Consider the following 72,089-nt stretch of genomic DNA (forward strand, 5'->3'; position numbering starts at 1 on the left):
ACCTTAACAACCACTAGGAAAATGTTAGCAACTGCCTAGCAACCACTTTAGAAATGATAGCAACAGCCTAGCAACCACTTAGCAACACCTTAGCAACCACTAGGAAAACGTTAGCAACTGCCTAGCAACCACTTAGCAACCACTTTAGAAATTAAAGCAACTGCCTAGCAACCAGTTAGCAACCACTTAGCAACCACTAGGAAAACGTTAGCAACTGCCTAGCAACCACTTAGCAACCACCTTCGAAACGATAGCAACTGCCTAGCAACCATTTAGCAACACCTTAACAACCACTAGGAAAATGTTAGCAACTGCCTAGCAACCACTTAGCAACCACTTTAGAAATGATAGCAACAGCCTAGCAACCACTTAGCAACACCTTAGCAACCACTAGGAAAACGTTAGCAACTGCCTAGCAACCACTTAGCAACCAATTTAGAAATGATAGCAACTGCCTAGCAACCACTAAGCAACACCTTAGCAACCACTAGGAAAACGTTAGCAACTGCCTAGCAACCACTTAGCAACCACTTTAGAAACACCTTAGCAACCGCATAGCAACACCTAAGCAACCACATAGCAACCACCTAGCAACACCTTAGCAACCACCCCAGATACCATAGCAACACCTTAGCAACCACATAGCAACACCTTAGCAACCACCTAGCAACACCTTAGCAACCGCCCTGTATATCATAGCAACACCCTAGCAACCACCTAGCAACACCTTAGCAACCACCCCAGGTACCATAGCAACACCTTAGCGACCGCATAGCAACACCTTAGCAACCACCTAGCAACACCTTAGCAACCACACCGGATATCATAGCAACACCTTAGCAACCGCATAGCAACACCTTAGCAACCACCTGGCAACACCCTAGCAACCACCTAGCAACACCTTAGCAACCACCCCAGATACCATAGCAACACCTTAGCAACCACCTAGCAACACCCTGGCAACCACCTAGCAACCACCTAGCAACACCTTAGCAACCACCCCGGATACCATAGCAACACCTTAGCAACCACCTAGCAACACGTTAGCAACCACCTATCAACATCTTAGCAACCACCCCGGATACCATAGCAACACCTTAGCAACAACCTAGCAACACCTTAGCAACCACCTAGCAACCACCTGGTATATGTTAGCAATTGCCTAGCAACAGCTTAGCAACCACTTCAGAAATGATAGCAACCGCCTAGCAACACATTAGCAATCAAAAGTACAACCAAAAGTTTTTCGATTTCAGCATTTAAACAAGCATTTTTAGATTTCAGCGTTTAACCAAACGTTTTTAGATTTCAGCGTTTAATCAAACGTTTTTAGATTTCAGCGTTTAACCAAATGTTTTTTGATTTCAGCGTTTAACCAAACGTTTTTAGATTTCAGCGTTTAATCAAACGTTTTTAGATTTCAGCGTTTAATCAAACGTTTTTAGATTTCAGCGTTTAATCAAATGTTTTTAGATTTCAGCGTTTAACCAAATGTTTTTAGATTTCAGCGTTTAACCACCTGGAAAACGTTAGCAACTGCCTAGCAACCACTTAGCAACACCATAGCAACCACCTGGAAAATGTTAGCATCTGCCTAGCAACCACTTAGCAACCACTTTAGAAATTATAGCAACTGCTTAGCTACCAGTTAGCAACACCTTAGCAACCACCTGGAAAATGTTAGAAACTGCCTAGCTACAGCTTAGCAACCACTTTAGAAATGAAAGCAACTGCCTGGCAACCACTTAGCAACCACTTTAGAAATGAAAGCAACTGCCTAGCAACCACTTAGCAACCACTTGGAAAACGTTAGCAACTGCCTAGCAACCACCTGGAAAACATTAGCAACTGCCTAGCAACCACTTTAGAAACGATAGCAACTGCCTAGCAACCACTTAGCAACACCTTAGCAACCACTAGGAAAACGTTAGCAACTGCCTAGCAACCACTTTAGAAATGATAGCAACTGCCTAGCAACCACTTAGTAACCATTTTAGAAATTATAGCAACTGCCTAGCAACCACTTAGCAACACCTTAGCAACCACTAGGAAAACGTTAGCAACTGCCTTGCAACCACTTAGCAACCACTTTAGTAATGATAGCAACTGCCTAGCAACCACTTAGCAACACCTTAGCAACCACTAGGAAAACGTTAGCAACTGCCTATCAACCATTTAGCAACACCTTAGCAACCACTAGGAAAACGTTAGCAACTGCCTTGCAACCACTTAGCAACCACTTTAGTAATGATAGCAACTGCCTAGCAACCACTTTAGAAATGATAGCAACTGCCTAGCAACTACCTGGAAAACGTTAGCAACTGCCTAGCAAACGCTTAGCAACCACTTTAGAAATGATCACAACTGCCTAGCAACCACTTAGCAACCACTTGGAAAACGTTAGCAACTGCCTAGCTACCACCTGGAAAACATTAGCAACTGCCTAGCAACCACTTAGCAACCACTTTAGAAATGATAGCAACTGCCTAGCAACCACTTAGCAACACCTTAGCAACCACTAGGAAAATGTTAGCAACTGCCTAGCAACCACTTTAGAAATTATAGCAACTGCCTAGCAACCACTTGGAAAATGTTAGCAACTGCCTAGCAACCGCTTAGGAACCACTTTAGAAATGTAAGCAACCACCTATTAACTGCTTAGCAACCACCTGGAAAACGTTAGCAACTGCCTAGCAACCACTTAGCAACACCTTAGCAACCACCTGGAAAACGTTAGCAACTTCCTAGCAACCACTTAGCAAACACTTTAGAAATTATAGCAACTGCCTAGTAACCAGTTAGCAACACTTTAGCAACCACCAGGAAAACGTTAGAAACTGCCTAGCAACAGCTTAGCAACCACTTTAGAAATGAAAGCAACTGCCTAGCAACCACTTAGCAACCACTTTAGAAATGAAAGCAACTGCCTAGCAACCACTTAGCAACCACTTGGAAAACGTTAGCAACTGCCTAGCAACCACCTGGAAAACATTAGCAACTGCCTAGCAACCACTTAGCAACCACTTTATTAACGATAGCAACTGCCTAGCAACCACTTAGCAACACCTTAGCAACCACTAGGAAAACGTTAGCAACTGCCTAGCAACCACTTCAGAAATTATAGCAACTGCCTAGCAACCACTTAGCAACACCTTAGCAACCACTAGGAAAACGTTAGCAACTGCCTAGCAAACACTTTAGAAATGATAGCAACTGCCTAGCAACTACCTGGAAAACGTTAGCAACTGCCTAGCAAACGCTTAGCAACCACTTTAGAAATGATCACAACTGCCTAGCAACCACTTAGCAACCATTTTAACTTTTCAACGTTATTATCGTACTTTTCCAAGCCAACTTAAAGTTCGTTCACGAACTTTGCCTTTTCTAGTTATTATTATTATTAAGTTGGCTTGGAAAAGCCAACTTATTGTTCTTCGTAATCTTCTTATTAAGTTGGCTTGGAAAAGCCAACTTATTGTTCTTCGTAATCTTATTCTTATTATTCTATTCACAAAATTTAATCACTATCTCCTCCTAGGGCTTTTAACGTAGAAACCTGAAACTTTGCAGGATCGTCGGACCTATACCGGTTCAGGTTGCTTGTGCTTTTTGAAGCGATATATCGTACGGTTTTCGTAAAAACTTCGTAAACGTACACATTTTTTTCCCATAGGAATGAATGGGGCGAAATTTTAAACGTCCGTAACCGCCACAATTTTTGAGATACGAACACCAAATTCGGCGAGCTTATAGATCTTATCGAGATCTTTAAATTAATAGTAGGTTGCGAAGTAATACGACGTACGGTTTTCGTACAATTGTCGTACGAAGTTTTCCCATAGGAATGAATGGGGGGCCCAGAGTTCAATCTCACACACGAGCAGCTCTGCGCACGGAACCCCTTCTCTCCCCTGCTCCTCCAGTACTGTGAGTGTATGGAGGAGCTGCTGTATGGAGCAGCTATCAGTCAAAAGTTTGGACACCCTGGCACCCCAGCCAAGGCTTAGCGACCACTTATTAACTGCTTAGCAACCACCTTAGCAACCACCTGGAAAACATTAGCAACTGCCTAGCAACCACTTAGCAACACCTTAGCAACCACCTGGAAAACGTTAGCAACTGCCTAGCAACCACTTAGCAACTGCCTAGCAACCACCTGGAATACGTTAGCAACTGCCTAGCAACCACTTAGCAACCACCTGGAAAACGTTAGCAACTGCCTAGCAACCACTGAGCAACCACCTGGAAAACGTTAGCAACTGCCTAGCAACCACTTAGCAACTGCCTAGCAACCACCTCGAATACGTTAGCAACTGCCTAGCAACCACTTGGAAAACGTTAGCAACTGCCTAGCAACAACTTAGCAACTGCCTAGCAACCACGTGGAAAATGTTAGCAACTGCCTAGCAACCACTTAGCAACTGCCTAGCAACCACTTGGAAAACGTTAGCAACTGCCTAGCAACCACTTAGCAACTGCCTAGCAACCACCTGGAAAACGTTAGCAACTGCCTAGCAACCACTTAGCAACTGCCTAGCAACCACTTGGAAAACGTTAGCAACTGCCTAGCAACCACTTAGCAACCACCTGGAAAACGTTAGCAACTGCCTAGCAACCACTTAGCAACTGCCTAGCAACCACCTGGAATACGTTAGCAACTGCCTAGCAACCACTTAGCAACCACCTGGAAAATGTTAGCAACTGCCTAGCAACAACTTAGCAACTGCCTAGCAACCACCTGGAAAACGTTAGCAACTGCCTAGCAACCACTTAGCAACCACCTGGAAAACGTTAGCAACTGCCTAGCAACCACTTAGCAACTGCCTAGCAACCACTTGGAAAACGTTAGCAACTGCCTAGCAACCACTTAGCAACTGCCTAGCAACCACCTGGAAAACGTTAGCAACTGCCTAGCAAACACTTAGCAACCACCTGGAAAACGTTAGCAACTGCCTAGCAACCACTTAGCAGCTGCCTAGCAACCACCTGGAATATGTTAGCAACTACCTAGCAACCACTTAGCAACCACCTGGAAAACGTTAGCAACTGCCTAGCAACCACTTAGCAACCACCTGGAAAACGTTAGCAACTGCCTAGCAACCACTTAGCAACTGCCTAGCAACCACTTGGAAAACGTTAGCAACTGCCTAGCAACCACTTAGCAACTGCCTAGCAACCACCTGGAAAACGTTAGCAACTGCCTAGCAACCACTTAGCAACCACCTGGAAAACGTTAGCAACTGCCTAGCAACCACTTAGCAACTGCCTAGCAACCACTTGGAAAACGTTAGCAACTGCCTAGCAACCACTTAGCAACTGCCTAGCAACCACATGGAAAACGTTAGCAACTGCCTAGCAACCACTTAGCAACCACCTGGAAAACGTTAGCAACTGCCTAGCAACCACTTAGCCACCACTTTAGAAACAATAGCAACTGCCTAGCAACCACTTAGCAACACCTTAACAACTACTAGGAAAACGTTAGCAACTGCCTAGCAACCACTTAGCAACCACTTTAGAAATGATAGCAACTGCCTAGCAACCACCTAGCAACACCTTAGCAACCACCCCGGATACCATAGCAACACCTTAGCAACCACCTAGCAACATCTTAGCAACCACCCCGGATACCATAACAACACCTTAGCAACCACCTAGAAACACCTTAGCAACCACCCCAGATACCATAGCAACACCTTAGCAACCACCTAGCAACCACCTAGCAACACCTTAGCAACCACCTAGCAACCACCTAGCAACACCGTAGCAACCACCCCAGATACCATAGCAACACCTTAGCAACTGCATAGCAACACCTTAGCAACATCTTAGCAACCACCCCAGATACCATAGCAACACCTTAGCAACCACCTAGCAACATCTTAGCAACCACCCCGGATACCATAGCAACACCTTAGCAACCACCTAGCAACCACCTAGAAACACCTTAGCAACCACCCCAGATACCATAGCAACGCCTTAGCAACCACCTAGCAACATCTTAGCAACCACCCCGGATACCATAGCAACACCTTAGCAACCACCTAGAAACACCTTAGCAACCACCCCAGATACCATAGAAACACCTTAGCAACCACCTAGCAACATCTTAGCAACCACTCCGGATACCATAGCAACACCTTAGCAACCACCTAGCAACCACTTAGAAACACCTTAGCAACCACCCCAGATACCATAGCAACACCTTAGCAACCACCTAGCAACACCCTAGCAACCACCTAGCGACACCTTAGCAACCACCCCGGATACCATAGCAACACCCTAGCAACTACGTAGCAACATCTTAGCAACCACCCCAGATACCATAGCAACACCTTAGCAACAACCTAGCAACACCCTAGCAACCACCTAGCAACACCTTAGCAACTACCTGGTATATGTTAGCAATTGCCTAGCAACCAGTTAGCAATAGCTTAGCAACCACCTGGAAAACATTAGCAACTGCCTAGCAACAGCTTAGCAACCTTTTCAGAAATGATAGCAACTGCCTAGCAACACATTAGCAATCAAAAGTTTAACCAAAAGTTTTACGATTTCAGCATTTAAACAAGCGTTTTTAGATTTCAGTGTTTAATCAAACGTTTTTAGATTTCAGCGTTTAACCAAACGTTTTTAGATTTCAGCGTTTATTCAAACGTTTTTAGATTTCAGCGTTTAACCAAATGTTTTTAGATTTTAGCGTTTAACCAAACGTTTTTAGAATTCACCGTTTAATCAAACGTTTTTAGATTTCAGCGTTTAACCAAATGTTTTTAGATTTCAGCGTTTAACCAAATGTTTTTAGATTTCAGCGTTTTTAGCATTTAGCATTTAGCCAAAAGTTAACAGCATATCAATGACTCTTCACACTCTTCAGACGGAAAAAGCTTAGCAACCATTTTAACTTTTTAACGTTATTAGCGTTCTTTTCCAAGCCAACTTAAAGTTCGTTCACGAACTTTGCCTTTTCTAGTTATTAAGTTGGCTTGGAAAAGCCAACTTATTGTTCTTCGTTTTCTTCTTATTAAGTTGGCTTGGAAAAGCCAACTTATTGTTCTTCGTAATCTTCTTATTCTTATTATTAAGTTGGCTTGGAAAAGCCAACTTACTGTTCTTCGTAATCTTCTTATTCTACTTATTATTATTATTATTATTATTATTATTATTCTCGCAACAAAATTTAAAACACTACTCCTCCCACAGCTTTTGACGTAGAATCACGAAATTTTGCAGTATCGTAGAACCTATACCCGATTAGGTTGCTTGTGCTTTTTGAAGCGATACATCGTACGGTTTTCGTAAAAACTTCGTAAACGTACGCATTTTTTTCCCATAGGAATGAATGGGGCGAAATTTTAAACGTCCGTAACCGCCACAATTTTTGACATACAAATACAAAAATCGGACGGTCTATAGACCATACCGCGTTCTTTCCGAAAATGTAAACGTTTCGACGATACGTCGTACGGTTTTCGTACAAATGTCGTACGAAGTTTCCCCATAGAAATGAATGGGGGGCCCAGAGTTCCATCTCACACCCGAGCAGCTCTGCGCACGGAACCCCTTCTCTCCCCTGCTCCTCCAGTACTGTGAGTGTATGGTGAAGCTGCTGTATGTAGCAGCTATCAGTCAAAAGTTTGGACACCCCGGCACCCCAGCCAGTGTTTAGCAACCACCTATTAACTGCTTAGCAACCACCTGGAAAACGTTAGCAACTGCCTAGCAACCACTTAGCAACACCTTAGCAACCACCTGGAAAACGTTAGCAACTGCCTAGCAACCACTTTAGAAATTATAGCAACTGCCTAGCAACCAGTTAGCAACACCTTAGCAACCACCAGGAAAACGTTAGAAACAGCCTAGCAACAGCTTAGCAACCACTTTAGAAACGATAGCAACTGCCTAGCAACCACTTAGCAACACCTTAGCAACCACTAGGAAAACGTTAGCAACTGCCTAGCAACCACTTAGCAACCACTTTAGAAATTATAGCAACTGCCTAGCAACCAGTTAGCAACACCTTAGCAACCACCTGGAAAACGTTAGCAACTGCCTAGCAACCACTTAGCAACACCTTAGCAACCACCTGGAAAACGTTAGCAACTGCCTAGCAACCACTTAGCAACAACTTAGCAACCACCTGGAAAACGTTAGCAACTGCCTAGCAACCAGTTAGCAACACCTTAGCAACCACTAGGAAAACGTTAGAAACTGCCTAGCAACAGCTTAGCAACCACTTTAGAAATGAAAGCAACTGCCTAGCAACCACTTAGCAACACCTTAACAACCACTAGGAAAACATTAGCAACTGCTTAGCAACCGCTTTAGAAATTATAGCAACTGCCTAGCGACCACTTAGCAACCACCTGGAATACGTTAGCAACTGCCTAGCAACCAGTTTGCTACACCTTAGCAACCACCTGGAAAACGTTATCAACTGCATAGCAACCACTTAGCAACCACTCTAGAAATGATAGCAACTGCCTAGCAACCAAATAGCAACAGCTTAGCAACCACCTGAAAAACGTTAGCAACTGCCTAGCAACCACTTAGCAATCATGTGGAATATGTTAGCAACTGCCTAGCAACCACTTAGCAACCAATTTAGAAATGATAGTAAGTGCGTAGCAACCACTTAGCAACACCTTAGCAACCAACTGGAAAACGTTAGCAACTGCCTAGCAACAGCTTAGCAACCACTTTAGAAATGACAGCAACTGCCTAGCAACCACTTAGTAACCACGTGGAATATGTTAGCAACTGCCTAGCAACTACTTTAGAAATTATAGAAACTGCCTAGCAACCACTAAGCAACCACTTAGCAACCACATGGAAAACGTTAGCAACTGCCTAGCAACCACTTAGCAACCACTTTAGAAACACCTTAGCAACCGCATAGCAACACCTTAGCAACCACATAGCAACCACCTAGCAACACCTTAGCAACCACCCCAGATACCATAGCAACACCTTAGCAACCACCTAGCAACACCTTAGCAACCACCTAGCAACCACCTAGCAACACCTTAGCAACCACCCTGGATTCCATAGCAACACCCTAGCAACCACCTAGCAACACCTTAGCAACCACCCTGGATACCATTGCAACACCTTAGCAACCGCATAGCAACACCTTAGCAACCACCTAGCAACCACCTAGCAACACCTTAGCAACCACCCCGGATACCATAGCAACACCTTAGCAACCGCATAGCAACACCTTAGCAACCACCTAGCAACCAACTAGCAACACCCTAGCAACCACCTAGCAACACCTTAGCAACCACCCCAGATACCATAGCAACACCTTAGCAACCACCTAGCAAGACCCTAGCAACCACCCTGGATACCATAGCAACACCTTAGCAACCACCTAGCAACACGTTAGCAACCACCTAGCAACATCTTAGCAACCACCCTGTATACCATAGCAACACCTTAGCAACAACCTAGCAACACCCTAGCAACCACCTAGCAACCACCTGGTATATGTTAGCAATTGCCTAGCAACCAGTTAGCAACAGCTTAGCAACCACCTGGAAAACATTAGCAACTGCCTAGCAACAGCTTAGCAACCACTTCAGAAATGATAGCAACCGCCTAGCAACACATTAGCAATCAAAAGTTTAACCAAAAGTTTTACGATTTCAGCATTTAAACAAGCGTTTTTAGATTTCAGCGTTTAACCAAACATTTTTAGATTTCAGCGTTTAATCAAACGTTTATAGATTTCAGCGTTTAACCAAATGTTTTTAGATTTCAGCATTTAACCAAACGTTTTTAGATTTCAGCGTTTAATCAAACGTTTTTAGATTTCAGCGTTTAATCAAACGTTTTTAGATTTCAGCGTTTAACCAAATGTTTTTAGATTTCAGCGTTTTTAGCATTTAGCGTTTAGCCAAAAGTTAACAGCATATCAATGACTCTTCACACTCTTCAGACGGAAAAAGCTTAGCAACCATTTTAACTATTTAACGTTATTAGTGTTCTTTTCCAAGCCAACTTAAAGTTCGTTCACGAACTTTACCTTTTCTAGTTATTATTATTATTAAGTTGGCTTGGAAAAGCCAACTTACTGTTCTTCGTAATCTTCTTCTTCTTATTATTATTATTATTATTATTATTATTATTATTCCGCGCTCAAATTTCTATACGCATCTCCTCCTACGGCTTTTGACGTAGAATCACGAAATTTTGCAGTATCGTAGGACCTATACCCGAATAGGTTGCTTGTGCTTTTTTAAGTGATACATCGTACGGTTTTCGTAAAAACTTCGTAAACGTACGCTTTTTTTTCCCATAGGAAATGAATGGGGGACAACTTTGAACGTTTGTGTAGGTAACAATTTTTGACATACAAAGACAAAAATCGGACGGTCTATAGAACTTACCGCGTTCTTTCCGAAAATTTTAACGTTTCGACGATACGTCGTACGGTTTTCGTACAAATGTCGTACGAAGTTTTCCCATTGAAATGAATGGGGGGCCCAGAGTTCCATCTCACACACGAGCAGCTCTGCGCACGGAACCCCTTCTCTCCCCTGCTCCTCCAGTACTGTGAGTGTATGGAGGAGCTGCTGTATGGAGCAGCTATCAGTCAAAAGTTTGGACACCCCGGCACCCCAGCCAGGGCTTAGCAACCACCTATTAACTGCTTAGCAACCACCTTAGCAACCACCTGGAAAACGTTAGCAACTGCCTAGCAACCACTTAGCAACACCTTAGCAACCACCTGGAAAACGTTAGCAACTGCCTAGCAACCACTTAGCAACTGCCTAGCAACCACTTAGCAACTGCCTAGCAACCACTTGGAAAACGTTAGCAACTGCCTAGCAACCACTTAGCAACTGCCTAGCAACCACCTGGAAAACGTTAGCAACTGCCTAGCAACCACTTAGCAACCACCGGGAAAACGTTAGCAACTGCCTAGCAACCACTTAGCAACTGCCTAGCAACCACTTGGAAAACGTTAGCAACTGCCTAGCAACCACTTAGCAACTGCCTAGCAACCACCTGGAAAACGTTAGCAACTGCCTAGCAACCACTTAGCAACCACCTGGAAAACGTTAGCAACTGCCTAGCAACCACTGAGCAACCACCTGGAAAACGTTAGCAACTGCCTAGCAACCACTTAGCAACTGCCTAGCAACCACCTGGAAAACGTTAGCAACTGCCTAGCAACCACTTAGCAACCACCTGGAAAACGTTAGCAACTGCCTAGCAACCACTTAGCAACTGCCTAGCAACCACTTGGAAAACGTTAGCAACTGCCTAGCAACCACTTAGCAACTGCCTAGCAACCACCTGGAAAACATTAGCAACTGCCTAGCAACCACTTAGCAACCACCTGGAAAACGTTAGCAACTGCCTAGCAACCACTTAGCAGCTGCCTAGCAACCACCTGGAATATGTTAGCAACTACCTAGCAACCACTTAGCAACCACCTGGAAAATGTTAGCAACTGCCTAGCAACCACTTAGCAACTGCCTAGCAACCACTTGGAAAACGTTAGCAACTGCCTAGCAACCACTTAGCAACCACTTTAGAAATGATAGCAACTGCCTAGCAACCACTTAGCAACCACATGGAAAACGTTAACAACTGCCTAGCAACCACTTTAGAAATGATAGCAACTGCCTAGCAACCACTTAGCAACACCTTAACAACCACTAGGAAAACGTTAGCAACTGCCTTGCAACCACTTAGCAACCACTTTAGAAATGATAGCAACTGCCTAGCAACCACTTAGCAACCACATGGAAAACGTTAGCAACTGCCTAGCAACCACTTTAGAAACGATAGCAACTGCCTAGCAACCACTTAGCAACACCTTAGCAACCACCTGGGAAACGTTAGCAACTGCCTAGCAACCACTTAGCAACACCTTAGCAACCACCTGGAAAACGTTAGCAACTGCCTAGCAACCACTTAGCAACCACTTTAGAAATGATAGCAACTGCCTAGCAACCACTTACCAACACCTTAGCAACCATTAGGAAAACGTTAGCAACTGCCTAGCAACCACTTAGCAACCACTTTAGAAATGATAGCAACTGCCTAGCAACCAGTTAGCAATAGCTTAACAACCACCTGGAAAACATTAGCAACTGCCTAGCAACAGCTTAGCAACCTTTTCAGAAATGATAGCAACTGCCTAGCAACACATTAGCAATCAAAAGTTTAACCAAAAGTTTTACGATTTCAGCATTTAAACAAGCGTTTTTAGATTTCAGTGTTTAATCAAACGTTTTTAGATTTCAGCATTTAATCAAACGTTTTTAGATTTCAGCGTTTAACTAAATGTTTTTAGATTTCAGCGTTTAATCAAACGTTTTTAGATTTCAGCGTTTAACCAAATGTTTTTAGATTTCAGCGTTTAACCAAATGTTTTTAGATTTCAGCGTTTAACCAAACGTTTTTAGATTTCAGCGTTTAATCAAACGTTTTTAGATTTCAGCGTTTAATCAAACGTTTTTAGATTTCAGCGTTTAATCAAACGTTTTTAGATTTCAGCGTTTAATCAAACGTTTTTAGATTTCAGCGTTTAACCAAACGTTTTTAGATTTCAGCGTTTTTGGCATTTAGCGTTAGCCAAAAGTTAACAGCATATCAATGACTCTTCACACTCTTCAGACGGAAAAAGCTTAGCAACCATTTTAACTTTTTAACGTTATTAGTGTTCTTTTCCAAGCCAACTTAAAGTTCGTTCACGAACTTTACCTTTTCTAGTTAAGTTGGCTTGGAAAAGCCAACTTCTTGTTCTTCGTAATCTTCTTATTATTATTATTATTATTATTCTTACGCCTTTTTTTCTGTACGCTACTCCTCCTAGAGCTTTCAACGTAGAATCACGAAACTTTCACGGATCGTAGGACCTATGCCAACTTAGCGTGCTTGTGCTTTTTGGAGCGATTTATCGTACGGTTTTCGTAAAAACTTCGTAAACGTACGCATTTTTTCCCCATAGGAATGAATGGGGCGAAATTTTAAACGTCCGTAACCGCCACAATTTTTGAGATACGAAGACCAAATTTGGCGAGCTTATAGATCTTACCGAGATCTTTAAATTAATAGCAGGTTGCGAAGCGATACGACGTACGGTTTTCGTACAATTTTCGTACGAAGTTTTCCCATAGAAATGAATGGGGGGCCCAGAGTTCCATCTCGCACACGAGCAGCTCTGCGCACGGAACCCCTTCTCTCCCCTGCTCCTCCAGTACTGTGAGTGTATGGAGGAGCTGCTGTATGGAGCAGCTATCAGTCAAAAGTTTGGACACCCCGGCACCCCAGCCAGGGTTTAGCAACCACCTATTAACTGCTTAGCAACCACTCTCTCTTTCTCACTCTCTCTTTCGCTCTCTACTTCTCTAACTCTCACTCTCTTTCCCACTCTCTCTCTATTTCTATATTTCTCACTCTTTCTTTTGCTCTCTACTTCTCTACTTCTCACTCTCTCTTTTGCTCTCTACTTCTCTATTTCTCACTCTCTTTTGCTCTCTACTCCTCTATTTCTCACTCTCTTTCTCACTCTCTCTCTACGTCTCTATTTCTCACTCTATTTCTCACTCTCTCTCTACTTCTCTATCTCACTCTCTCTTTCTCACTCTCTCTACGTCTCTATTTCTCACTCTCTCTCTACTTCTCTATCTCACTCTCTCTTTCTCACTCTCTCTCTACTTCTCTAATTCTCACTCTATCTTTCCCACTCTCTCTCTACTTCTCTATTTCTCACTCTTTCTTTTGCTCTCTACTTCTCTACTTCTCACTCTCTCGTTTGCTCTCTACTTCTCTGTCTCACTCTCTCTTTTGCTCTCTACTTCTCTATTTCTCACTCTCTCTCTACGTCTCTATTTCTCACTCTCTCTCTACGTCTCTATTTCTCACTCTCTCTTTCTCACTCTTTTCTACGTCTCTATTTCTCACTCTCTCTACTTCTCTATTTCTCACTCTTTCTCACTCTCTCTCTACGTCTCTATTTCTCACTCTCTCTCTACGTCTCTATTTCTCACTCTCTCTCTCTATTTCTATATTTCTCACTCTCTCTACTTCTATATTTCTCACTCTCTTTTTCACTCTCTCTCTACGTCTCTATTTCTCTTTATTTCTCACTCTCTCTACTTCTATATTTCTCACTCTCTTTTTCACTCTCTCTCTACGTCTCTATTTCTCACTCTCTCTCTACTTCTCTATTTCTCACTCTCTTTCTCACTCTCTCTCTACGTCTCTATTTCTCACTCTCTCTACTTCTCTATTTCTCACTCTCTCTTTCTCACTCTCTCTCTACTTCTCTATTTCTCACTCTCTCTTTCTCACTCTCTCTACTTTTCTATGTCTCTTTCTTTCTACTTTTCTATTTCTCTATTTCTCTCTTACTCTCTCTTTATTTCTCGCTCTTCTCTCTACTTCTCTTTCACTCTACTTTTCTGTCTTGCTTTCTCTTTCTATCTATCTCTCTACTACATCCTTTTTCTTTCTCTACTTCTTTATTTCTCGATCTCTCTTTTTCCCTAATTCTCTTTCTCTCGCTCAATATTTCTCTCTACTTGTCACTCTTTTTCTCACATTCTCGGGTGTTCTTTCTCTACTTCTCACGCTGATTTTCTCTCTACTTCTCTATTTCAGGCTCTCCCTTTTTCTGTACTTCTACATTTAACACTCTTTCTTTTTATCTACTACTGCCTAGCAACCAGTTAGATACACCTTAGCAACCACCTGGAAAACATTAGCAACTGCCTAGCAACCACTTAGCAACCATGTGTAATACGTTAGCAACTGCCTAGCAACCAGATAGCAACACCTTAGCAACCACCTGGAAAACGTTAGCAACTGCCTAGCAACTGCTTAGCAACCACTTTAGAAATGGTAGCAACTGCCTAGCGACCAGTTAGATACACCTAGCAACACCTTAGCAACCACCTCAGATACCATAGCAACATCTTAGCAACCACCTAGCAACACCTTAGCAACCACCCTAGACACCATAGCAACACCTTAGCAACCGCCTAGCAACACCTTAGCAACCACCTTGCAACCACCTAGCAACACCTTAGCAACCACCCCGGATACCATAGCAACACCTTAGCAACCACCTAGCAACACCTTAGCAACCACCTAGCAACACCTTAGCAACCACCCTGGATACCATAGCAACACCTTAGCAACCACCTAGCAACACCTTAGCAACCACCTAGCAACCACCTAGCAACCACCTAGCAACACCTTAGCAACCACCCTGGATACCATAGCAACACCTTAGCAACCACCTAGCAACACCTTAGCAACCACCTAGAAACACCTTAGCAACCACCTAGAAACACCTTAGCAACCACCCAGGATACCATAGCAACACCTTAGCAACCACCTAGCAACACCTTAGCAACCACCCTGGATACCATAGCAACACCTTAGCAACCACCTAGCCAACACCTTAGCAACCACACCATAGCATCCACCCCGGATACCATAGCAACACTTAAGCAACCGCCTAGCAACCACCTAGCAACACCTTAGCAACCACCCCGGATACCATAGCAACACCTTAGCAACCACCTAGCAACACCTTAGCAACCACCTAGCAACACCTTAGCAACCACCTAGAAACACCTTAGCAACCACCCAGGATACCATAGCAACACCTTAGCAACTGCCTAGCAACCACCTAGCAACACCTTAGCAACCACCCAGGATACCATAGCAACACCTTAGCAACCACCTAGCAACACCTTAGCAACCACCCCGGATACCATAGCAACACCATAGCAACCACCTAGCAACACCTTAGCAACCACCTAGCAACACCTTAGCAACCACCCTGGATACCATAGCAACCGCCTAGCAACACCCTAGCAACCACCTAGCAACACCTTAGCAACCACCCTGGATACCATAGCAACACCTTAGCAACACCTTAGCAACCAACCCGGATACCATAGCAACACCTTAGCAACCACCCCGGATCCCATAGCAACACCTTAGCAACCACCTAGCAACCGTCTAGCAACCACCTAGCAACACCTTAGCAACCACCCCGGATACCATAGCAACACCTTAGCAACCACCTAGCAACACCTTAGCAACCACCCTGGATACCATAGCAACACCTTAGCAACCACCTAGCAAAACCTTAGCAACCACCTAGCAACACCCTAGCAACCACCTAGCAACACCTTAGCAACCACCTTGCAACCACCTAGCAACACCTTAGCAACCACCCCGGATATCATAGCAACACCTTAGCAACCACCTAGCAACACCTTAGCAACCACCCTGGATACCAAATCAACACCTTAGCAACCACCTAGCAACACCCTAGCAACCACCTAGCAACCACGTAGCAACACCTTAGCAACCACCCTGGATACCATAGCAACACCTTAGCAACCACCTAGCAACACCTTAGCAACCACCCCGGATACCATAGCAACACCATAGCAACCACCTAGCAACACCTTAGCAACCACCTAGCAACACCTTAGCAACCACCCTGGATACCATAGCAACCGCCTAGCAACACCCTAGCAACCACCTAGCAACACCTTAGCAACCACCCTGGATACCATAGCAACACCTTAGCAACCACCTAGCAACACCTTAGCAACCAACCCGGATACCATAGCAACACCTTAGCAACCACCCCGGATCCCATAGCAACACCTTAGCAACCACCTAGCAACCCTCTAGCAACCACCTAGCAACACCTTAGCAACCACCCCAGATACCATAGCAACACCTTAGCAACCACCTAGCAACACCTTAGCAACCACCCCAGATACCATAGCAACCAGTTAGCAACCACCTGGAAAATATTAGAAACTGCCTAATAACCACTTAAAAACCATTTGGAATACGTTAGGAATTGCCTAGCAACAAGTTAGCAACAGCTTAGCAACCACCTGGAATATGTTCGCAACTGCCTAGCAACCAATTAGCAAGCACTAAGCAACGATGTGGACTACATTAGCAACTGCCTAGCAACTACCTAGCAACCACTTAGCAACACTTTACTTTATAAGATAATTATAAGCTTTTCACCATGTTAGCCAAAACTTTTTGGACTTCAACATTTAGCCGAAAGTCAACAGCATAGCAACCACTCTTCACACGCTTTAGACAGAAATATCTTAGCAACCATTTTAACTATTCAACGTTATTTAACTATTTAACGTACTTTTCCAAGCCAACTTAAAGTTCGTTATCGAACTTTCCTTTTCTAGTTATTATTATTATTCTCGCCACAATTTCTGTAACGCTACTCCTCCTACAGCTTTTAACGTAGAATCACGAAATTTTGCAGTATCGTAGTACCTATACCAACTTAGGTTGCTTGTGCTTTTTGAAGCGATATATCGTACGGTTTTCGTAAAAACTTCGTAAACGTACGCATTTTTTTCCCATAGGAATGAATGGGGCGAATTTTGAAACGTCCATAACCGCCACAATTTTTGAGATACAAACACCAAATTCGGCGAGCTTATAGATCTTATCGAGATCTTTAAATTAATAGGAGGTTGCGAAGAGATACGACGTACGGTTTTCGTACAAATGTCGTACGAAGTTTTCCCATAGAAATGAATGGGGGGCCCAGAGTTCCATCTCACACACGAGCAGCTCTGCGCACGGAACCCCTTCTCTCCCCTGCTCCTCCAGTACTGTGAGTGTATGGAGGAGCTGCTGTATGGAGCAGCTATCAGTCAAAAGTTTGGACACCCCGGCACCCCAGCCAGGGCTTAGCAACCACCTAATAACTGCTTAGCAACCACCTTAGCAACCACCTGGAAAACGTTAGCAACTGCCTAGCAACCACTTAGCAACCACCTGGAAAACGTTAGCAACTGCCTAGCAACCACTTAGCAACTGCCTAGCAACCACTTGGAAAACGTTAGCAACTGCCTAGCAACCACTTAGCAACTGCCTAGCAACCACCTGGAATACGTTAGCAACTGCCTAGCAACCACTTAGCAACCACCTGGAAAACGTTAGCAACTGCCTAGCAACCACTGAGCAACCACCTGGAAAACGTTAGCAACTGCCTAGCAACCACTTAGCAACTGCCTAGCAACCACCTGGAATACGTTAGCAACTGCCTAGCAACCACTAAGAAACCACATGGAAAACGTTAGCAACTGCCTAGCAACAACTTAGCAACTGCCTAGCAACCACCTGGAAAACGTTAGCAACTGCCTAGCAACCACTTAGCAACCACCTGGAAAACGTTAGCAACTGCCTAGCAACCACTTAGCAACTGCCTAGCAACCACTTGGAAAACGTTAGCAACTGCCTAGCAACCACTTAGCAACTGCCTAGCAACCACCTTGAAAACGTTAGCAACTGCCTAGCAACCACTTAGCAACCACCTGGAAAACGTTAGCAACTGCCTAGCAACCACTTAGCAGCTGCCTAGCAACCACCTGGAATATGTTAGCAACTACCTAGCAACCACTTAGCAACCACCTGGAAAATGTTAGCAACTGCCTAGCAACCACTTAGCAACTGCCTAGCAACCACTTGGAAAACGTTAGCAACTGCCTAGCAACCACTTAGCAACTGCCTAGCAACCACCTGGAAAACGTTAGCAACTGCCTAGCAACCACTTAGCAACCACCTGGAAAACGTTAGCAACTGCCTAGCAACCACTTAGCAACCACTTTAGAAACGAAAGCAACTGCCTAGCAACCACTTAGCAACACCTTAACAACCATTGGGAAAACGTTAGCAACTGCCTAGCAACCACTTTAGAAATGATAGCAACTGCCTAGCAACCACTTAGCAACACCTTAACAACCACTAGGAAAACGATAGCAACTGCCTAGCAACCACTTAGCAACCACTTTAGAAATGATAGCAACTGCCTAGCAACCACTTAGCAACACCTTAACAACCACTAGGAAAACGATAGCAACTGCCTAGCAACCACTTAGCAACCACTTTAGAAATGATAGCAACAACCTAGCAACACCCTAGCAACCACCTAGCAACACCTTAGCAACCACCTGTTATATTTTAGCAATTGCCTAGCAACCAGTTAGCAACGGCTTAGCAACCACCTGGAAAACATTAGCAATTGCCTAGCAACAGCTTAGCAACCTTTTCAGAAATGATAGCAACCGCCTAGCAACACATTAGCAATCAAAAGTTTAACCAAAAGTTTTACGATTTCAGCATTTAAACAAGCGTTTTTAGATTTCAGCGTTTAACCAAACGTTTTTAGATGTCAGCGTTTAACCAAATGTTTTTAGATTTCAGCGTTTAACCAAACGTTTTTAGATGTCAGCGTTTAATCAAACGTTTTTAGATTTCAGCGTTTAACCAAATGTTTTTAGATTTCATCGTTTAACCAAACGTTTTTAGATTTCAGCGTTTAATCAAACATTTTTAGATTTCAGCGTTTAACCAAATGTTTTTAGATTTCAGCGTTTAACCAAATGTTTTTAGATGTCAGCGTTTTTAGCATTTAGCGTTAACAGCATATCAATGACTCTTCACACTCTTCAGACAGAAAAAGCTTAGCAACCATTTTAACTTTTTAACGTTATTAGCGTTCTTTTCCAAGCCAACTTAAAGTTCGTTCACGAACTTTACCTTTTCTAGTTATTATTATTATTCTCGCCACAATTTCTGTAACGCTACTCCTCCTACAGCTTTTAACGTAGAATCACGAAATTTTGCAGTATCGTAGTACCTATGCCAACTTAGGTTGCTTGTGCTTTTTGAAGCAATATATCGTACGGTTTTCGTAAAAACTTCGTAAACGTACGCATTTTTTTCCCATAGGAATGAATGGGGCGAATTTTGAAACGTCCGTAACCGCCACAATTTTTGAGATACAAACACCAAATTCGGCGAGCTTATAGATCTTATCAAGATCTTTAAATTAATAGGAGGTTGCGAAGTGATACAACGTACGGTTTTCGTACAATTGTCGTACGAAATTTTCCCATAGAAATGAATGGGGGGCCCAGAGTTCCATCTCGCACACGAGCAGCTCTGCGCACGGAACCCCTTCTCTCCCCTGCTCCTCCAGTACTGTGAGTGTATGGAGGAGCTGCTGTATGGAGCAGCTATCAGTCAAAAGTTTGGACACCCCGGCACCCCAGCCAGGGTTTAGCAACCACCTATTAACTGCTTAGCATCCACCTGGAAAACGTTAGCAACTGCCTAGCAACCACTTAGCAACACCTTAGCAACCACCTGGAAAACGTTAGCAACTGCCTAGCAACCACTTAGCAACAACTTAGCAACCACTTTAGAAATTATAGCAACTGCCTAGCAACCAGTTAGCAACCACTTAGCAAACACCTGGAAAACGTTAGCAACTGCCTAGCAACCACTTAGCAACACCTTAAAAACCACTAGGAAAACGATAGCAACCACTTAGCAACCACCTTAGAAACGATAGCAACTGCCTAGCAACCACTTTAGAAATGATAGCAACAGCCTAGCAACCACTTACCAACACCTTAGCAACCATTAGGAAAACGTTAGCAACTGCCTAGCAACCACTTAGCAACCACTTTAGAAATGATAGCAACTACCTAGCAACCACCTAGCAACACCTTAGCAACCACCCCAGATACCATAGCAACACCTTAGCAACCACCTAGCAACACCTTAGCAACCACCTAGCAACCACCTAGCAACACCTTAGCAACCACCCCGGTTACCATAGCAACACCTTAGCAACCACCTAGCAATACCTTAGCAACCACGTAGCAACCACTTAGCAACCACCTAGCAACCACCTAGCAACACCTTAGCAACCACCCCAGATACCATAGCAACACCTTAGCAACCACCTAGCAACACCTTAGCAACCACCTAGCAACCACCTAGCAACACCTTAGCAACCACCCGGGATACCATAGCAACACCTTAGCAACCACCTAGCAACACCGTAGCAACCACCCCAGATACCATAGCAACACCTTAGCAACCACCTAGCAACCACCTAGCAACACCTTAGCAACCACCTAGCAACCACCTAGCAACACCGTAGCAACCACCCCGGTTACCATAGCAACACCTTAGCAACCGCATAGCAACACCTTAGCAACCACCTTGCAACATCTTAGCAACCACCCCGGATACCATAGCAACACCTTAGCAACCACCTAGCAACATCTTAGCAACCACCCCGGATACCATAACAACACCTTAGCAACCACCTAGAAACACCTTAGCAACCACCCCAGATACCATAGCAACGCCTTAGCAACCACCTAGCAACATCTTAGCAACCACCCCGGATACCATAGCAACACCTTAGCAACCACCTAGCAACCACCTAGAAACACCTTAGCAACCACCCCAGATACCATAGAAACACCTTAGCAACCACCTAGCAACATCTTAGCAACCACTCCGGATACCATAGCAACACCTTAGCAACCACCTAGCAACCACTTAGAAACACCTTAGCAACCACCCCAGATACCATAGCAACACCTTAGCAACCACCTAGCAACACCCTAGCAACCACCTAGCGACACCTTAGCAACCACCCCAGATACCATAGCAACACCTTAGCAACAACCTAGCAACACCCTAGCAACCACCTAGCAACACCTTAGCAACTACCTGGTATATGTTAGCAATTGCCTAGCAACCAGTTAGCAATAGCTTAGCAACCACCTGGAAAACATTAGCAACTGCCTAGCAACAGCTTAGCAACCTTTTCAGAAATGATAGCAACTGCCTAGCAACACATTAGCAATCAAAAGTTTAACCAAAAGTTTTACGATTTCAGCATTTAAACAAGCGTTTTTAGATTTCAGCGTTTAACCAAACGTTTTTAGATTTCAGCGTGTATTCAAACGTTTTTAGATTTCAGCGTTTAACCAAATGTTTTTAGATTTTAGCGTTTAACCAAACGTTTTTAGAATTCACCGTTTAATCAAACGTTTTTAGATTTCAGCGTTTAACCAAATGTTTTTAGATTTCAGCGTTTAACCAAATGTTTTTAGATTTCAGCGTTTTTAGCATTTAGCCAAAAGTTAACAGCATATCAATGACTCTTCACACTCTTCAGACGGAAAAAGCTTAGCAACCATTTTAACTTTTTAACGTTATTAGCGTTCTTTTCCAAGCCAACTTAAAGTTCGTTCACGAACTTTGCCTTTTCTAGTTATTATTATTATTCTCGCCATGTTTTTTGCAACGCTACTCCTCCTACAGCTTTTATGGTACAGTCACGAAATTTTCAGGGATCGTAGAACCTATGCCAACTTAAGTTGCTTGTGCTTTTTGAAGCGATATATCGTACGGTTTTCGTAAAAACTTCGTAAATGTACGAAATTTTTCCCATTGAAAATGAATGGGGAGAAATTCGAAAGCTCGTGTACGTCACAATTTTCAAGATACGAAGACGAAATTCGGCTGGTTTATAGAACATATCGCGTTCTTTCCGAAAATATGCTTCACGAAATTATATGTCGTACGGTTTTCGTACAATTATCGTACGAAGTTTCCCCATAGAAATGAATGGGGGGCCCAGAGTTCCATCTCACACACGAGCAGCTCTGCGCACGGAACCCCTTCTCTCCCCTGCTCCTCCAGTACTGTGAGTGTATGGAGGAGCTGCTGTATGGAGCAGCTATCAGTCAAAAGTTTGGACACCCCGGCAGCCCAGCCAGGGCTTAGCAACCACCTATTAACTGCTTAGCAAACACCTTAGCAACCACCTGGAAAACGTTAGCAACTGCCTAGCAACCACTTAGCAACACCTTAGCAACCACCTGGAAAACGTTAGCAACTGCCTAGCAACCACTTAGTAACCACCTGGATTTCATTAGCAACGTCCTAGCAACCACTTAGCAACCACTTTAGAAATTATAGCAACTGCCTAGCAACCAGTTAGCAACACCTTAGCAACCACCAGGAAAACATTAGAAACTGCCTAGCAACAGCTTAGCAACCACTTAGCAACCACCTGGAAAACGTTGGCAACTGCCTAGCAACCACTTAGCAACAACTTAGCAACCACCTGGAAAACGTTAGCAACTGCCTAGCAACCACTTAGTAACCACCTGGAATACGTTAGCAACTTCCTAGCAACCACTTAGCAACAACTTTAGAAATTATAGCAACTGCCTAGCAACCAGTTGGCAACACCTTAGCAACCACCAGGAAAACATTAGAAACTGCCTAGCAACAGCTTAGCAACCACTTAGCAACCACCTGGAAAACGTTGGCAACTGCCTAGCAACCACTTAGCAACCACTTTAGAAACGATAGCAACTGCCTAGCAACCACTTAGCAACACCTTAACAACCACTAGGAAAACGTTAGCAACTGCCTAGCAACCACTTAGCAACACCTTAGCAACCACCTAGAAAACGTTATCAACTGCATAGCAACCACCTAGCAACAACTTAGCAACCACTAGGAAAACGTTAGCAACTGCCTAGCAACCACTTAGCAACCACTTTAGAAATGATAGCAACTGCCTAGCAACCACTTAGCAACACCTAAGCAACCACCTGGAAAACGTTAGCAACTGCCTAGCAACAGCTTAGCAACCACTTTAGAAATTAAAGCAACTGCCTAGCAACCACTTAGCAACCACATGGAAAACGTTAGCAACTGCCTAGCAACCACTTAGCAACCACTTTAGAAATGATAGAAACTGCTTAGCAACCACTAAGCAACCACTTAGCAACCACATGGAAAACGTTAGCAACTGCCTAGCAACCACTTAGTAACCACTTTAGAAACACCTTAGCAACCGCATAGCAACACCTTAGCAACCACATAGCAACCACCCTAGATACCATAGCAACACCTTAGCAACCACCTAGCAACACCTTAGAAACCACCTAGCAACCACCTTAGCAACCACCCCGGATATCATAGCAACACCCTAGCAACCACCTAGCAACACCTTAGCAACCACCCCAGGTACCATAGCAACACCTTAGCAACCGCATAGCAACACCTTAGCAACCACCTAGCAACCACCTAGCAACACCTTAGCAACCACCCAGGATACCATAGCAACACCTTAGCAACCGCATAGCAACACCTTAGCAACCACCTAGCAACCACCTTGCAACACCCTAGCAACCACCTAGCAACACCTTAGCAACCACCCCAGATACCATAGCAACACCCTAGCAACCACCTAGCAACACCCTAGCAACCACCTAGCAACACCTTAGCAACCACCCCAGATATCATAGCAACACCCTAGCAACCACCTAGCAACACCTTAGCAACCACCCCAGATACCATAGCAACCACCTAGCAACACCCTAGCAACCACCTAGCAACACCCTAGCAACACCTTAGCAACCACCCCGGATTCCATAGCAACACCTTAGCAACCACCTAGCAACACGTTAGCAACCACCTAGCAACATCTAAGCAACCACCCAGGATACCATAGCAACACCTTAGCAACAACCTAGCAACACCCTAGCAACCACCTAGCAACACCTTAGCAACCACCTGTTATATGTTAGCAATTGGCTAGCAACCAGTTAGCAACAGCTTAGCAACCACCTGGAAAACATTAGCAATTGCCTAGCAACAGCTTAGCAACCTTTTCAGAAATGATAGCAACCGCCTAGCAACACATTAGCAATCAAAAGTTTAACCAAAAGTTTTACGATTTCAGCATTTAAACAAGCGTTTTTAGATTTCAGCGTTTAACCAAATGTTTTTAGATTTCAGCGTTTAATCAAACGTTTTTAGATTTCAGCGTTTAACCAAATGTTTTTAGATTTCAGCGTTTAACCAAACGTTTTTAGATTTCAGCGTTTAATCAAACATTTTTAGATTTCAGCGTTTAACCAAATGTTTTTAGATTTCAGCGTTTAACCAAATGTTTTTAGATTTCAGCGTTTTTAGCATTTAGCGTTAACAGCATATCAATGACTCTTCACACTCTTCAGACAGAAAAAGCTTAGCAACCATTTTAACTTTTTAACGTTATTAGCGTTCTTTTCCAAGCCAACTTAAAGTTCGTTCACGAACTTTACCTTTTCTAGTTATTATTATTATTCTCGCAACAAAATTTAAAACACTACTCCTCCCACAGCTTTTGACGTAGAATCACGAAATTTTGCAGTATCGTAGAACCTATACCCGATTAGGTTGCTTGTGCTTTTTGAAGCGATACATCGTACGGTTTTCGTAAAAACTTCGTAAACGTACGCATTTTTTTCCCATAGGAATGAATGGGGCGAAATTTTAAACGTCCGTAACCGCCACAATTTTTGACATACAAATACAAAAATCGGACGGTCTATAGACCTTACCGCGTTCTTTCCGAAAATGTAAACGTTTTGACGATACGTCGTACGGTTTTCGTACAATTGTCGTACGAAGTTTTCCCATAGAAATGAATGGGGGGCCCAGAGTTCCATCTCACACACGAGCAGCTCTGCGCACGGAACCCCTTCTCTCCCCTGCTCCTCCAGTACTGTGAGTGTATGGAGGAGCTGCTGTATGGAGCAGCTATCAGTCAAAAGTTTGGACACCCCGGCACCCCAGCCAGGGTTTAGCAACCACCTATTAACTGCTTAGCAACCACCTGGAAAACGTTAGCAACTGCCTAGCAACCACTTAGCAACCACTTTAGAAATTATAGCAACTGCCTAGCAACCAGTTAGCAACACCTTAGCAACCACCTGGAAAACGTTAGCAACTGCCTAGCAACCACTTAGCAACACCTTAGCAACCACCTGGAAAACGTTAGCAACTGCCTAGCAACCACTTAGCAACCACTTTAGAAATTATAGCAACTGCCTAGCAACCAGTTAGCAACACCTTAGCAACCACCAGGAAAACGTTAGAAACAGCCTAGCAACAGCTTAGCAACCACTTTAGAAACGATAGCAACTGCCTAGCAACCACTTAGCAACACCTTAGCAACCACTAGGAAAACGTTAGCAACTGCCTAGCAACCACTTAGCAACCACTTTAGAAATTATAGCAACTGCCTAGCAACCAGTTAGCAACACCTTAGCAACCACCTGGAAAACGTTAGCAACTGCCTAGCAACCACTTAGCAACCACTTTAGAAATTATAGCAACTGCCTAGCAACCAGTTAGCAACACCTTAGCAACCACCAGGAAAACGTTAGAAACAGCCTAGCAACAGCTTAGCAACCACATTAGAAACGATAGCAACTGCCTAGCAACCACTTTAGAAATTATAGCAACTGCCTAGCAACCAGTTAGCAACACCTAAGCAACCACCTGGAAAACGTTAGCAACTGCCTAGCAACCACTTAGCAACACCTTAGCAACCACCTGGAAAACGTTAGCAACGGCCTAGCAACCACTTAGAAACCATTTTAGAAATTATAGCAACTGCCTAGCAACCAGTTAGCAACACCTTAGCAACCACCAGGAAAACGTTAGAAACAGCCTAGCAACAGCTTAGAAACCACATTAGAAACGATAGCAACTGCCTAGCAACCGCTTAGCAACAGCTTAGCAACCACCTGTAAGACGTTAGCAACTGCCTAGCAACCACTTTCAAGATTTTAGCATTTATCCAAATGTTTTTAGATTTCAGGGTTTAACCAAACATTTTTAGTTTTCAGCGTTTAACCAAACATTTTTAGATTTCAACGTTTAACCAAACGTTTTTAGATTTCCGTGTTTTTGGCATTTAGCGTTTAGCAACCATTTTAACTTTTTAACGTTATTAGCGTTCTTTTCCAAGCCAACTTAAAGTTCGTTCACGAACTTTACCTTTTCTAGTTATTATTATTATTCTCGCCACGTTTTATAAACAACTACTCCTCCTAGAGCTTTCGAGCTAGAACCACGAAACTTCACACGATGGTAGAACTTATAGCCGCGGGGTGTGCTTGTGCTTTTTGGAGCGATACATCGTACGATTTTCGTAAAAACTTCGTAAACGTACGCCCTTTTTCCCATAGACAATGAACTAGGAGAATTTTGAACGGCTGTGAACGTCACAATTTTTAAGATATGAAGCTGAAATTCGGATGACCTATAGAACTTATTGAGTTCTTTCCGAAAATATGCTTTACGAAACGATACGCCGTACGGATTTCGTACAAATGTCGTACGAATTTTCCCCATAGAAATGAATGGGGGGCCCAGAGTTCTAACTCGCACACGAGCAGCTCTGCGCACGGAACCCCTTCTCTCCCCTGCTCCTCCAGTACTGTGAGTGTATGGAGGAGCTGCTGTATGGAGCAGCTATCAGTCAAAAGTTTGGACACCCCGGCACCCCAGCCAGGGCTTAGCAACCACCTATTAACTGCTTAGCAACCCCCTTAGCAACCACCTGGAAAACGTTAGCAACTGCCTAGCAACCACTTAGCAACCACTTTAGAAATGATGGCAACTGCCTAGCAACACCTTAGCAACCACCTGGAAAATATTAGAAACTGCCTAGCAACCACATAGCAACCACCTGGAAAATGTTAGCAACTGCCTAGCAACTGCTTAGCAACCACTTTAGAAATGACAGCAACTGTCTAGCAACCACTTAGCAACCATGTGGAATATGTTGGCAACTGCCTAGCAACTACTTTAAATTGATAGCAACTGCCTAGCAACCAGTTAGCTACTGCCTTAGCAACTGCCTTAGCAACCACCCGGAAAACGTTAGCAACTGCCTAGCAACCACTTAGCAACCACTTTAGAAATGATAGAAACTGTCTAGCAACCACTTAGCAACCATGTGGAATACGTTAGCAACTGCCTAGCAACTACTTTAAAAATAATAGCAACTGCCTAGCAACCATTTAGCAACCACTTTAGAAATGATGGCAACTGCCTAGCAACCAGTTAGCAACACCTTAGCAACCACCTGGAAAACGTTAGCAACTGCCTAGCAACCACTTAGCAACTACTTAGCAACCATGTGGAATACGTTAGCAACTGCCTAGCAACCAGTTAGCTACACCTTAGCAACCACCTGGAAAAGGTTAGCAACTGCCTAGCAACCGCTTAGCAACCACTTTAGAAATGATAGCAAACTGTCTAGCAACCACTTAGCAACTATGTGGAATGTGTTGGCAACTGCCTAGCAACTACTTTAAAAATGATAACAACTGCCTAGCAACCAGTTAGCTACACCTTAGCAACCACTTGGAAAACGTTAGCAACTGCCTAGCAACCACTTAGCAACCACTTTAGAAATGATAGCAACTGCCTAGCAACCACTTAGCAACACCTTAGCAACCACTAGGAAAACGTTAGCAACTGCCTTGCAACCACTTAGCAACCACTTTAGTAATGATAGCAACTGCCTAGCAACCACTTAGCAACACCTTAGCAACCACTAGGAAAACGTTAGCAACTGCTTAGCAACCACTTAGCAACCACATTAGTAATGATAGCAACTGCCTAGCAACCACTTAGCAACACCTTAGCAACCACTAGGGAAACGTTAGAAACTGCCTAGCAACCACTTTAGAAATTATAGCAACTGCCTAGCAACCACTTAACAACATCTTAGCAACCACCTAGAAAATGTTAGCAACTGCCTAGCAACCACTTAGGAACCATGTGGAATATGTTAGCAACTGCCTAGCAACTGCTTAGCAACCACTTTAGAAACGATACCAACGGCCTAGCAACCACTTAGCAACCACTTTAGAAATGATAGCAACTGCCTAGCAACCACTTAGCAACACCTTAGCAACCACTAGGAAAACATTAGCAACTGCCTAGCAACCACTTAGCAACCACTTTAGTAATGATAGCAACTGCCTAGCAACCACTTAGCAACACCTTAGCAACCACTAGGAAAACGTTAGCAACTGCCTAGCAACCACTTTAGAAATTATAGCAACTGCCTAGCAACCACTTAACAACATCTTAGCAACCACCTGGAAAATGTTAGCAACTGCCTAGCAACCATTTAGCAACCATGTGGAATATGTTAGCAACTGCCTAGCAACTGCTTAGCAACCACTTTAGAAACGATAGTAACGGCCTAGAAACCACTTAGCAACCACTTTAGAAACGATAGCAACTGCCTAGCAACCACTTAGCAACACCTTAGCAATCACTAGGAAAACGTTAGCAACTGCCTAGCAACCACTTAGCAACCACTTTAGTAATGATAGCAACTGCCTAGCAACCACTTAGCAACACCTTAGCAACCACTAGGAAAACGTTAGCAACTGCCTAGCAACCACTTTAGAAATTATAGCAACTGCCTAGCAACCACTTAACAACATCTTATCAGCCACCTGGAAAATGTTAGCAACTGCCTAGCAACCACTTAGCAACCATGTGGAATATGTTAGCAACTGCCTAGCAACTGCTTAGCAACCACTTTAGAAATGATAGCAACTGCCTAGCAACCAGTTAGCTACACTTTAGCCACCACTTGGAAAACGTTAGCAACTGCTTAGCAACCGTGTGGAATACGTTAGCAACTGCCTAGCAACTGCTTAGCAACACCTAAGCAACCACCTGGAAAACGTTAGCAACTGCCTAGCAAACGCTTAGCAACCACTTTAGTAATGATCACAACTGCCTAGCAACCACTTAGCAACCATTTTAACTTTTCAACGTTATTAGCGTACTTTTCCAAGCCAGCTTAAAGTTCGTTCACGAACTTTGCCTTTTCTAGTTATTATTATTAAGTTGGCTTGGAAAAGCCAACTTCTTGTTCTTCATAATCTTCTTATTATTAACTTGGCTTGGAAAAGCCAACTTATTGTTCTTCGTAATCTTCTTATTATTATTAAGTTGGCTTGGAAAAGCCAACTTATTGTTCTTCGTAATCTTCTTATTATTATTAAGTTGGCTTCGAAAAGCCAACTTATTGTTCTTCGTAATCTTCTTCTTATTATTAAGTTGGCTTGGAAAAGCCAACTTACTGTTCTTCGTAATCTTCTTATTATTATTATTATTATTATTATTATTATTATTCCGCGCTCAAATTTCTATACGCATCTCCTCCTAGGGCTTTTGACGTAGAATCACGAAATTTTGCAGTATCGTAGGACCTATACCCGAATAGGTTGCTTGTGCTTTTTTAAGCGATACATCGTACGGTTTTCGTAAAAACTTCGTAAACGTACGCTTTTTTTTCCCATAGGAAATGAATGGGGGACAACTTTGAACGTTTGTGTAGGTAACAATTTTTGACATACAAAGACAAAAATCGGACGGTCTATAGAACTTACCGCGTTCTTTCCGAAAATTTTAACGTTTCGACGATACGTCGTACGGTTTTCGTACAAATGTCGTACGAAGTTTTCCCATTGAAATGAATGGGGGGCCCAGAGTTCCATCTCACACACGAGCAGCTCTGCGCACGGAACCCCTTCTCTCCCCTGCTCCTCCAGTACTGTGAGTGTATGGAGGAGCTGCTGTATGGAGCAGTTATCAGTCAAAAGTTTGGACACCCCGGCACCCCAGCCAGGGCTTAGCAACCACCTAATAACTGCTTAGCAACCACCTTAGCAACCACCTGGAAAACCTTAGCAACTGCCTAGCAACCACTTAGCAACACCTTAGCAACCACCTGGAAAACGTTAGCAACTGCCTAGCAACCACTTAGCAACTGCCTAGCAACCACTTAGCAACTGCCTAGCAACCACTTGGAAAACGTTAGCAACTGCCTAGCAACCACTTAGCAACTGCCTAGCAACCACCTGGAAAACGTTAGCAACTGCCTAGCAACCACTTAGCAACCACCGGGAAAACGTTAGCAACTGCCTAGCAACCACTTAGCAACTGCCTAGCAACCACTTGGAAAACGTTAGCAACTGCCTAGCAACCACTTAGCAACTGCCTAGCAACCACCTGGAAAACGTTAGCAACTGCCTAGCAACCACTTAGCAACCACCTGGAAAACGTTAGCAACTGCCTAGCAACCACTGAGCAACCACCTGGAAAACATTAGCAACTGCCTAGCAACCACTTAGCAACTGCCTAGCAACCACCTGGAAAACGTTAGCAACTGCCTAGCAACCACTTAGCAACCACCTGGAAAACGTTAGCAACTGCCTAGCAACCACTTAGCAACTGCCTAGCAACCACTTGGAAAACGTTAGCAACTGCCTAGCAACCACTTAGCAACTGCCTAGCAACCACCTGGAAAACGTTAGCAACTGCCTAGCAACCACTTAGCAACCACCTGGAAAACGTTAGCAACTGCCTAGCAACCACTTAGCAACTGCCTAGCAACCACTTGGAAAACGTTAGCAACTGCCTAGCAACCACTTAGCAACTGCCTAGCAACCACCTGGAATACGTTAGCAACTGCCTAGCAACCACTTAGCAACCACCTGGAAAACGTTAGCAACTGCCTAGCAACCACTGAGCAACCACCTGGAAAACGTTAGCAACTGCCTAGCAACCACTTAGCAACTGCCTAGCAACCACCTGGAATACGTTAGCAACTGCCTAGCAACCACTTAGCAACCACCTGGAAAACGTTAGCAACTGCCTAGCAACAACTTAGCAACTGCCTAGCAACCACCTGGAAAATGTTAGCAACTGCCTAGCAACCACTTAGCAACTGCCTAGCAACCACCTGGAAAACGTTAGCAACTGCATAGCAACCACTTAGCAACCACCTGGGAAACGTTAGCAACTGCCTAGCAACCACTCAGCAACACCTTAACAACCACTAGGAAAACGTTAGCAACTGCCTAGCAACCACTTAGCAACCACTTTAGAAATGATAGCAACTGCCTAGCAACCACCTAGCAACACCTTAGCAACCACCCCGGATACCATAGCAACACCTTAGCAACCACCTAGCAACAAGTTATCAACCACCTAGCAACCACCTAGCAACATCTTAGCAACCACCCTGCATACCATAGCAACACCCTAGCAACAACCTAGCAACCACCTAGCAACACCTTAGCAACCACCTGTAATATGTTAGCAACTGCCTAGCAACCAGTTAGCAACAGCTTAGCAACCACCTGGAAAACATTAGCAACTGCCTAGCAACAGCTTAGCAACCACTTCTGAAATGATAGCAACTGCCTAGCATCAAATTGGCAATCAAAAGATTAACCAAAAGTTTTACGATTTCAGCATTTAAACAAACGTTTTTAGATTTCAGCGTTTAACTAAACGTCTTTAGATTTCAGCATTTAACCAAACGTTTTTAGATTTCAGCGTTTAACCAAATGTTTTTAGATATCAGCGTTTAACCAAACATTTTTAGATTTCGGCGTTTTTGGCATTTATCGTTTAGCCAAAAGTTAACAGCATATCCACGACTCTTCACACTCTTCAGACAGAAACAGCTTAGCAAACATTTTAACTTTTTAACGTTATTAGCGTTCTTTTCCAAGCCAACTTAAAGTTCGTTCACGAACTTTGCCTTTTCTAGTTATTATTATTATTATTATTATTATTATTCCGCGCTTTTTTTGTTGTACGCATCTCCTCCTACAGCTTTTGACGTAGAATCACGAAATTTTACAGTATCGTAGTACCTATAGCGGTTCAGGTTGCTTGTGCTTTTTGAAGCGATATATCGTACGGTTTTCGTAAAAACTTCGTAAACGTACGCATTTTTTTCCCATAGGAATGAATGGGGCCAAATTTTAAACGTCCGTAACTGCCACAATTTTTGAGATACGAACACCAAATTCGGCGAGCTTATAGATCTTATCGAGATCTTTAAATTAATAGGAGGTTGCGAAGTGATACGACGTACGGTTTTCGTACAATTGTCGTACAAAGTTTTCCCATAGAAATGAATGGGGGGCCCAGAGTTCCATCTCACACACGAGCAGCTCTGCGCACGGAACCCCTTCTCTCCCCTGCTCCTCCAGTACTGTGAGTGTATGGAGGAGCTGCTGTATGGAGCAGCTATCAGTCAAAAGTTTGGACACCCCGGCAGCCCAGCCAGGGCTTAGCAACCACCTATTAACTGCTTAGCAACCACCTGGAAAACGTTAGCAACTGCCTAGCAACCACTTAGCAACCACTTGGAAAACGTTAGTAACTGCCTAGCAACCACTTAGCAACAACTTAGCAACCACTTTAGAAATTATAGCAACTGCCTAGCAACCAGTTAGCAACCACTTAGCAAACACCTGGAAAACGTTAGCAACTGCCTAGCAACCACTTAGCAACACCTTAACAACCACTAGGAAAACGTTAGCAACCACTTAGCAACCACTTACCAACCACTTTAGAAATGATAGCAACTGCCTAACAACCACCTAGCAACACCTTAGCAACCACCCCAGATACCATAGCAACACCTTAGCAACCACCTAGCAACCACCTAGCAATACCTTAGCAACCACCCCGGTTACCATAGCAACACCTTAGCAACCACCTAGCAATACCTTAGCAACCACCTAGCAACCACTTAGCAACCACCTAGCAACCACCTAGCAACACCTTAGCAACCACCCCAGATACCATTGCAACACCTTAGCAACCACCTAGCAACACCTTAGCAACCACCTAGCAACCACCTAGCAACACCTTAGCAACCACCCCAGATACCATAGCAACACCTTAGCAACCACCTAGCAACACCGTAGCAACCACCCCAGATACCATAGCAACACCTTAGCAACCGCATAGCAACACCTTAGCAACCACCTAGCAACATCTTAGCAACCACCCCAGATACCATAGCAACACCTTAGCAACCACCTAGCAACCACTTAGCAACCACCTAGCAACCACCTAGAAACACCTTAGCAACCACCCCAGATACCATAGCAACACCTTAGCAACCACCTAGCAACATCTTAGCAACCACCCCGGATACCATAGCAACACCATAGCAACCACCTAGCAACCACCTAGAAACACCTTAGCAACCACCCCAGATACCATAGAAACACCTTAGCAACCACCTAGCAACATCTTAGCAACCACCCCAGATACCATAGCAACACCTTAGCAACCACCTAGCAACCACTTAGAAACACCTTAGCAACCACCCCAGATACCATAGCAACACCTTAGCAACCACCTAGCAACACCCTAGCAACCACCTAGCAACACCTTAGCAACCACCCCGGATACCATAGCAACACCCTAGCAACCACGTAGCAACATCTTAGCAACCACCCCAGATACCATAGCAACACCTTAGCAACAACCTAGCAACACCCTAGCAACCACCTAGCAACACCTTAGCAACTACCTGGTATATGTTAGCAATTGCCTAGCAACCAGTTAGCAACAACTTTAGAAATTATAGCAACTGCCTAGCAACCAGTTGGCAACACCTTAGCAACCACCAGGAAAACATTAGAAACTGCCTAGCAACAGCTTAGCAACCACTTAGCAACCACCTGGAAAACGTTGGCAACTGCCTAGCAACCACTTAGCAACCACTTTAGAAACGATAGCAACTGCCTAGCAACCACTTAGCAACACCTTAACAACCACTAGGAAAACGTTAGCAACTGCCTAGCAACCACTTAGCAACACCTTAGCAACCACCTAGAAAACGTTATCAACTGCATAGCAACCACCTAGCAACAACTTAGCAACCACTAGGAAAACGTTAGCAACTGCCTAGCAACCACTTAGCAACCACTTTAGAAATGATAGCAACTGCCTAGCAACCACTTAGCAACACCTAAGCAACCACCTGGAAAACGTTAGCAACTGCCTAGCAACAGCTTAGCAACCACTTTAGAAATTAAAGCAACTGCCTAGCAACCACTTAGCAACCACATGGAAAACGTTAGCAACTGCCTAGCAACCACTTAGCAACCACTTTAGAAATGATAGAAACTGCTTAGCAACCACTAAGCAACCACTTAGCAACCACATGGAAAACGTTAGCAACTGCCTAGCAACCACTTAGTAACCACTTTAGAAACACCTTAGCAACCGCATAGCAACACCTTAGCAACCACATAGCAACCACCCTAGATACCATAGCAACACCTTAGCAACCACCTAGCAACACCTTAGAAACCACCTAGCAACCACCTTAGCAACCACCCCGGATATCATAGCAACACCCTAGCAACCACCTAGCAACACCTTAGCAACCACCCCAGGTACCATAGCAACACCTTAGCAACCGCATAGCAACACCTTAGCAACCACCTAGCAACCACCTAGCAACACCTTAGCAACCACCCAGGATACCATAGCAACACCTTAGCAACCGCATAGCAACACCTTAGCAACCACCTTGCAACACCCTAGCAACCACCTAGCAACACCTTAGCAACCACCCCAGATACCATAGCAACACCCTAGCAACCACCTAGCAACACCCTAGCAACCACCTAGCAACACCTTAGCAACCACCCCAGATATCATAGCAACACCCTAGCAACCACCTAGCAACACCTTAGCAACCACCCCAGATACCATAGCAACCACCTAGCAACACCCTAGCAACCACCTAGCAACACCCTACCAACACCTTAGCAACCACCCCGGATTCCATAGCAACACCTTAGCAACCACCTAGCAACACGTTAGCAACCACCTAGCAACATCTAAGCAACCACCCCAGATACCATAGCAACACCTTAGCAACAACCTAGCAACACCCTAGCAACCACCTAGCAACACCTTAGCAACCACCTGTTATATGTTAGCAATTGGCTAGCAACCAGTTAGCAACAGCTTAGCAACCACCTGGAAAACATTAGCAATTGCCTAGCAACAGCTTAGCAACCTTTTCAGAAATGATAGCAACCGCCTAGCAACACATTAGCAATCAAAAGTTTAACCAAAAGTTTTACGATTTCAGCATTTAAACAAGCGTTTTTAGATTTCAGCGTTTAACCAAATGTTTTTAGATTTCAGCGTTTAATCAAACGTTTTTAGATTTCAGCGTTTAACCAAATGTTTTTAGATTTCAGCGTTTAACCAAACGTTTTTAGATTTCAGCGTTTAATCAAACATTTTTAGATTTCAGCGTTTAACCAAATGTTTTTAGATTTCAGCGTTTAACCAAATGTTTTTAGATTTCAGCGTTTTTAGCATTTAGCGTTAACAGCATATCAATGACTCTTCACACTCTTCAGACAGAAAAAGCTTAGCAACCATTTTAACTTTTTAACGTTATTAGCGTTCTTTTCCAAGCCAACTTAAAGTTCGTTCACGAACTTTACCTTTTCTAGTTATTATTATTATTATTATTCCGCGCTTTTTTTGTTGTACGCATCTCCTCCTACAGCTTTTGACGTAGAATCACGAAATTTTACAGTATCGTAGTACCTATAGCGGTTCAGGTTGCTTGTGCTTTTTGAAGCGATATATCGTACGGTTTTCGTAAAAACTTCGTAAACGTACGCATTTTTTTCCCATAGGAATGAATGGGGCCAAATTTTAAACGTCCGTAACTGCCACAATTTTTGAGATACGAACACCAAATTCGGCGAGCTTATAGATCTTATCGAGATATTTAAATTAATAGTAGGTTGCGAAGTGATACGACGTACGGTTTTCGTACAATTGTCGTACGAAGTTTTCCCATAGAAATGAATGGGGGGCCCAGAGTTCCATCTCACACACGAGCAGCTCTGCGCACGGAACCCCTTCTCTCCCCTGCTCCTCCAGTACTGTGAGTGTATGGAGGAGCTGCTGTATGGAGCAGCTATCAGTCAAAAGTTTGGACACCCCGGCACCCCAGCCAGGTTTTAGCAACCACCTATTAACTGCTTAGCAACCACATGGAAAACGTTAGCAACTGCCTAGCAACCACTTAGCAACACCTTAGCAACCACCTGGAAAACGTTAGCAACTGCCTAGCAACCACTTAGCAACCACTTTAGAAATTATAGCAACTGCCTAGCAACCAGTTAGCAACCACTTAGCAAACACCTGGAAAACGTTAGCAACTGCCTAGCAACCACTTAGCAACACCTTAACAACCACTAGGAAAACGTTAGCAACCACTTAGCAAACCACCTTAGAAACGATAGCAACTGCCTAGCAACCACTTTAGAAATGATAGCAACAGCCTAGCAACCACTTACCAACACCTTAGCAACCATTAGGAAAACGTTAGCAACTGCCTAGCAACCACTTAGCAACCACTTTAGAAATGATAGCAACTGCCTAACAACCACCTAGCAACACCTTAGCAACCACCCCAGATACCATAGCAACACCTTAGCAACCACCTAGCAACCACCTAGCAACACCTTAGCAACCACCGCGGTTACCATAGCAACACCTTAGCAACCACCTAGCAATACCTTAGCAACCACTTAGCAACCACCTAGCAACCACCTAGCAACACCTTAGCAACCACCCCAGATACCATAGCAACACCTTAGCAACCACCTAGCAACATCTTAGAAACCACCCCGGATACCATAGCAACACCTTAGCAACCACCTAGCAACCACCTAGAAACACCTTAGCAACCACCCCAGATACCATAGAAACACCTTAGCAACCACCTAGCAACATCTTAGCAACCACCCCGGATACCATAGCAACACCTTAGCAACCACCTAGCAACCACTTAGAAACACCTTAGCAACCACCCCAGATACCATAGCAACACCTTAGCAACCACCTAGCAACACCCTAGCAACCACCTAGCGACACCTTAGCAACCACCCCGGATACCATAGCAACACCCTAGCAACCACGTAGCAACATCTTAGCAACCACCCCAGATACCATAGCAACACCTTAGCAACAACCTAGCAACACCCTAGCAACCACCTAGCAACACCTTAGCAACTACCTGGTATATGTTAGCAATTGCCTAGCAACCAGTTAGCAATAGCTTAGCAACCACCTGGAAAACATTAGCAACTGCCTAGCAACAGCTTAGCAACCTTTTCAGAAATGATAGCAACTGCCTAGCAACACATTAGCAATCAAAAGTTTAACCAAAAGTTTTACGATTTCAGCATTTAAACAAGCGTTTTTAGATTTCAGCGTTTAACCAAGCGTTTTTAGATTTCAGCGTTTAATCAAACGTTTTTAGATTTCAGCGTTTAACCAAATGTTTTTAGATTTCAGCGTTTAACCAAACGTTTTTAGATTTCAGCGTTTAATCAAACGTTTTTAGATTTCAGCGTTTAACCAAATGTTTTTAGATTTCAGCGTTTAACCAAATGTTTTTAGATTTCAGCGTTTTTAGCATTTAGCGTTTAGCCAAAAGTTAACAGCATGTCAATGACTCTTCACACTCTTCAGACGGAAAAAGCTTAGCAACCATTTTAACTTTTTAACGTTATTAGCGTTCTTTTCCAAGCCAACTTAAAGTTCGTTCACGAACTTTACCTTTTCTAGTTATTATTATTATTATTATTATTATTCCGCGCTTTTTTTGTTGTACGCATCTCCTCCTACAGCTTTTGACGTAGAATCACGAAATTTTACAGTATCGTAGTACCTATAGCGGTTCAGGTTGCTTGTGCTTTTTGAAGCGATATATCGTACGGTTTTTGTAAAAACTTTCATAAACGTACGCATTTTTTTCCCATAGGAATGAATGGGGCCAAATTTTAAACGTCCGTAACTGCCACAATTTTTGAGATACAAACACCAAATTCGGCAAGCTTATAGATCTTATCGAGATCTTTAAATTAATAGTAGGTTGCGAAATGATACGACGTACGGTTTTCGTACAATTGTCGTACGAAGTTTTCCCATAGAAATGAATGGGGGGCCCAGAGTTCCATCTCACACACGAGCAGCTCTGCGCACGGAACCCCTTCTCTCACCTGCTCCTCCAGTACTGTGAGTGTATGGAGGAGCTGCTGTATGGAGCAGCTATCAGTCAAAAGTTTGGACACCCCGGCACCCCAGCCAGGGCTTAGCAACCACCTAATAACTGCTTAGCAGCCACCTTAGCAACCACCTGGAAAACGTTAGCAACTGCCTAGCAACCACTTAGCAACACCTTAGCAACCACCTGGAAAACGTTAGCAACTGCCTAGCAACCACTGAGCAACCACCTGGAAAACGTTAGCAACTGCCTAGCAACCACTTAGCAACTGCCTAGCAACCACCTGGAATACGTTAGCAACTGCCTAGCAACCACTTAGCAACCACCTGGAAAACGTTAGCAACTGCCTAGCAACAACTTAGCAACTGCCTAGCAACCACCTGGAAAACGTTAGCAACTGCCTAGCAACAACTTAGCAACTGCCTAGCAACCACCTGGAAAACGTTAGCAACTGCCTAGCAACCACTTAGCAACCACCTGGAAAACGTTAGCAACTGCCTAGCAACCACTTAGCAACTGCCTAGCAACCACTTGGAAAACGTTAGCAACTGCCTAGCAACCACTTAGCAACTGCCTAGCAACCACCTGGAAAACGTTAGCAACTGCCTAGCAACCACTTAGCAACCACCTGGAAAACATTAGCAACTGCCTAGCAACCACTTAGCAGCTGCCTAGCAACCACCTGGAATATGTTAGCAACTACCTAGCAACCACTTAGCAACCACCTGGAAAATGTTAGCAACTGCCTAGCAACCACTTAGCAACTGCCTAGCAACCACTTGGAAAACGTTAGCAACTGCCTAGCAACCACTTAGCAACTGCCTAGCAACCACCTGGAAAACGTTAGCAACTGCCTAGCAACCACTTAGCAACCACCTGGAAAACGTTAGCAACTGCCTAGCAACCACTTAGCAACTACTTTAGAAATGAAAGCAACTGCCTAGCAACCACTTAGCAACACCTTAACAACCATTGGGAAAACGTTAGCAACTGCCTAGCAACCACTTTAGAAATGATAGCAACTGCCTAGCAACCACTTAGCAACACCTTAACAACCACTAGGAAAACGATAGCAACTGCCTAGCAACCACTTAGCAACCACTTTAGAAATGATAGCAACTGCCTAGCAACCACTTAGCAACACCTTAACAACCACTAGGAAAACGATAGCAACTGCATAGCAACCACTTAGCAACCACTTTAGAAATGATAGCAACAACCTAGCAACACCCTAGCAACCACCTAGCAACACCTTAGCAACCACCTGTTATATGTTAGCAATTGCCTAGCAACCAGTTAGCAACAGCTTAGCAACCACCTGGAAAACATTAGCAATTGCCTAGCAACAGCTTAGCAACCTTTTTAGAAATGATAGCAACTGCCTAGCAACACATTAGCAATCAAAAGTTTAACCAAAAGTTTTACGATTTCAGCATTTAAACCAGCGTTTTTAGATTTCAGCGTTTAACCAAACGTTTTTAGATTTCAGCGTTTAACCAAACGTTTTTAGATTTCAGCATTTAATCAAACGTTTTTAGATTTCAGCGTTTAACCAAATGTTTTTAGATTTCATCTTTTAACCAAACGTTTTTAGATTTCAGCGTTTAATCAAACATTTTTAGATTTCAGCGTTTAACCAAATGTTTTTAGATTTCAGCGTTTAACCAAATGTTTTTAGATTTCAGCGTTTTTAGCATTTAGCGTTAACAGCATATCAATGACTCTTCACACTCTTCAGACAGAAAAAGTTTAGCAACCATTTTAACTTTTTAACGTTATTAGCGTTCTTTTCCAAGCCAACTTAAAGTTCGTTCACGAACTTTACCTTTTCTAGTTATTATTATTATTCTTACGCCTTTTTTTCTGTACGCTACTCCTCCTAGAGCTTTCAACGTAGAATCACGAAACTTTCACGGATCGTAGGACCTATGCCAACTTAGCGTGCTTGTGCTTTTTGGAGCGATTTATCGTACGGTTTTCGTAAAAACTTCGTAAACGTACTCATTTTTTCCCCATAGGAATGAATGGGGCGAAATTTTAAACGTCCGTAACCGCCACAATTTTTGAGATACGAAGACCAAATTTGGCGAGCTTATAGATCTTACCGAGATCTTTAAATTAATAGCAGGTTGCGAAGCGATACGACGTACGGTTTTCGTACAATTGTCGTACGAAGTTTTCCCATAGAAATGAATGGGGGGCCCAGAGTTCCATCTCACACACGAGCAGCTCTGCGCACGGAACCCCTTCTCTCACCTGCTCCTCCAGTACTGTGAGTGTATGGAGGAGCTGCTGTATGGAGCAGCTATCAGTCAAAAGTTTGGACACCCCGGCACCCCAGCCAGGGCTTAGCAACCACCTAATAACTGCTTAGCAGCCACCTTAGCAACCACCTGGAAAACGTTAGCAACTGCCTAGCAACCACTTAGCAACACCTTAGCAACCACCTGGAAAACGTTAGCAACTGCCTAGCAACCACTGAGCAACCACCTGGAAAACGTTAGCAACTGCCCAGCAACCACTTAGCAACTGCCTAGCAACCACCTGGAATACGTTAGCAACTGCCTAGCAACCACTTAGCAACCACCTGGAAAACGTTAGCAACTGCCTAGCAACAACTTAGCAACTGCCTAGCAACCACCTGGAAAACGTTAGCAACTGCCTAGCAACAACTTAGCAACTGCCTAGCAACCACCTGGAAAACGTTAGCAACTGCCTAGCAACCACTTAGCAACCACCTGGAAAACGTTAGCAACTGCCTAGCAACCACTTAGCAACTGCCTAGCAACCACTTGGAAAACGTTAGCAACTGCCTAGCAACCACATAGCAACTGCCTAGCAACCACCTGGAAAACGTTAGCAACTGCCTAGCAACCACTTAGCAACCACCTGGAAAACATTAGCAACTGCCTAGCAACCACTTAGCAGCTGCCTAGCAACCACCTGGAATATGTTAGCAACTACCTAGCAACCACTTAGCAACCACCTGGAAAATGTTAGCAACTGCCTAGCAACCACTTAGCAACTGCCTAGCAACCACTTGGAAAACGTTAGCAACTGCCTAGCAACCACTTAGCAACTGCCTAGCAACCACCTGGAAAACGTTAGCAACTGCCTAGCAACCACTTAGCAACCACCTGGAAAACGTTAGCAACTGCCTAGCAACCACTTAGCAACTACTTTAGAAATGAAAGCAACTGCCTAGCAACCACTTAGCAACACCTTAACAACCATTGGGAAAACGTTAGCAACTGCCTAGCAACCACTTTAGAAATGATAGCAACTGCCTAGCAACCACTTAGCAACACCTTAACAACCACTAGGAAAACGATAGCAACTGCCTAGCAACCACTTAGCAACCACTTTAGAAATGATAGCAACTGCCTAGCAACCACTTAGCAACACCTTAACAACCACTAGGAAAACGATAGCAACTGCATAGCAACCACTTAGCAACCACTTTAGAAATGATAGCAACAACCTAGCAACACCCTAGCAACCACCTAGCAACACCTTAGCAACCACCTGTTATATGTTAGCAATTGCCTAGCAACCAGTTAGCAACAGCTTAGCAACCACCTGGAAAACATTAGCAATTGCCTAGCAACAGCTTAGCAACCTTTTTAGAAATGATAGCAACTGCCTAGCAACACATTAGCAATCAAAAGTTTAACCAAAAGTTTTACGATTTCAGCATTTAAACCAGCGTTTTTAGATTTCAGCGTTTAACCAAACGTTTTTAGATTTCAGCGTTTAACCAAACGTTTTTAGATTTCAGCATTTAATCAAACGTTTTTAGATTTCAGCGTTTAACCAAATGTTTTTAGATTTCATCTTTTAACCAAACGTTTTTAGATTTCAGCGTTTAATCAAACATTTTTAGATTTCAGCGTTTAACCAAATGTTTTTAGATTTCAGCGTTTAACCAAATGTTTTTAGATTTCAGCGTTTTTAGCATTTAGCGTTAACAGCATATCAATGACTCTTCACACTCTTCAGACAGAAAAAGTTTAGCAACCATTTTAACTTTTTAACGTTATTAGCGTTCTTTTCCAAGCCAACTTAAAGTTCGTTCACGAACTTTACCTTTTCTAGTTATTATTATTATTCTTACGCCTTTTTTTCTGTACGCTACTCCTCCTAGAGCTTTCAACGTAGAATCACGAAACTTTCACGGATCGTAGGACCTATGCCAACTTAGCGTGCTTGTGCTTTTTGGAGCGATTTATCGTACGGTTTTCGTAAAAACTTCGTAAACGTACTCATTTTTTCCCCATAGGAATGAATGGGGCGAAATTTTAAACGTCCGTAACCGCCACAATTTTTGAGATACGAAGACCAAATTTGGCGAGCTTATAGATCTTACCGAGATCTTTAAATTAATAGCAGGTTGCGAAGCGATACGACGTACGGTTTTCGTACAATTTTCGTACGAAGTTTTCCCATAGAAATGAATGGGGGGCCCAGAGTTCCATCTCGCACACGAGCAGCTCTGCGCACGGAACCCCTTCTCTCCCCTGCTCCTCCAGTACTGTGAGTGTATGGAGGAGCTGCTGTATGGAGCAGCTATCAGTCAAAAGTTTGGACACCCCGGCACCCCAGCCAGGGCTTTGCAACCACCTATTAACTGCTTAGCAACCACTCTCTCTTTCTCACTCTCTCTTTCGCTCTCTACTTCTCTAATTCTCACTCTCTTTCCCACTCTCTCTCTATTTCTATATTTCTCACTCTTTCTTTTGCTCTCTACTTCTCTACTTCTCACTCTCTCTTTTGCTCTCTACTTCTCTATTTCTCACTCTCTTTTGCTCTCTACTCCTCTATTTCTCACTCTCTTTCTCACTCTCTCTCTACGTCTCTATTTCTCACTCTATTTCTCACTCTCTCTCTAGGTCTCTATTTCTCACTCTCTTTCTCACTCTCTCTCTACGTCTCTATTTCTCACTCTCTTTCTCACTCTCTCTCTACGTCTCTATTTCTCACTCTCTCTCTACGTCTCTATTTCTCACTCTCTTTCTCACTCTCTCTCTACTTCTATATTTCTCACTCTCTCTACGTCTCTATTTCTCACTCTCTCTCTACTTCTCTATTTCTCACTCTCTTTCTCACTCTCTCTCTACGTCTCTATTTCTCACTCTCTCTTTCTCACTCTCTCTCTACTTCTCTATTTCTCACTCTCTCTCTGCTTCTCTATTTCTCACTCTCTTTTGCTCTCTTCTCTATTTCTCACTCTCTCTTTCTCACTCTCTCTCTACTTCTCTATTTCTCACTCTCTCTTTGTCACTCTCTTTACTTTTCTATGTCTCTTTCTTTCTACTTTTCTATTTCTCTATTTCTCTCTTACTCTCTCTCTACTTCTCTTTCACTGTACTTTTCTGTCTTGCTTTCTCTTTCTATCTCTCTACTACATCCTCTTTCTTTCTCTACTTCTTTATTTCTCGATCTCTCTTTTTCCCTAATTCTCTCGCTCAATATTTCTCTCTACTTGTCACTCTTTTTCTCACATTCTCGGGTGTTCTTTCTCTACTTCTCACGCTGATTTTCTCTCTACTTCTCTATTTCAGGCTCTCCCTTTTTCTGTACTTCTACATTTAACACTCTTTCTTTTTATCTACTACTGCCTAGCAACCAGTTAGATACACCTTAGCAACCACCTGGAAAACATTAGCAACTGCCTAGCAACCACTTAGCAACCATGTGTAATACATTAGCAACTGCCTAGCAACCAGATAGCAACACCTTAGCAACCACCTGGAAAACGTTAGCAACTGCCTAGCAACTGCTTAGCAACCACTTTAGAAATGGTAGCAACTGCCTAGCGACCAGTTAGATACAGCTAGCAACACCTTAGCAACCACCCCAGATACCATAGCAACATCTTAGCAACCACCTAGCAACACCTTAGCAACCACCCCAGACACCATAGCAACACCTTAGCAACCGCCTAGCAACACCTTAGCAACCACCTAGCAACACCTTAGCAACCACCCCGGATACCATAGCAACACCATAGCAACCACCTAGCAACACCTTAGCAACCACCCTGGATACCATAGCAACACCTTAGCAACCACCTAGCAAAACCTTAGCAACCACCTAGCAACACCCTAGCAACCACCTAGCAACACCTTAGCAACCACCTTGCAACCACCTAGCAACACCTTAGCAACCACCCCGGATACCATAGCAACACCTTAGCAACCACCTAGCAACACCTTAGCAACCACCTAGCAACACCTTAGCAACCACCCTGGATACCATAGCAACACCTTAGCAACCACCTAGCAACACCTTAGCAACCACCTAGCAACACCCTAGCAACCACCTAGCAACACCTTAGCAACCACCCTGGATACCATAGCAACACCTTAGCAACCACCTAGCAACACCTTAGCAACCACCCAGGATACCATAGCAACACCTTAGCAACTGCCTAGCAACCACCTAGCAATACCTTAGCAACCACCCAGGATACCATAGCAACACCTTAGCAACCACCTAGCAACACCTTAGCAACCACCCTGGATACCATAGCAACACCTTAGCAACCACCTAGAAACACCTTAGCAACCACCCAGGATACCATAGCAACACCTTAGCAACTGCCTAGCAACCACCTAGCAATACCTTAGCAACCACCCAGGATACCATAGCAACACCTTAGCAACCACCTAGCAACACCTTAGCAACCACCCTGGATACCATAGCAACACCTTAGCAACCACCTAGCAACACCTTAGCAACCACTTAGAAACACCATAGCAACCACCCCGGATACCATAGCAACACCTAATCAACCGCCTAGCAACCACCTAGCAACACCTTAGCAACCACCCCGGATACCATAGCAACACCTTAGCAACCACCTAGAAACACCTTAGCAACCACCCAGGATACCATAGCAACACCTTAGCAACTGCCTAGCAACCACCTAGCAACACCTTAGCAACCACCCAGGATACCATAGCAACACCTTAGCAACCACCTAGCAACACCTTAGCAACCACCCCGGATACCATAGCAACACCATAGCAACCACCTAGCAACACCTTAGCAACCACCTAGCAACACCTTAGCAACCACCCTGGATACCATAGCAACCGCCTAGCAACACCCTAGCAACCACCTAGCAACACCTTAGCAACCACCCTGGATACCATAGCAACACCTTAGCAACCACCTAGCAACACCTTAGCAACCAACCCGGATACCATAGCAACACCTTAGCAACCACCCCGGATCCCATAGCAACACCTTAGCAACCACCTAACAACCCTCTAGCAACCACCTAGCAACACCTTAGCAACCACCCCAGATGCCATAGCAACACCTTAGCAACCACCTAGCAACACCTTAGCAACCACCCCAGATACCATAGCAACCAGTTAGCAACCACCTGGAAAATATTAGAAACTGCCTAATAACCGCTTAAAAACCATTTGGAATACGTTAGGAATTGCCTAGCAACAAGTTGACAACAGCTTAGCAACCACCTGGAATATGTTCGCAACTGCCTAGCAACCAATTAGCAAACACTAAGCAACGATGTGGACTACATTAGCAACTGCCTAGCAACTACCTAGCAACCACTTAGCAACACTTTACTTTATAAGATAATTATAAGCTTTTCACCATGTTAGCCAAAACTTTTTGGACTTCAACATTTAGCCGAAAGTCAACAGCATAGCAACCACTCTTCACACGCTTTAGACAGAAATATCTTAGCAACCATTTTAACTATTCAACGTTATTAACGTACTTTTCCAAGCCAACTTAAAGTTCGTTATCGAACTTTCCTTTTCTAGTTAAGTTGGCTTGGAAAAGCCAACTTACTGTTCTTCGTAATCTTATTATTATTATTATTATTCTATAAACTTTTTATAAACAGTTTCTCCTCCTACAGTTTTCAAGCTAGAACCACCAAACTTCACAAGATGATAGAACCTATTGCCGCGGGGTGTGCTTGTGCTTTTCTAAGTGATCGGACCACCAGGGTCCGATCGGTGGTCCGCCAAAGTCAGATTTTTTCCCATAGACTTCCATTCACACTTTTTTCAAACGGCTCTAAAAGTCACAATTTTCGAGCTAGAACCACGAAATTCTCAAGACATACAGAACTTGCAGAGACGTTTCAGACGATATGCTGATCTCACCGATACGATTTACGGTTTTCGTAAAATTATCGTACGAACTTTCCCCATAGGAATGAATGGGCGGAATGTTGGCCATCTCACACACACCAGCCGATCCTGCGCACGGCCCCCCTCTCTGCCCTGCTCCTCAGTACTGTATCTGTATGGAGAAGAGACTGCTGAACACAACCCACACCAGAACCAATACCACACTACACACACACCACACTACACGCACGCACACGACACACACTTTACTACCCAACCACACATACCCCACACCACACCACACATACACCACACCACACACACTTCAAACCACACATACCCCACACCACATACACTCCACATTACACATACCCCACACCACACACACTTCAAACCACACATACGCCACACCACACACTTCACACCCCACACCACACACACTCCACATTACACATACCCCACACCACATACACTCCACATCACACATACCCCACACCACACACACTTCAAACCACACATACCCCACACCACACACTTCACACCCCACACCACACACACTCCACACACTCACCACACAACACACAGTCCACTCCCCACACTCACTCCACACCACACAAACTCCACAGCCCACACCACATACACTCTACACACCACACACCTCACACCACACACAGTCCACACCACACCCTACACACATTCCACACCACACATACCTCACACCAAACACACTCCACCCCACACACTCCACACCACACATACACCACACCACACACACTTCAAACCACACATACCACACACACTCCACATCACACATACCCCACACCACACACTTTAAACCACACATACCCCACACCACACACATACCACACACACACTCCACACCACACAAACCCCACACCACACACACTTTAAACCACACACAAACTCCACAGCTCACATACCCCACACCACACACACTCCACCCCACACATACCACACACACTTCACACCCCACACCGCACACACCCCACACCACACACACTTCAAACCACACATACCCCACACCACACACACTCCACACCACACAAACCGCACACCACACACACTTCAAACCACACAAACCCCACACCACAAACACTTCAAACCACACATACCCCACACCACACACACTTCAAACCACACATACCCAACACCACAAACACTCCACACCACACAAACCCCACACCACACTTTAAACCACACACTTTAAACCACCACAGCTCACATAGCCCACACCACACACACTCCACCCCACACACAATTCATACCCCACACCACACACACTTTAAAACACACACACACTCCACAGCTCACACACCCCACACCACACACACTCCACCCCACACATACCACACACACTTCACACCACACACGCCACACCACACATACCCCACACCCCACACACTCCATACCACACACACACTCCACAGCTCATATACCCCACCCCACACATACTTCACACCCCACACCACACATACCCCACACTCTCCATACCACGCACACACTCCACAGCTCACATACCCCACACCACACACACTCCACCCCACACATACCACACACTTCACACCCCACACCACACATACCCCACACTCTCCATACCACACACACACTCCACAGCTCACATACCCCACACCATACACACTCCACCCCACACATACCACACACAGTTCACACCACACACACCCCACACTCCACCACACATACACCACACACTCCACACCACATACACCCCACACCATACATACTCCACCCCACACATACCACACACAGTTCACACCACACCTACCCCACACCACACACTCCACACCTGACACACCCCACACTCCACACACTCCATACCACACACACACACTCCACAGCACACCCCACATACACCCCACACCACACCACGCACTCTACACACCCCACAAACTCCACACCCAACACACTCCACACCACACACACTCTACAGCCCACACCACAACCAGTTAGCAACACCTTAGCCACACCACGCACTCCACACACCACACACGCCCCACACCACACAAACTCAACACCACACACACTCTACAACCCACACCACAACCAGTTAGCAACACCTTAGCAACCACCTGGAAAACGTTGGCAACTGCCTAGCAATCACTTAGCAACCACTTTAGAAATTATAGCAACTGCCTAGCAACCAGTTAGCAACACCTTAGCAACCACCTGGAAAACGTTAGCAACTGCCTAGCAACAGCTTAGCAACCACTTTAGAAATGACAGCAAGGCCTAGCAACCACGTGAAAAATGTTAGCAACTGCCTAGCAACCACTTAGCAACCACTTTAGGAATGATAGCAACTGCCTAGCAACCACTTAGCAACACCTTAGCAACCACCCCAGAAACCATAGCAACACCTTAGCAACCGCCTAGCAACTCCTTAGCAACCACCTAGCAATCACCTAGCAACACCTTATTAACCACCCCGGATACCATAGCAACACCTTAGCAACCACCTAGCAACACCTTAGCAACCACCCCAGAAACCATAGCAACACATTAGCAACCACCTAGCAACACATTAGCAACCTCCCTGGATACCATAGCAACACCTTAGCAACCACCTAGCAACACCTTAGCAACCACCCTGGATACCATAGCAACACCTTAGCAGCCACCTAGCAACACCTTAGCAACCACCCTGGATACCATAGCAACACCTTAGCAACCACCTAGCAACACCTCAGCAACCACCCCAGATACTATAGCAACACCTAAGCAACCACCTGGAAAGTTTTTAGATTTCAGCATGTAACCAAAAGTTTTTAGATTTCAGCATTTAACCAAAAGTTTCTAGATTTCAACATATAAACAAACGTTTTAAGATTTCAGCGTTTAACCAAAAGTTTTTAGATTTCAGCATTTAAACAAATGTTTTAAGATTTCAGTGTTTAACCAAAAGTTTTTAGATTTCAGCATTTTACCAAACATTTCTAAATGTAAGCAATTAACCAAAAGTTTTTAGATTTCAGCGTTTAACCAAATGTTTTTAGATTTAAGCGTTTAACCAAACGTTTTTAGATCACAGCGTTTTTGGTATTAGCTTTTAGCCAAAAGTTAACAGCATAGCAACGACTCTTCAGACAGAAACAGCTTAACAACCATTTTAACTTTTCAACGTTATTAGCGCTGTTTTCCAAGCCAACTTAAAGTTCGTTCACGAACTTTGCCTTTTCTAGTTATTATTATTATTCTCGCCATGTTTTATAAACAACTACTCCTCCTAGAGCTTTCGAGCTAGAACCACGAAACTTCACACGATGGTAGAACTTATAGCCGCGGGGTGTGCTTGTGCTTTTTGGAGCGATACATCGTACGATTTTCGTAAAAACTTCGTAAACGTACGCCCTTTTTCCCATAGACAATGAACTAGGAGAATTTTGAACGGCCGTGAACGTCACAATTTTTAAGATATGAAGCTGAAATTCGAATGACCTATAAAACTTACCGCGTTCTTTCCGAAAATATGCTTTACGAAACGATACGTCGTACGGATTTCGTACAAATGTCGTACGAAGTTTCCCCATAGAAATGAATGGGGGGCCCAGAGTTCTAACTCGCACACAAGCAGCTCTGCGCACGGAACCCCTTCTCTCCCCTGCTCCTCCAGTACTGTGAGTGTATGGAGGAGCTGCTGTATGGAGCAGCTATCAGTCAAAAGTTTGGACACCCCGGCACCCCAGCCAGGGCTCAGCAACCACCTATTAACTGCTTAGCAACCACCTTAGCAACCACCTGGAAAACGTTAGCAACTGCCTAGCAACCACTTAGCAACACCTTAGCAACCACCTGGAAAACGTTAGCAACTGCCTAGCAACCACTTAGCAACCACTTTAGAAATTATAGCAACTGCCTAGCAACCAGTTAGCAACACCTTAGCAACCACCAGGAAAATGTTAGAAACTGCCTAGCAACAGCTTAGCAACCACTTTAGAAATGAAAGCAACTGCCTAGCAACCACTTAGCAAACACTTTAACTGCCTAGCAACCACTTAGCAAGCACTTGGAAAACGTTAGCAACTGCCTAGCAACCACCTGGAAAACATTAGCAACTGCCTAGCAACCACTTAGCAACACCTTAGCAACCAGTAGGAAAACGTTAGCAACTGCCTAGCAACCACTTAGCAAACACTTCAGAAATGATAGCAACTGCCTAGCAACCACTTAGCAACACCTTAGCAACCAATAGGAAAACGTTAGCAACTGCCTAGCAACCACTTTAGAAATGATAGCAACTGCCTAGCAACCACCTGGAAATGTTAGCAACTGCCTAGCAACCACTTAGCAACCATGTGGAATATGTTAGCAACTGCCTAGCAACCGCTTAGCAACCACTTTAGAAATGTAAGCAACCACCTATTAACTGCTTAGCAACCACCTGGAAAACGTTAACAACTGCCTAGCAACCACTTAGCAACACCTTAGCAACCACCTGGAAAACGTTAGCAACTGCCTAGCAAACACTTAGCAAACACTTTAGAAATTATAGCAACTGCCTAGCAAACACTTAGCAACCACTTTAGAAATGAAAGCAACTGCCTAGCAACCACTTAGCAACCACTTGGAAAACGTTAGCAACTGCCTAGCAACCACTTAGCAACCACTTTATTAACGATAGCAACTGCCTAGCAACCACTTAGCAACACCTTAGCAACCACTAGGAAAACGTTAGCAACTGCCTAGCAACCACTTTAGAAATGATAGCAACTGCCTAGCAACTACCTGGAAAACATTAGCAACTGCCTAGCAAACGCTTAGCAACCACTTTAGAAATGATCACAACTGCCTAGCAACCACTTAGCAACCACTTGGAAAACGTTAGCAACTGCCTAGCAACCACCTGGAAAACATTAGCAACTGCCTAGCAAACGCTTAGCAACCACTTTAGAAATGATCACAACTGCCTAGCAACCACTTAGCAACCACTTTAGAAACGATAGCAACTGCCTAGCAACCACTTAGCAACACCTTAGCAACCACTAGGAAAACGTTAGCAACTGCCTAGCCACCACTTAGCAAACACTTCAGAAATGATAGCAACTGCCTAGCAACCACTTAGCAACACCTTAGCAACCAATAGGAAAACGTTAGCAACTGCCTAGCAACCACTTTAGAAATGATAGCAACTGCCTAGCAACCAGTTAGCAACACCTTAGCAACCACCAGGAAAATGTTAGAAACTGCCTAGCAACAGCTTAGCAACCACTTTAGAAATGAAAGCAACTGCCTAGCAACCACTTAGCAACCACTTTAGAAATGAAAGCAACTGCCTAGCAACCACTTAGCAAGCACTTGGAAAACGTTAGCAACTGCCTAGCAACCACCTGGAAAACATTAGCAACTGCCTAGCAACCACTTAGCAACACCTTAGCAACCAGTAGGAAAACGTTAGCAACTTCCTAGCAACCACTTAGCAAACACTTCAGAAATGATAGCAACTGCCTAGCAACCACTTAGCAACACCTTAGCAACCAATAGGAAAACGTTAGCAACTGCCTAGCAACCACTTTAGAAATTATAGCAACTGCCTAGCAACCACCTGGAAATGTTAGCAACTGCCTAGCAACCACTTAGCAACCATGTGGAATATGTTAGCAACTGCCTAGCAACCGCTTAGCAACCACTTTAGAAATGTAAGCAACCACCTATTAACTGCTTAGCAACCACCTGGAAAACGTTAACAACTGCCTAGCAACCACTTAGCAACACCTTAGCAACCACCTGGAAAGCGTTAGCAACTGCCTAGCAAACACTTAGCAAACACTTTAGAAATTATAGCAACTGCCTAGCAACCACTTAGCAACCACTTTAGAAATGAAAGCAACTGCCTAGCAACCACTTAGCAACCACTTGGAAAACGTTAGCAACTGCCTAGCAACCACTTAGCAACCACTTTATTAACGATAGCAACTGCCTAGCAACCACTTAGCAACACCTTAGCAAACACTAGGAAAACATTAGCAACTGCCTAGCAACCACTTTAGAAATGATAGCAACTGCCTAGCAACCACTTAGCAACACCTTAGCAACCACTAGGAAAACGTTAGCAACTGCCTAGCAACCACTTTAGAAATGATAGCAACTGCCTAGCAACTACCTGGAAAACGTTAGCAACTGCCTAGCAAACGCTTAGCAACCACTTTAGAAATGATCACAACTGCCTAGCAACCACTTAGCAACCACTTGGAAAACGTTAGCAACTGCCTAGCAACCACCTGGAAAACATTAGCAACTGCCTAGCAAACGCTTAGCAACCACTTTAGAAATGATCACAACTGCCTAGCAACCACTTAGCAACCACTTTAGAAACGATAGCAACTGCCTAGCAACCACTTAGCAACACCTTAGCAACCACTAGGAAAACGTTAGCAACTGCCTAGCCACCACTTAGCAAACACTTCAGAAATGATAGCAACTGCCTAGCAACCACTTAGCAACACCTTAGCAACCAATAGGAAAACGTTAGCAACTGCCTAGCAACCACTTTAGAAATGATAGCAACTGCCTAGCAACCACCTGGAAAATGTTACCAACTGCCTAGCAACCACTTAGCAACCATGTGGAATATGTTAGCAACTGCCTAGCAACCGCTTAGCAACCACTTTAGAAATGTAAGCAACCACCTATTAACTGCTTAGCAACCACCTGGAAAACGTTAGCAACTGCCTAGCAACCACTTTAGAAATGATAGCAACTGCCTAGCAACCACCTGGAAAATGTTACCAACTGCCTAGCAACCACTTAGCAACCACCTGGAAAACGTTAGCAACTGCCTAGCAACCACTTAGCAACACCTTAGCAACCACCTGGAAAACGTTAGCAACTGCCTAGCAAACACTTAGCAAACACTTAAGAAATTATAGCAACTGCCTAGTAACCAGTTAGCAACACTTTAGCAACCACCAGGAAAACGTTAGAATCTGCCTAGCAACAGCTTAGCAACCACTTTAGAAATGAAAGCACCTGCCTAGCAACCACTTAGCAACCACTTGGAAAACGTTAGCAACTGCCTAGCAACCACTTAGCAACACCTTAGCAACCACTAGGAAAACGTTAGCAACTGCCTAGCAACCACTTTAAAAATGATAGAAACTGCCGAGCAACCACTTAGCAACACCTTAGCAACCACTAGGAAAACATTAGCAACTGCCTAGCAACCACTTTAGAAATGATAGCAACTGCTTAGCAACTACCTGGAAAACATTAGCAACTGCCTAGCAAACGCTTAGCAACCACTTTAGAAATGATCACAACTGCCTAGCAACCACTTAGCAACCACTTGGAAAACGTTAGCAACTGCCTAGCAACCACCTGGAAAACATTAGCAACTGCCTAGCAACCACTTAGCAACCACTTTAGAAACGATAGCAACTGCCTAGCAACCACTTAGCAACACCTTAGCAACCACTAGGAAAACGTTAGCAACTGCCTAGCAACCACTTAGCAAACACTTCAGAAATGATAGCAACTGCCTAGCAACCACTTAGCAACACCTTAGCAACCAATAGGAAAACGTTAGCAACTGCCTAGCAACCACTTTAGAAATGATAGCAACTGCCTAGCAACCACCTGGAAAATGTTAGCAACTGCCTAGCAACCACTTAGCAACCATGTGGAATATGTTAGCAAATATGTTAGCAACTGCCTAGCAACCGCTTAGCAACCACTTTAGAAATGTAAGCAACCACCTATTAACTGCTTAGCAACCACCTGGAAAACGTTAGCAACTGCCTAGCAACCACTTAGCAACACCTTAGCAACCACCTGGAAAACGTTAGCAACTGCCTAGCAAACACTTAGCAATCACTTTAGAAATTATAGCAACTGCCTAGTAACCAGTTAGCAACACTTTAGCAACCACCAGGAAAACGTTAGAAACTGCCTAGCAACAGCTTAACAACCACTTTAGAAATGAAAGCAACTGCCTAGCAACCACTTAGCAACCACTTGGAAAACGTTAGCAACTGCCTAGCAACCACTTGGAAAACATTAGCAACTGCCTCGCAACCACTTAGCAACACCTTAGCAACCACTAGGAAAACGTTAGCAACTGCCTAGCAACCACTTCAGAAATGATAGCAACTGCCTAGCAACCACTTAGCAACACCTTAGCAACCACTAGGAAAACGTTAGCAACTGCCTAGCAACCACTTTAGAAATGATAGCAACTGCCTAGCAACTACCTGGAAAACGTTAGCAACTGCCTAGCAAACGCTTAGCAACCACTTAAGAAATGATCACAACTGCCTAGCAACCACTTAGCAACCATTTTAACTTTTCAACGTCATTAGCGTACTTTTCCAAGCCAACTTAAAGTTTGTTCACGAACTTTGCCTTATCTAGTTAAGTTGGCTTGGAAAAGCCAACTTACTGTTCTTCGTAATCTTCTTCTTCTTATTAAGTTGGCTTGGAAAAGCCAACTTATTGTTCTTCGTAATCTTCTTATTATTATTATTATTATTATTCTTCCCCACTTTTGTTAAACGCATCTCCTCCTAGGGCTTTCAACGTAGAATCGCGAAACTTTCAGGGATCGTGGGACCTATAGTGAATTACGTAGACATAGACATAGACATAGACAATGAACTAGAAGATTTTTGAACGGCTGTGAACGTCACAATTTTTGAGATATGAAGACGAAATTCGGATGGTCTATAGAACTTAGTGAGTTCTTTCCGAAAATATGCTTTACGAAACAATACGTCGTACGGATTTCGTACAAATGTCGTACGAAGTTGCCCCATAGAAATGAATGGGGGGCCCAGAGTTCTAACTCACACACCAGCAGTTCTGCGCACGGAACCCCTTCTCTCCCCTGCTCCTCCAGTACTGTGAGTGTATGGAGGAGCTGCTGTATAGAGCAGCTATCAGTCAAAAGTTTGGACACCCCGGCACCCCAGCCAGGGCTTTGCAACCTATTAACTGCTTAGCAACCACCTTAGCAACCACCTGGAAAACGTTAGCAACTGCCTAGCAACCACTTAGCAACACCTTAGCAACCACTAGGAAAACGTTAGCAACTGCCTAGCAACCACTTAGCAACCACTTTAGAAATGATAGCAACTGCCTAGCAACCGCTTAGCAACACCTTAGCAACCACTAGGAAAACGTTAGCAACTGCCTAGCAACCACTTTAGAAATCATAGCAACTGCCTAGCAACCACTTAACAACATCTTAGCAACCACCTGGAAAATGTTAGCAACTGCCTAGCAACCACTTAGCAACCATGTGGAATACGTTAGCAACTGCCTAGCAACCAGTTAGCAACACCTTAGCAACAACCTGGAAAACGTTAGCAACTGCCTAGCAACCACTTAGCAACTACTTAGCAGCCATGTGGAATACATTGGCAACTGCCTAGCAACCAGTTAGCTACACCTTAGCAACCACCTGGAAAATGTTAGCAACTGCCTAGCAACCACTTAGCAACCACCTGGAAAAGGTTAGCAACTGCCTAGCAACCACTTAGCAACCACTTTAGAAACGATAGCAACTGCCTAGCAACCACTTAGCAACACCTTAGCAATCACTAAGAAAACGTTAGCAACTGCCTAGCAACCACTTAGCAACCACTTTCGAAATGATAGCAACTGCATAGCAACCGCTTAGCAACACCTTAGCAACCACTAGGAAAACGTTAGCAACTGCCTAGCAACCACTTTACAAATCATAGCAACTGCCTAGCAACCACTGAACAACATCTTAGCAACCACCTGGAAAATGTTAGCAACTGCCTAGCAACCACTTAGCAACCATGTGGAATACGTTAGCAACTGCCTAGCAACCAGTTAGCAACACCTTAGCAACCACCTGTAAAACGTTAGCAACTGCCTAGCAACAACTTAGCAACCACTTTAGAAATGATAGCAACTCTCTAGCAACCACTTAGCAACCATGAGGAATACGTTAGCAACTGCCTAGCAACTACTTTAAAATTAATAGCAACTGCCTAGCAACCAGTTAGCTACACCTTAGCAACCACCTGGAAAATGTTAGCAACTGCCTAGCAACCACTTAGCAACCATGTGGAATACATTAGCAACTGCCAAGCAACCACTTAGCAACCACTTTAGAAATGATAGCAACTGCCTAGCAACCAGTTAGCTACACTTTAGCCACCACTTGGAAAACGTTAGCAACTGCTTAGCAACCACCTAGCAACCACTTAGCAACCATGTGGAATACGTTAGCAACTGACTAGCAACTGCTTAGCAACACCTAAGCAACCACCTGGAAAACGTTAGCAACTGCCTAGCAAACGCTTAGCAACCACTTTAGAAATGATCACAACTGCCTAGCAACCACTTAGCAACCATTTTAACTTTTCAACGTTATTAACGTACTTTTCCAAGCCAACTTAAAGTTCGTTCACGAACTTTGCCTTTTCTAGTTATTATTATTATTCCGCGCTCAAATTTCTATACGCATCTCCTCCTAGGGCTTTTGACGTAGAATCACGAAATTTTGCAGTATCGTAGGACCTATACCCGATTAGGTTGCTTGTGCTTTTTTAAGCGATACATCGTACGGTTTTCGTAAAAACTTCGTAAACGTACGCTTTTTTTTCCCATAGGAAATGAATGGGGGACAACTTTGAACGTTTGTGTAGGTAACAATTTTTGACATACAAAGACAAAAATCGGACGGTCTATAGAACTTACCGCGTTCTTTCCGAAAATTTTAACGTTTCGTCGATACGTCGTACGGTTTTCGTACAAATGTCATACGAAGTTTTCCCATAGAAATGAATGGGGGGCCCAGAGTTCCATCTCACACACGAGCAGCTCTGCGCACGGAACCCCTTCTCTCCCCTGCTCCTCCAGTACTGTGAGTGTATGGAGGAGCTGCTGTATGGAGCAGCTATCAGTCAAAAGTTTGGACACCCCGGCACCCCAGCCAGGGCTTAGCAACCACCTAATAACTGCTTAGCAACCACCTTAGCAACCACCTGGAAAACGTTAGCAACTGCCTAGCAACCACTTAGCAACACCTTAGCAACCACCTGGAAAACGTTAGCAACTGCCTAGCAACCACTTAGCAACTGCCTAGCAACCACCTGGAATACGTTAGCAACTGCCTAGCAACCACTTAGCAACCACCTGGAAAACATTAGCAACTGCCTAGCAACCACTGAGCAACCACCTGGAAAACGTTAGCAACTGCCTAGCAACCACTTAGCAACTGCCTAGCAACCACCTGGAATATGTTAGCAACTGCCTAGCAACCACTTAGCAACCACCTGGAAAACGTTAGCAACTGCCTAGCAACAACTTAGCAACTGCCTAGCAACCACCTGGAAAATGTTAGCAACTGCCTAGCAACCACTTAGCAACCACCTGGAAAACGTTAGCAACTGCCTAGCAACCACTTAGCAACTGCCTAGCAACCACTTGGAAAACGTTAGCAACTGCCTAGCAACCACTTAGCAACTGCCTAGCAACCACCTGGAAAACGTTAGCAACTGCCTAGCAACCACTTAGCAACCACCTGGAAAACGTTAGCAACTGCCTAGCAACCACTTAGCAACTGCCTAGCAACCACTTGGAAAACGTTAGCAACTGCCTAGCAACCACTTAGCAACTGCCTAGCAACCACCTGGAATAGGTTAGCAACTGCCTAGCAACCACTTAGCAACCACCTGGAAAATGTTAGCAACTGCCTAGCAACCACTGAGCAACCACCTGGAAAACGTTAGCAACTGCCTAGCAACCACTTAGCAACTGCCTAGCAACCACCTGGAAAACGTTAGCAACTGCCTAGCAACCACTTAGCAACTGCCTAGCAACCACCTGGAAAACGTTAGCAACTGCCTAGCAACCACTTAGCAACCACCTGGAAAACGTTAGCAACTGCCTAGCAACCACTTAGCAGCTGCCTAGCAACCACCTGGAATATGTTAGCAACTACCTAGCAACCACTTAGCAACCACTAGGAAAACGTTAGCAACTGCCTAGCAACCACTTAGCAACCACTTTAGAAATGATAGCAACTGCCTAGCAACCAGTTAGCAACCACTTAGCAACCACCTGGAAAACGTTAGCAACTGCCTAGCAACCACTTAGCAACTGCCTAGCAACCACTTGGAAAACGTTAGCAACTGCCTAGCAACCACTTAGCAACTGCCTAGCAACCACCTGGAAAACGTTAGCAACTGCCTAGCAACCACTTAGCAACCACCTGGAAAACGTTAGCAACTGCCTAGCAACCACTTAGCAGCTGCCTAGCAACCACCTGGAATATGTTAGCAACTACCTAGCAACCACTTAGCAACCACCTGGAAAATGTTAGCAACTGCCTAGCAACCACTTAGCAACTGCCTAGCAACCACTTGGAAAACGTTAGCAACTGCCTAGCAACCACTTAGCAACTGCCTAGCAACACCTTAGCAACCACCCTGGATACCATAGCAACACCTTAGCAACCACCCTGGATACCATAGCAACACCTTAGCAACCACCTAGCAACTCCTTAGCAACCACCCTGGATACCATAGCAACACCTTAGCAACCACCTAGCAACACCTCAGCAACCACCCCAGATACTATAGCAACACCTTAGCAACCACCTGGAAAGTTTTTAGATTTCAGCATGTAACCAAAAGTTTTAGATTTCAGCACTTAACCAAAATTTTTTAGATTTCAACATTTAACCAAAAGTTTTTAGATTTCAGCATTTAACCAAAAGTTTCGAGATTTCAACATAAAAACAAACGTTTTAAGATTTCAGCGTTTAACCAAAAGTTTTTAGATTGCAGCTGTTAAACAAACGTTTTAAGATTTCAGTGTTTAACCAAAAGTTTTTGGATTTCAGCATCTTACAAAACATTTCTAGATGTAAGCAATTAACCAAAGGTTTTTAGATTTCAGCGTTTAACCAAATGTTTTTAGATTTAAGCGTTTAACCAAACGTTTTTAGATTACAGCGTTTTTGGTATTTAGCTTTTAGCCAAAAGTTAACAGCATAGCAACGACTCTTCACACTCTTCAGACAGAAACAGCTTTTTAAGTTTCTGTCAACCATTTTAACTTTTCAACGTTATTAGCACTCTTTTCCAAGCCAACATAAAGTTCGTTCACGAACTTTGCCTTTTCTAGTTATTATTATTATTCCGCGCTCAAATTTCTATACGCATCTCCTCCTAGGGCTTTTGACGTAGAATCACGAAATTTTGCAGTATCGTAGGACCTATACCCGATTAGGTTGCTTGTGCTTTTTTAAGTGATTTATCGTACGGTTTTCGTAAAAACTTCGTAAACGTGCGCTTTTTTTTCCCATAGGAAATGAATAGGGGACAACTTTGAACGTCCACGTAGGTCACAATTTTTGAGATATGAAGACGAAAATCGGACGGTCTATAGAACTTATGGAGTTCTTTCAGAAAATTTCAACGTTTTAACGATTCGACGTACGGTTTTCGTACAATTGTTGTACAAAGTTTCCCCATAGGAATGAATGGGGGGCCCAGTGCTGGATCTCGCTCACCAGCAGCTCTGCGCACGGAACCCTTTCTCTCCCCTGCTCCTCCAGTACTGTGTGTTTATGGAGGAACTGCTGTATAAAGCAGCTATCAGTCAAAAGTTTGGACACCCCAGCACCCCAGCCAGGGCTTAGCAACCACTTATCAACACCTTAGCAACCACCTTAGCAACCACCTGGAAAACGTTAGCAACTGCCTAGCAACCACTTAGCAACTGCCTAGCAACCACTTGGAAAACGTTAGCAACTGCCTAGCAACCACTTAGCAACTGCCTAGCAACCACCTGGAATACGTTAGCAACTGCCTAGCAACCACTTAGCAACCACCTGGAAAACGTTAGCAACTGCCTAGCAACCACTGAGCAACCACCTGGAAAACGTTAGCAACTGCCTAGCAACCACTTAGCAACTGCCTAGCAACCACCTGGAATACGTTAGCAACTGCCTAGCAACCACTTAGCAACCACCTGGAAAACGTTAGCAACTGCCTAGCAACAACTTAGCAACTGCCTAGCAACCACCTGGAAAATGTTAGCAACTGCCTAGCAACCACCTGGAAATTGTTAGCAACTGCCTAGCAACCACTTAGCAACTGCCTAGCAACCACTTGGAAAACGTTAGCAACTGCCTAGCAACCACTTAGCAACTGCCTAGCAACCACCTGGAAAACGTTAGCAACTGCCTAGCAACCACTTAGCAACCACCTGGAAAACGTTAGCAACTGCCTAGCAACCACTTAGCAACTGCCTAGCAACCACCTGGAATACGTTAGCAACTGCCTAGCAACCACTTAGCAACCACCTGGAAAACGTTAGCAACTGCCTAGCAACAACTTAGCAACTGCCTAGCAACCACCTGGAAAATGTTAGCAACTGCCTAGCAACCACTTAGCAACCACCTGGAAAACGTTAGCAACTGCCTAGCAACCACTTAGCAACTGCCTAGCAACCACTTGGAAAACATAAGCAACTGCCTAGCAACCACTTAGCAACTGCCTAGCAACCACCTGGAAAACGTTAGCAACTGCCTAGCAACCACTTAGCAACCACCTGGAAAACGTTAGCAACTGCCTAGCAACCACTTAGCAACTGCCTAGCAACCACTTGGAAAACGTTAGCAACTGCCTAGCAACCACTTAGCAACTGCCTAGCAACCACCTGGAATACGTTAGCAACTGCCTAGCAACCACTTAGCAACCACCTGGAAAACGTTAGCAACTGCCTAGCAACCACTGAGCAACCACCTGGAAAACGTTAGCAACTGCCTAGCAACCACTTAGCAACTGCCTAGCAACAACTTAGCAACTGCCTAGCAACCACCTGGAAAACGTTAGCAACTGCCCAGCAACCACTTAGCAACCACCTGGAAAACGTTAGCAACTGCCTAGCAACCACTTAGCAACTGCCCAGCAACCACTTGGAAAACGTTAGCAACTGCCTAGCAACCACTTAGCAACTGCCTAGCAACCACCTGGAAAACGTTAGCAACTGCCTAGCAACCACTTAGCAACCACCTGGAAAACATTAGCAACTGCCTAGCAACCACTTAGCAGCTGCCTAGCAACCACCTGGAATATGTTAGCAACTGCCTAGCAGCCACTTAGCAACCACCTGGAAAACGTTAGCAACTGCCTAGCAACCACTAAGCAACTGCCTAGCAACCACTTGGAAAACGTTAGCAACTGCCTAGCAACCACTTAGCAACTGCCTAGCAACCACTTGGAAAACGTTAGCAACTGCCTAGCAGCCACGTAGCAACTGCCTAGCAACCACCTGGAATACGTTAGCAACTGCCTAGCAACCACTTAGCAACTGCCAAGAAACCACCTGGAAAACATTAGCATCTGCCTAGCAACCACTTAGCAACTGCCTAGCAACCACCTGGGAAACGTTAGCAACTGCCTAGCAACCACTTAGCAACTGCCTAGCAACCATCTGGAAAACGTTAGCAACTGCCAAGCAACCACTTAGCAACTGCCTAGCAACAACTTAGCAACTGCCTAGCAACCACCTGGAAAACGTTAGCAACTGCCCAGCAACCACTTAGCAACCACCTGGAAAACGTTAGCAACTGCCTAGCAACCACTTAGCAACTGCCTAGCAACCACTTGGAAAACGTTAGCAACTGCCTAGCAACCACTTAGCAACTGCCTAGCAACCACCTGGAAAACGTTAGCAACTGCCTAGCAACCACTTAGCAACCACCTGGAAAACATTAGCAACTGCCTAGCAACCACTTAGCAGCTGCCTAGCAACCACCTGGAATATGTTAGCAACTACCTAGCAACCACTTAGCCACCACCTGGAAAATGTTAGCAACTGCCTAGCAACCACTTAGCAACTGCCTAGCAACCACCTGGAAAACGTTAGCAACTGCCTAGCAACCACTTAGCAACCACCTGGAAAACGTTAGCAACTGCCTACCAACCACTTAGCAACCACCTGGAAAACGTTAGCAACTGCCTAGCAACCACTTAGCAACTGCCTAGCAACCACCTGGAATACGTTAGCAACTGCCTAGCAACCACTTAGCAACCACCTGGAAAACGTTAGCAACTGCCTAGCAACCACTTAGCAACTGCCTAGCAACCACCTGGAATATGTTAGCAACTGCCTAGCAACCACTTAGCAACCACCTGGAAAACGTTAGCAACTGCCTAGCAACTACTAAGCAACTGCCTAGCAACCACTTGGAAAACGTTAGCAACTGCCTAGCAACCACTTAGCAACTGCCTAGCAACCACTTGGAAAACGTTAGCAACTGTCTAGCAGCCACGTAGCAACTGCCTAGCAACCACCTGGAATACGTTAGCAACTGCCTAGCAACCACTTAGCAACTGCCAAGAAACCACCTGGAAAACATTAGCATCTGCCTAGCAACCACTTAGCAACTGCCTAGCAACCACCTGGGAAACGTTAGCAACTGCCTAGCAACCACTTAGCAACTGCCTAGCAACCATCTGGAAAACGTTAGCAACTGCCGAGCAACCACCTGGAATACGTTAGCAACTGTCTAGCAACCACTTCGCAACTGCCTAGCAACCACCTGTAAAATGTTAGCAACTGCCTAGCAACCACTTAGCAACAGCTTAGCAACCACTTTAGAAATGATAGCAACCACCTAGCAACACATTAGCAATTAAAAGATTTTGGATTTCAGCATTTAACCAAAATGTTCAGATTTCAGCATTTAACCAAAAGTTTTTAGATTTTAGCATTTAACCAAAATTTTTAAATTTCAGCGTTTAACCAAACGTTTTTAGATTTCAGCATTTAACAAAAATGTTTGGATTGCAGCATTTAACCAAAAGTTTTTAGATTTCAGCATTTAACCAAAAGTTTTTAGATTTCAGCATTTAACCAAAAAAATTTGGATTTAAGCATTTAACCAAAAAAATTTGGATTTAAGCATTTAACCAAAAGTTTTTAGATTTTAGCATTTAATCAAAAGTGTTTAGATTTTAGCATTTAACCAAAATGTTTAGTTTTCAGCGTTTAACCAAAATGTTCAGATTTCAGCATTTAACCAAAATTTTTAAATTTCAGCATTTAACCAAAAGTTTTTAGATTTTAGCATTTAACCAAAAGTTTTTAGATTTCAGCATTTTACGATTTTTAAGTTTAAATAAAGATAAACTGTTTATTTTTGAGAATAATATTTATCCTGAGGAACATCTCTGTGATAATGTAAAGTCTGAATATTATTCAGAAAATGTGTTTGAAAATGTTAATTTGGAGGGTTTTTCAATAATTAATGTCAATAGTAGAAGTCTGTATGCTAATTTTGTAGAAATTAAAGAGTATTTAAAATCACTTAAATATAAATTTCAAGTGATTGCCATAAGTGAAACTTGGATAACAAAGGAAAAGTGTGCTGATTTTGTGTTAGAAGGTTATGATATTTTTGGGTAAATCGGATAAACAAAATTGGTGGTGGAGTTGCTTATTTTGTACAAAATGATCTACGATGTAAGGTAATTGAAACTAAAATTGTTGATGAAGTGATGGAAAGTTTAACAATTGAAATACAGACTGCCAAATTTTAGAGCATTATCCTGAGTTGTATATATAGAACACCAGGCTCTTGTATGGATCAGTTTATGAATACCATAATTGATATCTTTTTTGATAATTTTTTTTGTTTGTTTGTGGAGACTTGATTTGTTGAAATGGAATGAACCTAAACCAACAAGCAACTTTTGTGATACAATGTTTAGTTTTGGTCTAAGGCCACTCATTAACAAACCTTCTCGGATAACAAAAGAAAGTGCCACACTTATTGATTAATATTTTTACTAAAGTGCATGGTCCAGCAACAACTGGCTTATTTTTAACTGACATTAGTGATCATTTACCTATATTTGTGATTTTACGTAGTTTAAAGGTTAAATCTTCTGTTGGTGTAAGTGAGCCTACCTGTAAATTTGTAAGAATAAGGACTCAAGAAAGAATTGAGGCTTTAAAGTTAGCAGATTGCAATTGGAATGAGGTGTATGTTGAGAATCCTACACAGGCCTATGATGCATTTCTGTTTACATTCTTAGAGTTATATAACAAACATTGTTCTATTAGAAAGTGTTGGGTGAAGGAAAAATATAAAGGAAAATCATGGATGATAAAGAGCCTTCAAAGAGCATGTAAAAAGAAAATAAAATGATATAAGAATTTTTTGCAATTAAGAACCAGTGAAATAGAGAAAAAGTATAAACTGTATAAGAATAGACTGACTTAAATTATAAGAAGACAGAAAATGGAAAATTATAATAAATTATTAGAGGACAGTAAAAACAGTATTCAAAAGACTTGGAAAGTAACTAATCAAATAATTCGAAACAGACACAGCAAATTGGAATACCCAAGTTATTTTCTAAATGGTTCCGGGGATACAGTGGACGGTTCAAAAAACATTGCGGAGGAGTTTAACAATTACTTCGTTAATGTAGGTCCTAATTTGGCTAGTAAAATTACTGTGTCTGAGGATAAACAAAACATATTTGATAATCTTGTTAAGGGGAATAACAAGACTATGTTTCTTTGTGGGATTAGTGAAACTGATATAATTGAGGTTGTAAGAAAATTCAAAAATAAAACATCGACTGATATAAATTCCATTGATATTGTAATTGTTAAAGAAGTCATTGCTCACATTGTAAGGCCTTTGACTAATATATGTAATTTGTCTTTTGAAAAAGATGTTTGTCCGGATAACATGAAAACAGCAAACGTTATACCAATATTCAAACAGGGAGATAAGCATTGCATTGATAATTGTAGACCAGTGTCCCTTCTACCCCAAATGTAAAAAATATTAGAGAAATTATTTGCTAAACAAATGGATCTTTTTATTGACAAAAATAAAGTACTGAGTGAACACCAATACAGCTTTAGGGAATAGAACTACTACATATGCAGTAATGGAGATGGTAGAAGAAATAGCAAAGGCAATAGAAAATGAGGAATGTTCAGTTGGAATTTATATTGATTTACAGAAGGTATTTGATTCTATAGATTATAGTTTATTATTAAGAAAGTTGGAGAAGTATGGGATAAAAGGTGTGGCTTATTCTTGGCTGAAAAGTTATCTGGAAAATAGACAACAATGTGTTCAAATCAAAAAGACTGATTCATAGTTCACGAAGGTCACCTGTGGAGTACCCCAGGGATCTGTGCTTGGGCCAAAACTTTTTTTACTCTATATTAATGACATCTGTAATGTTACTAAACTAATACAATTTGTGATCTTTGCAGATGATACAAATATGTATTCCTCTATGAATAACTTAAAGGAACTTTTGTCATCTATTGAAAGGGAATTAGAAATCCTTAAAACATGGTTTGATGTCAATAAATTGTCGTTGAATATAAAAAAAAAAACTAAATTCATTGTTTTTGGAACTCAAAAAGAAATGGATAAGGATATTAAATTAAAAATATGTGATGTTGAAATTGAAAGAGTCTTTAATATAAATGTCTTAGGTGTTGTTATTGATCACAAATTAACATGGAAACAAAATATTCAATATATAAAAGGAAAGGTCACAAAATCAATATCAATCCTGCATAAGTCTAGGAATATATTAAATTATAAAGCTCTTCGTATAAATTATTGCTCATTAATACTTTCTTATATATCATATTGTGTGGAAGCGTGGGGTACTACATATAAAACAGCAGTGAATGCTATAGTCCTCTTACAAAAACGAGCCATACATATTATTAATAAAGTGGGTTACTATATACATACTAACACATTGTTTAAGAAATCCCATGTTATGAAATTGTATGATTTGGTTTATTATAAAATATTATAAATAATGTATAATGCAAAAGTTAATTTACTGCCTGTTTGTGCACAAAGGTTTTTCTCAGTACAGAAGTCTAAATATGAATTGCGAGATGTTTGTAAATTTGTTCTCCATAAAGCTAGAAAAGAGATTAAAAGAAGATGTATATCTTTTGTTGGAGTTAAATTTTGGAATGATGTTAATATGGATTTACGAATGTGCAGTTCATTTTCTCTAAAAAAAATGGTATGCAGGACAATTTTTGAAGGTTACAAGTGTTAATTGTTTTTTCTTTTTTTTTTCTTTGTTATTATTATTATTATTATTATTATTATTATTATTGTTATTGGTTTTTATAATGTATAAATTCTAAAGGGTAGCTTAATTTGTTATGTTGGACAGGCATAATTATAAGCATAATGCTTCTGCCTGTGCCTTTTCAGTCACTATTTTGCTGTCAATGTTTGTAGTGTTTTTGTATTATGTGGTTACAAATTGGATGAATAAAGAATTATCATCATCATCATCATTTAACCAAAGGTTTTTGGATTTTAGCATTTAACCAAACGTTTTTGGACTTTAACCAAACGTTTTTGGACTTTAACCAAATGTTTTTGATACTTTTCAGCCAAAGTATTGATATTCCACCAGTTTTATACAGTGCATGTGGTAATGTGGTTTACAAATCAGACATAAAAGATAATGAACATCTAGCATAAACTATTATTTATGTAGTCTCATTGCTGTGTGCATCTGTAACAAAACATTTATAGGAACTACTAAAATAAAGAAATAGATTTGTGAGCCTGTACATACATAAGTGTAAATCATCCATTACAGTGTTGGGCAAAATTTATATCACACTATATTTATTCGTTTCTGTTTTGTTACAAACAGTATAAAAGCTACTTCCTGTGGCTAAATGGTGGAATGGCAATACTTTTGGCTGATTGAGCTGTGTTCAAAAACTTTTGGTTAAATGCTAATATCCAAATACCTTTGGATAAATGGTGGTGCAGCACAGATATGCCTCTTTATGGCTTAGTATAGCTCCAGCCCAGCACTGTAAACTCTGTTCTCAAATCTTGAATTGCTTTAAAGCAGAAACAATTATGATTATAAACCACAAGGCCCTGTCTTTCTGAAAAATGCCCATTTTGAAAAAATACTTTCAAAGGGTTTAAAAGGGCTTAAATTGATTTTTACATTTTCATAAATACTTCATTTTTCAGAAAAACACTGCAAAACACCACAAAACCAGCAGAAAAATATAGAAACCATAGAATATTTGTAAGCTTAATTAAATGTGTTTAAATTCAAAAGACAGGTATAAAACAATTAAACAATTTTTATTTTGAATTAATTTAAACACAACACACACACAAACAATCAAAAACTTATCTAAACTTATAAACATAAACACATACCCCTCCCCCACCACCAACACCACTATAACCCCCCCCCCCCCCCCAAAAAAAAAAAAAACAGAAGATGCTAGGGAATATTACAAACACAACTAACCAAATTATTGTTCATTAAAAAGTGGGCTTTCAATTTTTAGGATGACCTCCCCTTCCCTCACAACAGTTACTCTCAATGGCAAGGCTGCCACAATTTGGTCAATGTCGCCACTCCACACAGTGGCGGGAACACTGAACTCCTCCATTGCATTGCTTAGGAGAACAGTCTCATAGCCTCTGGTGGAGATTCCGACAATCTCCATGTCCACTGTAACCTGCAGTGACTCTGGTTCCTGTACACAGAACATGGTGATAGGAGTAAGTTTTAACAGTGTACATTCTTTTTTGGTACAACAGTACAACAATAAAGTGTTAAACTACGGCACTGTAGTTAGTAGTGATGGGTCAATTGCGAATCATCTGACTCTTAGCCGGCTCTTTGAAATAAACGACAAGCACTGACTCCAGAGAGTGAGCCAATTTATATATAAATAAAAATGTATAAATTATAGTTTTACGATGTTACATATAAACCACAATAGAAGCATATAAATATACATTAAGGAAGAAAACAAATGATAGAAAAGAAGCCAGTGCTTCTTTGCTTTCAAAAGTGGATTAAAGTCAAGTATGAAGATATACAATTTTGGTATTAAAGTCAAGTATTTACAACAATGATAGTAGTATTTACTCAATAAAATAATAATATTCATAATATACTTAAAATCAAGATCAGTGTATGAAAAAAAAAACATCACCAATTTATTTACAGAGATTTTAGCTTTCTTCAAAAAGAAAGGAAAGTCTTGCCAGAATTAAGATACAATGGAACATAAAAAAGATGATTCACATTCTGATTGACAAAAAGAGCATTCAACATTGAGGGGAAGTGCTCAATCTACCCACACCTTAGACATGTGATCTCACATAAACTGTGTTTTGTAGCAACATCAGCTCCCTCTTCTATAACAGGGCAGATCATAACAGAAACAGAATCAACCTCTCAAAGATGAGCTCCTTTTTTATGTCAATCTTTGCTAAAGTTTGCAAAAAAACATCACCTGGATGCTTGGTTTGTTTTTGATTTGCAGAATTATTTTTTATTTTGTTGAGTGACACTTTGTTGATGGTGTTCAGTGCTGTTTATTTCACTGTATATAGCTGCACATTTAAAAATAATATATACATTTACATTGGACCTGTTTGTTTACTTGAGATGGGCCTTTTGTATTTCATTATTTATTTTTGTAAAAATAAAGCCATATAAATAATATATATTTTATATAATGTATGTTTCAACACTAGTAATTCATTTTCACATAATTTGGTAATAAGTTGAATTAAGCAACCTAAAAAACGAAGGAGCTACTTGGAAGCCGAAAGAGCCGGCTCTTCTTATACCTTTTTTCCACCAAAAAAGTGCTGGTGCCGGAGCTGATTCCTGTGAACCTTTTAAGAACCGGGCCATGTTTCCACTTCTCTAAGGAGTCACTCACTACGTATGTGAATGTGGGCCTAAACAGAAGTCGGGGGATGATTTGAAAACGACAAGGCGGAAACCGAGCTCCTCTTGAAAATTTTGCTGCTGTGACACATTAAAAATAGCTGCTTTCATGCTGAAATACTTTATATTATGCTCTTTAACAAAGACAGACATATGGTATGGCATAATAATAAGCACATAAATTAATTAATTTAATACATACATATATATGTATGTATTATTATATATATATATAAATGTGTACCCCCCAATATCAAACCCACTCCTACGCTCTTGTAAATAAATAATAAACTTTTATTTAACATGGTTTCATTGAAATTTTGAAACTGAATGAACTTTAACTCAGGCTTTTTTACACTTACAATGCTTCTATGCGAAAGGTGCTACTCACAAATAATAATAATAATAATAATAATAATAATAATAATAATAATAATAATAATAATAATAGTAATAATAATAAAAATAATAATAATAATAATAATAATAATAATAATGTGCCCTTCTACACAGCAAAAACACAGTACATGTCTGTATATATATATATATATATATATATACGTGTATATATATATATATATATATATATATATATATATATATATATATATACACGTATATATATATATACAGACATGTACTGTGTTTTTGCTGTGTAGAAGGGCACATTATTATTATTATCATCATTATATATATATATATATATATATATATATATATATAGTTATAGTTATAGTATATATATAGTTAATAATAATGACAAGAAAAATATTTTTATTAATAGAAAAATTACCTTAACCGTAGTTTGGGAGGTTGAACTAAATTTACCCTCATGCACCTTCCTCTTAAGGTGAGTGAGGATAACTGGCTGACCCAAACGGATTCCCTCTGTGGCTGACTCCCTCCACAGAGTGACATCATGTTTTTGGTCTGCACACTGCAACGTGATCTCCTGCACCGGAACAGACCCGTCTTTTGTAGCTTTTAATTGAGCTGCACTCAACTAAAACATAAAAAACACAACTGAAAATTAGTGGAATAATGAATTACTCATTATTATTCAGTGTAATTTTGCTAGTTTAAAATTACAATTGTAGTATTTTCATTAGGTCAGTTTTAGTTTTTGCTGAACAAAAATGCAGAAATTAAAGATGATGCAGTTCTAGCATAGTTTTTATATACATTTTTGTAGTCTCATGGCTCAGTACATCTGTAACAAAAACATTTCTAGGAACTATTAAAATAAAGACTTTTTTTTTTTACTTTAAATGCATTTATGAGCCTATACATATGTAAGAAGTGTAAATCATCCTTTACACACGATATATTTCTTCATTTCTGTATTGGTATTAAGAACTTTATAAAAGCTACTGCCTGTGGTGTATGTCCTCACACACTGACATTGCCAGGCAACATATGACTATAGGGTTCTGTCTTTTCTTCTCAAATTAATGCACTGAACTGATGCAGCTCTCTGTAATGAACGTCAGTCAGTAACAGATGCTGTAAATTACAAAAACATTATTATAGTGATTATATTATATAGTGAATATAAATTAAATTATAGTGATTTTAAATTAATGAATTATTGTCTAGCCTTAAGTATTATATTTATATATAGGTGTAGGTGTGTAAGGGTGTAGTAATGAGTCATAGGACAATCTAACCAATCAGATTCATGATTTTCATTCTGGGGGCGGGGCCATGGCTGCCTAGCCCCTTATCTGTGCTCGGATCAAGGGCTTACGCTACGTGCATTGATTAGTCGTAAAACGGAGCGTGCATGCTGGATTAATTAAATATTTAGCTAACTATCATGGAAATAAGACAGATATTATGTCATATTATATTAAAAAGCCTTTTTAAAGTCTGCTCTTCAACGTGAAACTAAGTAATAGGCTGCCTGACTGGTGAGTTGTATGTGTACTTAATGTTTTGGCAGCTCTGGCGTCCTGTAGGCATATAAATGAGTGATATTTCTTGAACGGCTGTACTTGGAGGAAATTAAGCATTGATTGTTGTTGTCTATTGTATACTTTTGTGGTTTGTAGCTGTATTTGTGGGCTGTTTATGTGTATTAAGTTAATATTACTCAGTCAAGACAGAGAATATATAGTTATTGTAGTTTTTATTAATGTGTCGTTCGGGCGGTGGGGGGGGGGCGGTTAAGGGCACGCCACTGATATATATATATATATATATATATGGTACTGTCACTGACATATGGGACTTCTGTATTCCTACCACTGCACTCACTCGAATGACGTTCCCTTCTATGGTGTAATACTGCTCGCTATTCCCTGGCTCCTCAAATTTTACAGAGAGGGGGCGGACAGCGCGGTCGCACCGTGCCTGTAAGTCAGTGGCCACGTGAACACTAGCACATTTGAACACTACAGTGGATGAGCTGAAAAACAGCTTCAACTCCCCATAGCGAGTGGTCAGATTGTAATTTTTTATTATGTAGGATTGTCCTTCTTCAATAAGAGAACAATCATCATTTTTCAGATGGGCAACAATGCACTGTTGCCCATCACAGAGCGCACACGTGGCCACTGACTTGACTGCAGTAGCAACAACCGCGCTATCCACCAACTGCCATCC

General features: G+C 42.7%; 1 long non-coding RNA gene across 1 annotated transcript; it reads right to left on the reverse strand.

The window, feature by feature from the left end:
• Positions 1-14,057: 14,057 nt before the first annotated feature.
• Positions 14,058-44,586, reverse strand: LOC125804863 (uncharacterized). Its single transcript, XR_007441084.1, has 2 exons — positions 44,449-44,586; positions 14,058-14,904 (listed from the first exon to the last, which is right to left on the reverse strand). It is a non-coding gene; the product is annotated as an uncharacterized LOC125804863 (long non-coding RNA).
• Positions 44,587-72,089: the final 27,503 nt, after the last annotated feature.

This window comes from Astyanax mexicanus, chromosome 10 (assembly GCF_023375975.1).
Source record: "Astyanax mexicanus isolate ESR-SI-001 chromosome 10, AstMex3_surface, whole genome shotgun sequence".
NCBI classification, from domain to species: Eukaryota; Metazoa; Chordata; class Actinopteri; order Characiformes; family Acestrorhamphidae; genus Astyanax; species Astyanax mexicanus.